Below are 63,024 nucleotides of genomic sequence, written 5' to 3'. Positions count from 1 at the left end.
ATTAAAATAATTTTATGTTCATATCCATTACAACCATATTGCAAAATATAAATATAGTGGAAAATAAGTTTTGACATAGCCATATGATTATGAAGGGAAAATTCTAAGAGGAAAAACCTATGAGTAGTGTATCAACCACCACCAAATGAAAGAATTTACTAAGAAGAATTGAAGTTTTATAATACAAGACTATAGACCAGGTTTTAGTATTGTTACTACAGTATAAACTTATGCACTTGACTATTCGTAGCTCTAATTCAACAAGACTCTTCTACTTGTAAATCTCTCCTCTTCATTGTGTGTTCCCTTTTATGTTTCTAATGATCAATATGATGTTAAATATGTTTTGGAACCCTAGGCATGAATCCCAAGGCTTTCAATCATCATGAGTCATAAATTTAGAATTTAGTTTACTTGAGGCTTGATTAATTGATTGGAGTTGAGCTTTAATGAATCAAGTTGTTTTTGAATAGTTCGAATTCAACTCAAGAAAATGATTTTTTTATTATTATTATTATTATTTTTAATGTTCGTACATTTAGCAGACAAACCAAGTTCAAACCCAAGTTTATGCTTATTTAAAGGAGTTAAGTTCGAACATAAAAATATGTTTGAACTTATATAGACTTGATAGTAGATTGTATAAATTTGCAAATAGGTTCATATGATATCAATTATTATTTGTAATTTATTGATGGTATAAACGGTCTATTCTAAGTAAAAATTCATAGATTTACAAAGGACTAAAAAAATTTAGTAATAGCTAATATTACTACATATTGGAGATGAATAAATTAATCAAATTGCTTGTGAACAAATTTGAGCTTTTCAACCAAAAAAAAAGTATCAAACTTGAACATGCAATCCTATTTGAAAGTGCAAAGCTTGGATACAATACCTTATGTCATGTACCTAAGGTTTCTCTTTTAAAATTTAGTTATGTGACAACTTAAAGATAGACAAAACAGACGTCAAACTATTTATATCCCTGTGACAAAATTAGTCCTCTTTCCTAGACACTCTTGTTGAACCCAAGACACAAAACTCTTTTAGCCCCCATTTTCTCTCTTTGCTAGAAATCAAACACCTTCTTGTGAATAGAAATCAAACATTTTTTGGTAGAGTTACTTTGATAGGAGAGGTGGTGGGCTTGGAATTTGAATAGGACATGGAACTCCAAGGAGATCAAAACTAGAAGTGGGAGAAGACAAACGGAACGGAAGATCTAAATTGGAAATTTTGCCCCATAAAATCCCTTGCACAAATCAACACTTAGGACCCGAAAAAAAAAAAACGACAAAAAGACACCCAAATCAAGAGAACAACTAATAGATTCATTGATGGCCAAAGATTTCATCAAAAATTTCCCAATCTGCGTCTTGTTGTGTAGATATATCGAGGCATTGAAAAGGGTTATCTTCTCATTTGTGATTTTGTGAGCTTTGTCAATGCATCACCTTCACATGCATGAAGAAAAATCAAACAAAGAACAAACAAACAAACCCATGAAACCAAATAGAAGAAAGAACAAGGAAAACACTTAGGTAGTCTCGAAGTAGTGCTATCTGGACACTCACAAAGTGGGTGCCCACACATGGGTCCCACCATGGGACCCACACATTTTGTGAGAGCCTAGAGCATTGCTCTAGGACTACCTAAATATTGCTCAAAGAATAGACCTATGATTGCAGAAGGTGGGCTAGTGTCGCAAAATCCACCTCCTATGTGACTACTGAAATGACTGTCGCGAAAACTACCGCTACTGCAACCACTGGGTTTAAGACTTTAAAGGACGTGAAGGGGAAAGAGGGTTGGATTTTCTCCATTCCTTTATGTTAAGTTATAGATTCACCCCAGTTAATTAATCCTATTACCCAAGTTTATTAATTAGTCAATATTACATGCAAATCAGATTAAGGCACAATCAAATCACCAAACTAAGTAGAGTGCATCAGAAATTAAGTTTGACACAACGATTTGATCACGATGGGGAAAACTCTCGTAGGCAAAACCTCACTGAGTGAATTTTAGGTTATCACTTTAGAAGAATTCACTGATAAGAAAAAGCGATTACAGGTGTAAAGAATCTTACCCTATAGGCCTATCCCAAAGTACCTACCTACTATAGAACCAACAAAACTATACTAATCTCAGCTTTAATCCCCAATTGGACTTAATCTTTTATAAGACTTCTCCTTTGCATGAATCTCCCTATTTGTAACTAACTCCACAATAACTTTTTTTTTTCTATTGTTGTAGGCTTGTAACTTTGCAGAGTTCTTCAATTCATGCTTAGATGGACCAAAATTAGCTTGGTACAAAACTCTAAGCGCACAAATATCGCAACAACTCTTGTTAAGCATGTGTCTCTTTGTATCCGTGATGACAGTCATAAAATATGTTTATATATATATATATATATATATATATATATATTATGGAACCTTAGTACATAAATTCATAGAAAGTCTTATCACCATGGCGAATTTGGAATTCAATTTACCAAAGGCTTGATAGATCGTGAGGTGTCGAGAATAAGGTTCATTAAATCTCGATAGATTTGCATGTGTCAAGATTTGCAGTTTCATCTTTTCTTAAGCAATTTCTTGAGTATCCTTATACATGTCTTCATTAATACCACTTGTTTGTCAACTTCATGGTCTCTTTGAACATACTAGAAACTTAGACTCAAATTTATATAAAGTGCGTTTTAATCTCAAATATGCCAATACATAAAAATATGACCCTTACACTTTTTGATAATTTCATTTTATTTCTTTATGAACTCTCAATGGAAATCTCAAATAGCTACGTTGTTGAATTTGGACATTCTGGCATTTTACCCTTAATTTTTAAAAAATTTGGCAATATGTCCCTATTTTCAAACTATATAGGGGCGTGCCCCTATTTCGATACTCGATTACCTTAAAATCGAGTTTCAATTAAATACTCGATTTGTAGAAAATCGAGTTATGCCAAATCAAACTTATAAAAAAAATAATAAAAAAAAAATTGCATGGAACTCGAGTTCCTGGAAATCGAGTTCCATGCAAAAAAGTTTTTAGTGTGATCGCCCCGTACAAGATTCAGGGAGCCCTATAGTGGCGTTTTTAAGCCCTATAGTTACGTTTTAAAGCCCTATAGCAGCATTTTCTTGCAATTTTTTTTTTCTAAGTGTGATTGTCCCATGGCAGGTTGAGGGAGTCCTATAGTGGCGTTTTAAAGCCCATATAGTGGCATTTTGGAACCCGATCTCCATAAAATCGAGTTCTATGGAATTTTTTTTTTTTTTATTAGTTTGATCGGGCATAACTCGATTTTAAACTAATCGAGTTTTTCATTAAAACTCGATTTTAAACTAATCGAGTTTTTCATTAAAAATCGATTTTAAGGTAATCGAGTTTCGAAATAGGGGCACGCACCTAAATAGTTTGGAAATAGGGACATATTGGCAAATTTTTAAAAAATTAAGGGTAAAATGCCAGAATCCCCTGTTGAATTTTAAGGTACCAGACACAAGGTATTGTACTTAAAAGTAGTAGGCACATCATTAAGGTAGCTACTTGACATAAAATATTTTACTTTAAGTTTTATCTATTTGAAAAAAATAAGCCCAAGTGGCTTGACAAAAAAATACCTAAATGAGTCTAGTTTTTTAAAAAATATAAATGAATTAATTAATATCATTATAACGATATTTTCTGAAATTTTTTTTACACTTTAACATGTTTGTTTTGTCTAAAAAAATTGTCAAATGTAAAATCAAGCCAAAAACAAGTATAATGTTTTACGCCCAAAAAAAGGCGTAAAACATTTTACTACAGCTCCTTACATGTTCAGCTTTCTCATGTAGTACAAGCCACTCCCCCAGCCCACCTTCTCATCAACCACGACCCCCATGGCTGAAGCCCTTGCATCGCCGACTATAGTCTCTCATCGCTGCCATCGCGTTGGTGGCTTCCTTCACCTTCATCTGTTATGATCGGTCTCTCTCTCTTGTTTTCTCTCTTGGTAAAGACTCCATGGCCGGTTGGCGTCCATGGCAGTGGGTGCCTCTCAAGTTCTAATCCAACTTTTAGGTCGTGCATTTTTGGGTTTTTTTTTTAATCTGGATTTTGGGTGGTTGTTGGGGTGGATTTGGTTGGATTTATGCTGATTTGGTGGTTTAATGCTCAGATTTATGGATTGATAGTGGCTGTTCTGTGCTTGTATTTGGTGGTGGTTGATGGTGGCTGATCTGTGTTTTGTATTCCAAACACTTGAAAATCTTTTCATTGCAAATGTTTTACAATAAAAAATTTTACGTACCTACCCTCTCTTTCTTTTCTTTCAGCAACTCGGTTCTAATGTCTTTACCCTCATTGCATTGAGTCGCGGCATTAGAATTTCCACATCCCCTAAAACCCAATATGGGTCGCGTGTCTAAAAAGCGAAAAAGAGGCTGGAAGCCCGAAACCCCCTCTGTCTTCTCTGTTAGTAACGTTCAGCTCATCAACCCACCCAACACCACCGTTGCCAGTGACCCTCGTCCTCGCGGCCGTCCAAAGAAACCGCCCAATCCGGAGAAGCCTCCTCCGCCGTTGAAGAGGAGGGCCCCACCAAGTGCTGTGGAGGTTGAGCTCATCAACCCACCCAACCCCACCGCTGACGATGATCATTGTCCTCGCGGCCGTCCAAAGAATCGGCCCAATCGGGGGAAGCCTCCTCCGCCGCTGCCACCGAGTGCTGTGGAGAACGGTGGAGAGCTCATGGACGGGGTGGGAGCAGCAGTGGTGCCGGCAATGGACGCGGTGGAGAAGCTATTCGGCGAGAACACGGAACTGGAACTGAGAAATTCAGCCCTTGAAGAAGGATGGAACAACTACCAATACGATCTAGAATGGCATTCAGCACTTGTTGGACTTGAAGATGCTGAAAAGGAGCTGGAAGCCCGATTGTTGGACGACAATGAAAAAAGCCTCCGTGTGATTTCACTGGTGAGCAAAGAACCACTTGGCAAGATAGCTCTGGCAAGGAAAGTTTATAACAGACAAGAAATTCGTCAGCATTTCGAACGCCGTGCGTGGGTTCATGTTCCCAAGGATTTCGCATATAAGGATGTAACATATCGGGGTCTGTTGATTATCATACTCATGAAGATTCAAGTACCTTTTGGGCCTTTAGAGTCAATGAGCGAGGAGGAACTGTCTGCTGTGCTATACCAGACTCTAATGAAAGTTAGGTTTTTTATAGTCTTAGATGATGTCTGCACGGTTGATGTGTGGTTCATGCTGGCATATCCCTTTGCGAACGTCCAGAATGGAAGTAGGATCATCCTTACTACCCGTGACTGTAATGTAGCGTCGCATGATGATTTATGGAATTCTCGTTTGAATCTTATGCATTTATCTGATGAGGGGAGTTGGGCATTGTTCTTGAAGAAAGTAGATAGACCACAAAATAGCTCAGACATAAACAACTTCAGAGAAGACATTTTGAGAATATGTCACGGTTTGTCTCCAGCAATCATGCTACTGGGAGGAGTGTTGTCAACTATGGAATCAAGTGAGTGGTCAAGAGTGATTGATCTGGTAGTGGCGGCACACTTTGGTAAAGGTCAATTACCTCTCTCAATTTTTGTAGTTTTGAGCTATCAAATGCTACCATATGTGTTAAAGCCATGTTTCCTTTATTTGGCTGTCTTTCCCAAAGCATGTGATATCTCCATACGGAGGTTGTAGCAGCTGTGGCTTGCTCATGGATTTGTTCAAACATCACCTGAGGCGAGCGTCCCCAAAGATGTGGCCAAGGAATATTTGGAAGAACTAGTGTGTAGAAACATGATTGAAATAGTAAGATGGAAGCCAGATGGAACCCCAAAAACATGTCATATGCCATGTTATCTCTATGATGTGTTCTTGCCAAAAGTTAAAGATATAGGATTTCTTGATCTCCACCATGGCAAGTCAGAACGTACATCTGCAGACTCGCTTGGATTTCTACCACCCTTTTTTTCTAGACGTGATACAATCAATAGTGGAGGGTTTTTGATGCAGAAGGTGGTCAATTTGGAGGGTGTCTTCAAACCTCTGTTAGCTGAGAAACTTGGTATGGTTAATTTAAGGTATTTGAACTTGCGGCGGACTTATCTAGACTCATTTCCTGCATTTATAGAGGATCTACCACGCCTGGAGATTTTAGATTTGAAGCACACTCATATAACCATTTTGCCATGTTCCATTTGGAAGGCAAATAACCTTCGACATCTTTACATGAACGGTATATCCATTCAGAAGCCAACAAATCAGCCTCCAACCAACCTTCAGGTGTTAACGGGGCTCAATATTGGATCTAAGGACTTCGGGATATATGGCTTGGATAGGTGCACTCAGGGGCGGAGCCAGAGGGGGGCGAGGGGGGGCACCTGCCCCCTCTGACTCCTAAAACATCCTTGCATATGTAGTCTACTCTAGTTAGTCCCTAAGACATTGAGAAAAAAGGAAAAAGAAAAAAAAAGGACACCCACTTGAAAGTGACCCAGGAAAAAGAAAGAAGAAAAAGTTATTCTCAAAGGCCAAACCATGTAACCTTTTCACCATTTCACTATTCTCATAAGCAGTTTTTGTCTGTCTTGCACCTATTTCACTACTTTTTCTTTTTTATTTAATATCTTTATTTTCACCATTTTCACTGTGATACATTTCACAGCATTTTATTATTAAGTGATGCTAGAGATATTACAAATTTTACTACTTATGTCTTACAAATTAGCATCTCACCAATCACAAAAAATAATTTCAAACATATATTCATTATATTGTTTAAGTAACACTACTCACATTTTTACCACATCAATTTGTAAAATTTGTTGTAGCTATGACTATGAATTGGTTATTTTTGTTTATTTATTTTAATACTATGAAATATATTCATATTTTCTTACCATTGTTTTGTTATTATTATTGATTAATATTTTTTAGATTAATTTTACTTTTAATATTGTTTTTTTTTTTTAATTTTGCCCCTTCTAGACTAAAATCCTAGCTTCGCCACTGGGTGCACTAACCTTAGAAAATTGGGTCTGTCATGCAATTCAGAATCAGCGCTGAAAACAGCCAAATGCATTTCAAGACTTGTCAACCTTCATACCTTAAAGTTGACATCAATAGATCTACTCAGTCGGCCTTTAAACCTCGTGTTGAGTCCTATGAAAGATCATCAGTCTCTCTCAAACTTATATTTGGATGGAGCGAAGAACATCATCAGATAGGTAAGCTTCCTCGCAACCTCAAAATCCTTACATTGTGGAGGTCTGGACTCACAAAAGATCCAATGAAGGTGCTAGGGAAGTTGCCTCAGCTGAGAATGCTCTGGCTTTCAGATGGCTCCTATCTAGGGCAGAAAATGACTTGTCATGCTGATCAGAACTTTCCCGAACTCCGTGTCCTGAAATTGTGGGCCCTAGAGAAACTAGAGCTGTTGACAGTTAAGAATGGTGCCATGCCACAGCTTCGAAAATTAGAAATCGGAGTTTGTAAAAAACTTAGAAGTTCAGAGGGATTATATCAGCTCCCAGCCTTGAAGGAATTGATTTTAACAACCATGCCGCAGGATTTTGTGGGAGATGCAAGAAGAAGGTTGGGTAATGAGAAATTACTCATCAACTAGTCTAACACTATGCATGTGATCCATGTAAGTTTTATTCTGCATCTGCCGTAGTTCAATTTTTTCTTTTTTCCTTTTGATATAAAATATGCGTGTGATTCATGTTCCCTAAAGAGCCATTGCTGGTCTTACACTACATAACAAAAATGCTATAGCTAAGAGTTTATTCAACGGTTTTACCAATGCACATCAGGTATGCTGAATTTGTAGTCCATCAAACCTCTAGAGTTATAACATCGTTTTTAACTCTCCAAAGTAAATTTCCAATCTATATATTTTAAAAGATAAAGAGAATACATTAGATAGATATATATGCCTAATCTGAATGAAATATAGTATGCATTATTTGAGTGGACCATGAGTTGGATTAGGCAATATGTTAGGTAGAAAACTAGATACCACAAGAAATTACTTTGCGGCGCAAGATTTCTTTTCTTCCCTTTTTGAAAATTACTCAGAAAACTAGTATGATATTCCCTCAATCCTTTGTTTTTGCCATCAAATCTTAACGACATTGTATATAATGAGGAGCTTCTAAATAAATTGATGTTTTTAATGCAGGGGAATATTGCTCATGTAGTTTGGCACAGACTGCAGTCTTTGGAGGGAAAAACTGTCAAGAGTTGATGAGCCGCAAAAGTTTGCAGTTCTTCACAGTTCTTTTATGTAAAATAAGTCGCAACTTTATTTTTAACTTGTGTTTGCTTAGTTAAATAAAGCTGAGTTGTATCTTTATGAAGCGGTCCATATATTATGCTGAAATGATGTACTTTCATGTATAAATATAACTTATGCACATGCAGGGACAGTTCAATGTACAATTCACATTTGCATTGGCCTTTATCTTCTCTGTTTTTTTTCCAGTTAAATCATCCACATCAATCTCCACACTTTTTTAGCTAAACTAATATAAAAAAAAATTCTAGTTTTTCTTGTGTAATTAATCATTTTTCAAATACACCTATCTCAGCCTCAATGCTCTATCCCCAATTTCATATAAATATTTATTTTTTCTCTATTCTTTCAACCCCAAAAGCAAACCACTTTCTATCTCCAATCTCTTTCATCATTTTCTGCCACACACACCATCACACAGCCACCATTCGCTGGGCATGAGCTCCGCAATCAAAAACCCGCACACCGTCACATAGCCAAAACACCTTCGCACAGTCACTGCCTCACATATTTCCTTACTTATTTGATCATTTGTAACATATTTAAAGAGTTTAAATTAGTTAATTAATTTAATTTAGTTTTTTTTTTATGTGCACCAAATAAATAATTAAATAACTAAAGAGATATATTTTTTATTATTATTGACATTTTGAGCTCCGCTATACCTAATTCTCTTCATTTTTCATTGATTTCGTTTTATATATATATATAAGGGCAAATTATCTCCCATCCCTTAAGGTTTGAAGAAGTAAGACTCCCCCCCAGATCTAAAGGGGAAAAACATTTTCTCCATTGACATTAATTTGACCAAACTTTTTTAAAATAAAGTTAAAAATATTGTACCTTAATTTGCCCTTTGGTTAAGGTAGATTTCCAAAATTATCCTCCACTTATCCTTAAAGTTTTACTAAACCCAAAATTACCGTACATGTTTATTTCATAAATTTGGATGCAAAGCATTGGTGAGAGGGGACAAGGTTTTTCCCCCTTTTTTGCCTTTTGGATATGTTGGTAGAATTTGCCATTCTAAAGGAGTAAGATAATTCTTGAGCTGATGTGCAAACACCCTTTCCTGTCTAAAACCTTCAAAGTTGAAATTTAGAGAGTGATTCCTCTTGTCTCTGCAGAAACTATAAGTTCAAATTTTGTCTTCTAAGCAATTTTTTAGCCACTGCCATGCTTTATTGCGGTATTTGTTATGCTAAAAGCCATGTTTGATAAGCATTTGAAAAAGGAAAAAGAAAAAAAAAAAGTAGGAAAAAAAAAAAATGAGAGAGAGCTTTGCAATCATTCTACATGAAACATATGGTATGGGAACAAAGAATATTACAGTAGCTTATAGACGTTATATGATTATGGGAAACCATGATTATATAATGACAGGAGTGACGATTCTACGCCTGACTGACGAAGATAACATCAGTGACGAAGGTATCATCCATGACGAGGTCATCAGAAATAACGAAGAGAGCATCATCACTGACGAAGGCAGGAGGTCATTCAATGCAGTCAATCAATGACCTCAGCAGTTACTGAATCGACCAAGCAGACCGTTAGGAGCCTCTTAAAAGTCTCATTACTGGACCAGGGACGTTACTTCAGAGAGCATTTACAGCCCCAACGGCTAGCCTCAAAGGCCTCAGGTATAAAACTCTCATAGAACCAACAGAAGAGATATATGTAAAAATACTCTGAAACTATACTGGACTTCTTGACTGTATTTGATTATTATCCTAACTTTGGCATCGGAGACTTTGTGGCAGGCACCACACCGGTGACCCTCATCAAGCAAACCTTCACGTTCCACAGGGGACTCCATCTGCTCACACTTACTGACGGATCTGTGTTCCATCATATAACAATTGAAATTATTAAGATAAACATTGGTACTTAGCTTTTCTTTCCCCTTTTGTTCCGTAATTATGGAAAAAAAAGGAGTGTTGAGATAAGGGAGAAATGCAATCAGCCGCTTCTTCTTCTTCTTTATCGACTTAAATACCTACAGTGTCATGTACTCTCTTTTAGAATTTTCTTTTTCCAACCTACTATGTGGCGATTGAAGCAACCATTCATATGTAGTTTTAGTCATATAGCATTTTTAATACTACTACATATATATTGTCTTATAAATCAACACATAATGGGTTGAAGAAATAGCTCCAAACCGATTTGTAGCCAAACTTTGTTCGTGATGTTATGGATACCACAAAATTTAATACGTAGATCTTACAAAATGATGTGTCATGATCATGATTGCCTAAAAAACAAGTCAAACATTCATTTATTAAGTAGTTTAAACATGCATACCAATCACATTAACTGTCACGTCAATTTGTAAATTTTATGTTTCTTCTCCTCAAAGTAATGTTAGGGATACAACTTTTTTTTTTTTTTTTTTTCTATAATTCAATAATTATTATGGGTGGATTTGAACCCTAGACTACAAGGTCTTGATTGAGATATCAACTCCTAACCTTTTCAAAACTTTTCTACTACTTTGTATAGGTGAAATGTTGTTATTAGAAGGACATCACTTTTATGTTGGGCCATCGATTTTTATTATATACCAACCATATCATTGCAATCTTAAAGATTATCAAAAACATTTGCTCATCAATACTCTTTTTTTCCCTAATGAGATTGCTGGGCTTGTGTAAATCTGGTCATTGCCTCACGGGCTTTGTAATTGTTGTGTTTGAATGGACTTTCTCTGCCTAATACTTTTTTAATACATTGGAGGCCCATTAAGATTTTGGCTACATGTAGATGACCTAGAGGTAACATTTTGGCCATGGGTCTTGGGATGCTCTAGTTCTTTCAACTTCATCGATTGAGCTAGTTAGTAGTTACGCTAATATATATATATATATATATATTTTAATAAAAGTGCCAATTAATTCAAGTATTCCATGGAGAAACAGGTGTACAATTACCTACATTCTAAAAGCTAATCATTACATATATATATATATATATATATATATTTTAATAAAAGTGCCAATTAATTCAAGTATTCCATGGAGAACATTCTCAAAAAAAAAAGTATTCCATGGAGAAACAGGTGTACAATTACCTACATTCTAAAAGCTAATCATTACCTTGAAGAAACAATTCTACCTTATATATATATAATTTAATAAAAGTGCCAATTAATTCAAGTATTCCATGGAGAAACAGGTGTACAATTACCCACATTCTAAAAGCTAATCATTACCTTGAAGAAACAATTCTACCTTATTGTGTGAGCCATATGAGACATAATAAAGTGACTTTTAAGAGATGCAATATTGACAAGATACTGAAAATAACAAACCGATTGGCTCAACAAATTTTGAAGAAGAAAACCACGCATTTTCATAATAATTCCATCTAAACAAGGCCTCAATTTTTTAGCTAGGATCTAGGTGATATATTAGGTAGGAAAAGGTAATCAAATGACTTAAGGGCATTAATTTTTTTAAATAAAATAAAATAAAATATTTTTTATGAAAAAAAAAAAGTAATTGATTTTTTTGACAACTTTTTTATTTATCTAATTGTAAAGACCTGTTTCGCAGCCTAAGCCCAAGATGTATGATCCTGGCTCAGTAAGCCCAGTACAATGAATTTGTAGGGAGTGGGCCAAAGAACTAGGCCTTAACGAGTTGGACAGCGGCTAATACTGGATTAAATAACAATCAAACACAAATAAAAAATTTTGATATCAATGGATTTATAGTCCGAGGAGGTTTCACTTTTATAAATTGATCACAATTGGGTACAAATACAATTTAGATTGCTACAATGTTCTCTCTCTATTTTTTCCAATCCCTACCTCATGGAGGGTCTCTTACATTATATATCTCCCCCTGGACCATCTTGATCCTACACTTATTGATCACTTGAGCCTTCACTTGAGTGACTGTCCCATCAGACACCTTCTCTGGTTTTCTGTGAGTTGTGGTAGCCAAGACAACACTGTTCAAGGGTTTCCTCAACATAAATGCGGCCAGGAAAGTAGCTGCAGTGCATTCAATGCAGTGGTAGCAGCTTTCCCTAAGATATTTCTGAGGTCTCATCGTCCTTGGACGTTCATGATACACATCTTTATTACTGGAGCTTCCTGGAAGGTCATCATGATTGTTGGAAAACGTATTTGAGACGTATTTATCATATCCGAGGAGATATTTCTCCTCGGACTATCCTCCTATCTGTATTTTGCTCATTGAGTTCTAGGTTTGAACCATTCATTACCATTCACTCGTCCTCGGATTGCTCACATTCTCGGTCAAGGCCCAAGGCCTAATACATGATTTGGGCTCTTAACCCTAAACTAATAATAGTGGTATCAAAACTTTCTAAAATGGTTAAATGCCCTAGGAGCACCCACTAACCAAAACAAGGAATTGACTTCCTTCAGCAGGAACCAAATTCAAAGAAAGACACAATAGCCTTGATCACATCTCTTTGAACAATGGACCAAGAGTTTTAAAGAATTTAGTTGTAAACCTAATACCTATTAGGATTTAGAGATATATCCCCTTCATAAAAAATAGAACATATTTGACCTCGTCTGGTGTGACATTTGAGATAAGGTGCTCTCTTTGCTTACATGAGATTTGCGAATTCAACAAAATAGAAACTCTTAGTAGAACAAGGATCAAGAAATAAGGATTGAGGACCTAGGAGTTGCTTATAGAAATTCACATCAAGTTTTTTCAATTGTATTGAGCCGATATCAATGCCTTCCCTATTCATTCTTTAAGTTCTTGACTAAAATTTTCAAAGTTCTAGTATTTACAACTTACAACTTTGTGGGGGGGGGGGGGGGGGGGGGGTGTGGGGGAGATGGGGAATAGAATAGAGTTCTGGTCCTTAAGATTTAGCCAACTAATTTTGGACTTCGGCTTCAAGAATGCTTCCTTGGCATTACTAATGGACACATAGTTGTACAAGGACACTTTTTTCCTTCGCAATAAGATTGAAGTTCCCTCAAAAGGATAGCGATTGGTTTTTTAGTTTTTACCGTTATAAATCCAACCTAGTCCTCTCAACCCTTTGCCTAACGTCATTGCCAAACTTCTCTTTATTAACTATTTTCTGCACCGCTTTGATTGCCTTTAACTTTGAGTAGAGTTGAAACGTATGTGAGAACCTGCACATCACAATGACAACTTAAATTATCAATTGTGCACTCTAATTTATGGAACCTAAATTTTTTTTGGGTGGGGGGGGGGGGGGGGGGTATCCATTGATAATGATTATATCTAAATAATAAATGCATCAACAATTCGGACTCAATTGATGCAAGTATATTACAATGGACTAACAATTCGGTCTCATGCTATGTATCCAACACTTGTACTGGTATAACAACTAGTGCTAAAATGATATGGTAGGTGCACTAAACAATCGCATAGTCTCTTCTTTATAGAAATTAGTTTAGCCAATGATGTTTTTCCATAATAATCCATCCATCCAATGTTACTGTCACTTATGTCCTATTGCCTTTCACATTTAAGCATTTTTTTTTTTTCAAGATTAGTAAGTTTTTGTACGTAAGTGTTATATATCATCTCATTGACAGTAACCCTAAAAGGCATAAGCTTCGCATTGACTTAGAGAAGAACATGTTAGATTATTAGGAGAAAATGGGCTTTTGCCCCTTTTTATCAAACAATCCAGCATTTTGCCCCCTTTCCTAAACAAATTAAGAAAATGCCCATTTTTTTAAACTCGATTTTCTTAAAATCGAGTTAAGTCTTATATTGGCATTTTAAGGAGCCTATAGTGACATTTTAATGAGCCTATAGTGGCGCTTTGGAACTCGGGCTCCATGAACTCGAATTATATACAAGTTTTTTTTACCTATAACTCAAGTTCAGAGTTCCAAAACGCCACTATAGGCTATTGAAACGTCATTATAGGCTCCTTAAAATGCCACTATAAAGCATAACTCGATTTTGAGAAAATCGAGTTTCAAAAGAGGGGCATTTCTCTAATTTGTTTGGGACAGGGGGCAAAATGCTGGATTGTTTGATAGAAATGGACAAAGGCCAATTTTGTCCTAAATTATTATATTTCCAGGTCTTCTAAAAGAAAATATTATATATCCTACCAGTCAATATTGTATTTTTTACTAGTGTTATTTCATTTATTTTTATCTTTATCTTACAACTAAACTTTCAAGTTCAATTCTTTCTTTTAAGAAAATACCTGGCCGGGATCAATGCCCCAAATCAACGATCTGTTGAATGCCCCTTTGTCACTGGGGCAAGTCCATAAATTAGCATCTTCACACATATTTTTGATTCGCGAGAGAGCCAACCATGCAGTTAAAGTTCTTGTTGAAGATCCTATTAATGTTCCAACTACCTGTAACAAACAGTACAACGTGTAAAAGATGAAACGAGTGGATTATCATTTATCAGTCATGTTTTATGTAGATAAGTTATCCTTACCTGGATAATGAACTATAATATATTAAATTACATGCAACTCTAACTTTCAAAAAACCAACAAGCCTCATCAAGATCATTATTGCATTTTCTACAAATTTTATGTTCTTCTTCTTCTTTTTTCCCTCTTATGACTCAACTTCAATTTTTCTTTTTAAAAGAGGATTGTGACATATGAAATTATGCGCAGCTCTAATTTTTGAAAACCTACATTTGGAATTAATAATAATCATAGTAATAAATATTATAATTAAAATTATAAAAAATATTATTATTAACAACAAAAACAACAAAATAATAAAAATAACAATAGTAAAATAGATCTTATGCTCAATAAAAATTGAAACATATCTCAAATGATTTGGAATTGATCCAACAATGAATTCTCCATATATGCTATTCAGTGGCTTCTCAAGTAGTCTCTCAATTAGAAAAAGAATCACAATCAATCTCTCACTCCCCCCACCCACAAATTCACAATTGTAGGATCCACCCCCTAGATTTGAAATTGAGTGTAATACTAATTTAACATTTTGAAATTGACAAAGAATATTTTTTTAAGGTTTATATTCATAAGAAAATCAAGATAAAAGACAAAAAATTCTAGAAATTTTTCTCAAAAAACAAAATTTGATTTAATTTAATGAAAATAGTATATTTTTGCAAATTATGAAGTGAATGCCTAATTTTTTTTAAATGCTTTAAAAATTACAATCACTAATTACTTGATTTTATTTCTCTTTGTGGTTATTACTTGTTATAACAGCAGAATGTGCGTGAAAACCTGCATGAATATGAGTAGATGAGATTGTTAATACCTTTTTGTTTAGTGAAGAGATGGTTAATACCGTAACTGTGTAAACCAAAGTTGTGACTTGTCCATAGGATCATTAGCAACTTTGTGACATGCCTTTCACATTTTAACACTTGGCAAAGGCACATGTGCCAACCATGTCAGTTGGTATAGGTGGAAATAAGAATTCTCCTGCTAAATAACACAATAAATCATTTCCTTTTTTGCCTTTTGGATTTGTTGGTAGAATTTACCTTTCTAAAGGAGTAAGATGATTCTTGAGGTACTGTGCAAACACCCTTTCCTCTCTTAAAGCTTCAAAGTTGAAATCTAAAGAGTGATCCTTCCTGTCTCTGCAGAAACTATATGTTCAAATTTTGTCCGCTAAACAATTTTTTAGTCACTGCCATGCTGTATTGTGGTATTTGTTATATTAAAATCCATGTTTGATAAGCATTTAAAAAAGTTTAAAAAAAAAAAAAAAAAAAAAAGGTAGGAAAGAAAATATGAGAGAGCTTTGCAATCATTCTGCATGTAACATATGGGAAACAAAGAATATTGCAGTAGCTTAGACGTTATACTGAAAAATTAATTGACAAATGTAACAATCCTAGTAGCATACTTTATTGGTTCCCTTCTATATTTTTCCTTTTCACTTTTTCCTTTTCCTTTCCAAATAAGAAAATAGAAAGATACTCTAAGCAACATCCTTTCTGCATATATAATTGCTGGTACAATGAGTTGGCGACATTGCATTTGATCCATTAACAAACAAACAATAAACTTTAACCCAACAGAAACTGTAACAATCATTGTCAGTGAAAGATAAAGTAATTTTTTTAGCTAAACTACTTCTAAATTCTAATTAACTTTTAACTTGTATGGTATGTTATATTTATTTAGTAAGTGGTAGGATATGGCTAATGAAAGCAATAGTAAATATTTATTCAAAGCTGTATTTAGCACAAATGACTGAGGTATGCACCATATATAGCTTAATCATCTAAGTGACAGGTGCCTTTTGACTGGAAATCCTGGAAACCGAGCCAGCTTTATGCTGATAACAAAGTAAGGGGCCACTGTAGTAATATAATCTTATCATATTCATGGCTTTAGCTTTGTTTACACCCCCTTGCAAGCAAGGTACAACAAGGCTTTATTCCATCTTCTTCTCATTATATAAGGCCAAGATTGCGTAATCGAAAAACCATGCACACAAACCAAGATTGCGTATATCCTTCTCTTGCTAATTGATATCCCAAATAAGCTTGGCCAGTACACAGCCTGCTCCCAAAGATGCAGCGAATGATTAAGAGTGATCACAGGATGTTCTCAGCATCTGATGATAGTACAATGATGAAGCAAATTCAGGCAACACATGCTCCTGATGGTCGTGAACTTGATGTCAACCCTTTTCTCCATATCATTGAGGATATCTTGCGTCGTGCCAATCCTATCATTGATGGTGGTTTCCATGTATTACTCTTTCCATTTTCTCTTTTTGCTATGTTAGTGCACTTGCACTTGGCCTTATTGCCTAGTTAAAAAAAATGCAAACAAAATAACATTCAATGATTTTTATTATTGTTATTCTTAGTAACTGATATGATGTTATACCATGCAGGGTACTCAAGAACACGTCGATCATGTGGAGGACAGTGCTAGTCTGGCTGGTTTTGACGACATTCTTGAAGCATTGGCTTACATCATACATAAAATTTCATGCGAGGTTTATTTTGAGACCTGAGTCAAGATATTCTCAACTTTTATCATATTCCACTCCTGTGCCATTCTGTTGCTAATAAAAAATGCTTTTCATACTAATAGTCTAATAAACTCTTCTACAGAAGCAAAACAAATACTTTCTCTTCCTCTGTTTTTATGGGAAAAGGTACTTCTCTCCAAAAAGAGAGTAGTCCTCTGAGGTGCTTACATAGCACACTTCTTTGCCATTGATAACAGACAGAAACATGTATACACTAAGCACTTGCCTTTCATGTCTAGTGCAATTTAACTTTTGAATGAACATAATACATTAATACCCTCTTAAATAATTAATGCATTTTATGTGTGTGTGTGGACTGTGGATGCTCATGCTGCAAATTGAGATTTTTTCTTTTTCAAAAAAATTATTTTTATAGTTATTCTTTCTTTCTTTCTTTCTTTCTTTTTTTTTTTTTTTGAAAATCCCTCTATTAACCAAATGATCATTTTGAGTTGCCTATTAAAGTAATCAGCTAATTGCCTAATTCCATGCTGAACTTGAGAAGATTAAGCCTTTCCAGCATAATGTGATAGGCTAATCACTCGTTCAAAGTACAAAACCACAGCTCAGTTAAGGCCTATGTAGCACGGGTGCGTTTCAGGACTCGAGTGTAGGTACGGGACTCAGCAATTTTTGAAAAAGTAGGGTGCATGTGCAGCGGGACTCGACGATTAAAAAATTATTAAAAATATTTTTATTTATATTTTCTATATATTTTTACTATTAAAATATTTTTAAAAAACACATTACTATGCTTTGATTCACAAAACAAAGAAAGAAGAAGGCAAGAAACACATTAGTATGCCTCTAAGGTGAGAATTTTGGATTTTCCGGCTAGGTTCAAGGCCGATTTCGGCCTATTTCGGTCGTATTGGCCATATCGATCGCCAGCCGATACGACTCGATATGGCTGATACGGCCCAATTCTAGCCGAATCAGCCTAGTTCGGCGCAAATCGAAGCCGATTCGATGGGAATCGAAGCCGATTCGGCGCGAATCGAAGCCGATTCGGCTCGAATCGAAGCCGATTCGACACGAATCAAGCCAAGTCGGTGCGAATCTAAGAAAAAAAAAAAAAAAAAAAAAAAAAAAAAAAAAAAAAAAAAAAAAAAAACTCAGACGTGGCACCGACGCGCGGGCAACCGCGTCGGACTCGGGTGCAACACCCTCCCAATTGCGTTCGTGCTTTCTAGGTTAAGGCTAATCTCTTGTGCGCTAGGGGGTGTAATTTATGGTTCTAATGACGCTCTGTTGCTGTTTAACTTGGCTTATTCAAGTGAAGTTTTTATTCCCCTCTTACTAAATTATTGGAAGAAATGAAATCAGGTGAATGATTTTTACATATTTGTTACCAGATATCATGTAAATGCTCTGGTGGTGGAGATGCACATGCAACAACTATGGTGTTATTCAACACCCTTACGAGTTATAGTTGGGATGCAAAAGTGGTTCTCTCACTAGCAGCTTTTGCTGTGAATTATGGGGAATTCTGGCTCGTAGCTAAACTTTCCACAACAAATCCACTTGCCAAGTCCGTGGCATTCCTTAAGCAACTGCCCGACATCATAGAGCATTCAAACTCTTTGAAACCCCAGTATGATGCACTTGAGAAACTCATCAAGGCCATGATGGATTTAACTAGGTGCATTGTTGAGTTCAAGGAGCTACCACCTCAGTACATTTCACATGACACACCAGCAATGTCAACTGCCATAGCTCATATCCCTGCTGCTTCCTATTGGATCATTAGATGCATAGTGGCTTGTTCCTCACAGATTGCAAGCCTTATAGGTTTGAGACATGAGTAAGTCTTCATGATCAAGAAAGCTCAATCAATTTTATATGAATGCCATATGTAGATATATCATATATGACACCCTTTCTATGCTTTTAGGCATACTGCATCAACCACTGAAGCATGGGAACTATCAAGCTTGGCTCATAAGGTCAACAATATACACGAGCACCTCAAGAAGCAACTCGCTCTCTGCTATCAACAGATAGGTGGGTCGTTAACATTCATGTAATCAAAATCATATTACATAGACAAGCTAATCAGTTCAAATTCTTGAAGAATACTCTTTTATCTTTTTGAGAAACCAGTGGTGTATCTAGGACTAACACGAGGAAACAATGATCTTTGTCGTGTTTACCTCCCATACTATAATTTATCAATTTTACCAGTTTGTTTATTTTTTTATTTCTTAACATCTACCATGGGATGCAGATGAGAAGAGACATCTAGAATACTATCAAAATCTCGTCCACCTATTTGAAACATCACACCTTGATAATATGAAGATTCTCAAGGCATTGTTAAACCCCAAGGATGAGCTGCAACCACTGGTGATTGGTTCAACCAAGACAAGGGTTTGTTCTCAAATCACCTTTTCATTAACTAAGCTCAATTTTTAGCTTCTAAATATAAAACAGTTGAGTTCTCTGTTGGCAAAAACAGGCAAACCTTGAAGTTCTAAGGAAGAAGCATGTTTTACTGCTCATATCGGATCTTGATATCTCCCATGAAGAAGTTCTCTTTCTTGATTCTATGTACAAGGAGCCGAAAAGGCCAGAGATCCAATATGAATTGGTGTGGCTCCCAATTGTGGACAGGTTGACCCCTTTGAATGAAGAGCATCAACATATATTCAAGCATTTGCAGTCAATGATGCCATGGTATACTGTGTACGATCCTTGGATCATTGAAACAGCAGTCATTAAGTATATCAAGGAAGTGTGGCATTTTGCAAAGAAGTCAATTCTAGTGGTATTGGATCCACAAGGAAAGGTGGCTTCCCGGAATGCACTTCACATGGTTCGGATATGGGGAAATCATGCCTTCCCTTTTACTAGTGAGAAAGAAGATGCTTTATGGAAGTTGGAAAATTGGAAGCTTGATCTACTTGTTTATGGCATTGATGTAGAAATACCAGATTGGGTATGTCCATGTTCACAACCTTCTACTCATGCTTTTGCATACTTGTATGTGTGTATCTACTTATCTACTTATTTACACTAACAATACATGTGGTGATGGAATTTTTTTATTAAAGGTTTGTACTCGTGCGTGCATATATATATGCACTTTTTTTCTTATTAACTCACTAATTATAGTACTAATATGTAGCTTCTTTCTTTACCAGATAGCAAAAGGGAGTGTTGTATGCTTGTATGGAGGTGAGGACATTAACTGGATCCGGAAATTCACAACTACAGCAAAAGCTGTAGCTGAGGCTGCTGGGATCAACTTAGAATTGGTTTATGTAGGAAAGAACAATGCCAAGGAGAGGCTGAAGAAAAATATTGCTACTATCAATGCAGAGCAGCTTAGTCACTACTGGCCTGACATCTCATCAGTTTCATTATTTTGGTCACGACTGGAAAGTATGTTGTACTCAAAATTGCAAAAGACTGTAGAAAATGATTACATAATGCAGGAGGTCATGACTATGCTTAGCTTTGATGGTAGTGATCAAGGATGGGCAATATTATTTAGAGGATCAGATGAAATGGCTAGGGCCAAAGGAGACTTGGCTCTAAGAAGCCTGCTAGAGTTCAATGAGTGGAGAGAGGATGCTGAGCTTAATGGTTTTGTACCAGCACTCAAAGATTACCTACAAAAACTTCACACCCCACATCATTGCAACCGCCTTATCCTTCCTGGGATTGATGGGGGCATTCCAGAGAGGGTGGTATGTGCAGAATGTGGCCGTCCTATGGAGAAGTACTACATGTACCGTTGCTGTACTGACTAGATGACATGGTTGAGCATGTTACTAATAAGCATGTTTATTGTGAAAGCCCATTTTGTTATCTTGGTTAATTGAATGATTGGTGGTGTGATCCCTCTACATGAACTGTAGTATTTCTGTTCTAATAATGATGTTTGTGTGAAATGTCAAGACTCTAGGAACCATTTTGGGTAGTTGAGTCTGTGGCTAATTAATAAAGTGTGCTGTGAGAATTTGGTATAAATGTACTGATGCCTTGCAGGCCATATTGTCTAATAAAATATCTCTCTTTCTCTCTCTGTTAGAAGAGGATCAATTTTCCGTGCCCTGCCAAAAGCTTTAAACTTATAATGAGTTTATAGTAATAAATATGTAAATCTCACCACAAATTGTATTTGGGGATCGACCATGCTTTTGTCAAGGCAACAAAATTGCCCTAAAAAAAATCTAGTAACTAAAATTTTAAGTTCATAATTTGAAACTGAGACAAAGAACTCATTTCATGTAAAGATCTCACATTAAAAACACCAAGAAATACCATTCGACCTAAAGGTCATTGGCAACCCGTATATACATAGTTATAATATGTTTGTTAGCATATTAAATGAAACATAGAAGATATGATCTTAAATGCTAGCTCCAAACACACTATTAAAAGCAAAAGGTTTAAATCAATCAATCAATATGTATATAAAAGGAGAGATCTCATGCGAGAATGCACGAGGTCTTGTCATGTGACGCTTTAATTTTGCATTTAGCTTTTTTAACCTCTTTCATTAAGTTATTTTAACTATTACCCAATAGACCACAAAAACTTATTTTTTGCTATTATATAAAATATGGGCTATTATTGACAATTACTCTAAACAATGGACTACTTTTTAAAAATAGACTAAACCTTATGGAAAGCCCAATCTTATTTATTACCTTACAAATTATGACCTAGGCTTGACCCTCCCCACATGTAGGTGAAAGGCTTTGCATGTTGTAAAATCTATTCTTTTATATATCCCCGTCTCCTTAGGAATCAAAAAGTTATGCTTCTATAATTTCTCTCCCAATATTTACATTTCATTTCAAAAATGTATGATCATTTTCAAAATTTCATGTTCCTCTTAAATAGTTTATTTATTGTTGAATCCCAAAATATTATGTTCGTTTGAAGTATTTAGTTTAGCTCTCTAAAAACTATTTATACTTCAATAATAATAATAAAAAACTAATTGTTAACCCACAGAAAAAATATTGATTTGTTGTTCAATCCCATAATATTATGTTCGTTTAAAGTATTTAGTTTAGCTATCTTTATAAATTATTGTAATTCAATAAGAAAGAAAATCAAAAAATCATAATTGTTAACAATAGAAAAAAAAATTGATTTGTTTGTTGAATCCCAAAATATTATATTCATTTGAAGTATTTAGTTTATAATTCAATAAGAAAAAATTTATTAAAAAAAAAAAACAGTTGTTAATCCACGAAAAAAAAAAAAAAAAAAAAAAACAAAACAAGACAAAACAAAACAAAGGAAGTATTTTTCAAATACCTTTTCCAAAGAAGGCGTATGATCATGTACAAGAAAAAGATTGCATAGATGTATTACACAAACATAGAGTTGTCAAAGAAATTTGGAGGTGGAAGTCATAGGAGTAAAAAGCCTAATGACATAGCAATGATCCATGATATTGATAGTTGTAATAGGACAAGACTTAATAGGCGAAAGGTACTAAACCTTAACCGTACTCGGGAAAGTAGTTCAAATGGTAAATGTTTACGGTGATCAACCCCTTCACTTATAAATGTTTTTTTCTCACTTGGTTGTTGGGCTTAATGGTGATGTTTTTTCTTTTTGCTAAACTAATGGTGATGTTGCTACTACAACTACTATGCAAGAATTTGGGAGACATCTTCCCAACAAATGCCAGTGCCTTCGATGAGCATACAACTGAGCTTATAGGTACTAATTTAATAATTGTTCATGATTGTACTAATTCAGCAATTAGCTTGGTTAGAGTATCTATATATATATGGTTGTGACATGCCTAAAAGTGTATTGAATCTTTACTTGGGCTAAATATAGTCACCCTTGATGTATTCATAAAACATGATAGTGATTAAAAAGAAATATTTTCTTTGACAGGGGTTTGATTAAAATAAATTCTTAAAATTACCCATATGTGTTTTTCTTTTGGGTGTTTTGTCAAAGTTACATTAACACTTACGGTTTTTGTAAACTCAACAAAATGATTAGGATTTGCAATTTTGAAGCCCTGTCAACTATATGACTTTTTTTTTCGACATGCATATCAATATTTGATAGACATAAGAGCACTGATTGGATTTATTTTAACTTTTGAAAATATGTTGCAACATTTCATAGTAGCTTTTTGTTTATCTTAACCATGTAAGGAAATAATCAATAAAGGAAGAGCTTATGTTGCATGGTCATAAAGATAATTTCTTATATAATATTTTAAAATAAATTTATATCATGCTCGTGCATCACACGGACATTAGCTAGTTAATTTTAAAAAACCAATATATCAACAAACATGGCTTTTTCACTTGGAAACTGTTAAACAAGTAAAATCATCCTAACCTCCTTCCCTCTGTTTATCACATAAATCAAGTCCAACAAAATATCAAAATGGTAGCTCAGGTATAAGTTATCAGGTTAAGACTATAAAGGAAACTGAGCATATCAAAGTGAGATAAGAAGCTACTTAGAAGAATCATTTTCTATGGTTGAGATGGGAAGAGTGTGAGTTTGTGGTTGTTTTCCCTGTCATCTCTTAGAGGCCATATATGTTTATTGTAATAAGGGCATTAAAATTCCACAATTCAATATTTAGTTTGACTCTTTAAATTTTAAAAAATTGTCAAAATTTAAATACAGCTTCTTAGATATTGTACCTTAAGTTCCCTAGTTAAATTCAACCACATGATTACATTGATCAATGAAACATATGGTTGAACCTCATTTCCTTGAAAAAGATAACATTTTTTTTACTGCATTGGTAAATACAATCATGTAGTTAAGTTCATTTAGAGAGCCTAAGATACAATATCTAAAAACAATTGTATCTAAGTTTAAACCTAAAAACAATACCCCACTATTGCAAAGGTTTTGAAAGTAGTTAGCTAGTCCATTATTTACTAGGCAAGTGATGAGTGATGACTGTACTTCACAGGAAATCATTCCAATGTTCAACATCACACAATTCCAGATAGGAGGAGAGCTACCACAGATAGATTCTGCAGGCCAATGATTTAAAAAAAACCAGGTTAAAAAACAACTGCATAACTTAAGGGTTCAACATAGAATAGAGTTCTTCCTAGGAAGACATTGAATTCAAAGTAATGTACAAAGAACACTATCACAAAGTTGACATGGGAAGGATTACAATTACTTATTCACAAGCCATTTTGATGGCACCACTTGTCAACATGAACTCTCGTTCCACCTCCCTTCCCTTCATTTTTTTTCCTATTTCCCCTTTCCTTACTCATCAATTTTTCAGAGACTAGACTTTCAAAGTCAATGTCAATATAATAATAACTGTATTTGACATTTCAACCCTGTGCCTGATTCCATATCTGCTATTCAAACCTACCTATCATAAGAAAAAAGCAACCTATGGACTGTCTGTTTGTCTTAATAGGCAAAAGAAGAAAAACAAAATCAGTTATTATTACATAATGTTTAATACCAATAATTACTGTCATTTTTAGCAGTATTCTAATAATTCAATTCTGTAATCAAGCAGGTAAGAAAAATCCTACAGTTTAAATATAATTGTAAGGCTTACAAAATTCCCATTAAAGTATGCCAATGACAGCAAACAAAAGCTCTCATTAAAGCAAGGAACAAAATCTATGATTGTTTTATGTTTCTTAGTTCTTTTCCCTTCATCTTGGTAACTTGTCTTGTCCATTCCATGCACACCATATTTAGCATTACATAATGGCTATAACTATAAGCAAAGCTCTTATTGAATTTTTTTTTTTTACTCATCCTTCATAAGTTCCATCATGCACATCATAAACAAAATGACCTAAAAAATTGGAAGAAAGTCCCTTTCTTTTTTTCTTTGCATGGAATTCATAACTCTTCTTCTTCCTGATTTTTAGTTTTTTGATTTGAGGTTAAGAATGAATTACTCCTTCATTCCCTTGCCATCATTACTTATCTAATAGCTTCGGAATACTCAGAAATTCTCCACTAGATATTATTATATCTTGCTTTATCTTGTGGTTATATTGGGGCAATCACTTAAATTGTTAGATCTCTAAGACTATGATGGCTCTGGTGACTTAAAAATAAATAATGAAACTAAAGCCATCCTGCAAAAGACTATATCATCTTTAAATATGTTGTCCAATGAAATGTTTTGACACTGGTGATGGATTATAATGGTAGAGCATTCTTAATACATATCATGGAATTTGTCTTAATACAAATAGAATAATGTGTTTGAACAATTACACAAGCCAGTGAGATCTTTAATGAGGATACAGTTTTTGAAAACATTACTTCCTTTTGTTATCTTTTCTTCTTTTTTGCACTTTATCAAAGAGAGGCTAAGAGCCTTTTTCTTTTTACCCTTATTGCTATTGGTCCAGACTAACATCAACCAAAAAGCTTCTTTTATTATTTCATTTTTTGCTGGCCATGAACCAAGCAGAATAGACAGCATTATAAGATTTTCCGGGAAAGAACACAAATTATTATCAGCAAAAATTGTTTAGAATTACTCATATTTCTCCAAAAACAAACAAAATCAAGATTGTTTCACTTCTTCTATGCTTAAGGACTTCACAAAGAATCACAAACTAGTACTTCAATAAATTTCAAACAGAAAATTGCAAAGGGTACTATCAAAAATATTAAAACAATCAATTTTTTTTTTTTTTTAAATTTTATTTACAAACGAGAATATCCAAACTTTCTCAAATATCTGATTATTCCCTTGAATGTATGCAGTCTCCCATCTCACACACTGGATGGTCTCAAGATGAGAGCAAGAAATTTCGAACTCAAAATCTCATAAATTTCATAAGCCCCTAGAAACTACGTAGCAAATCCCCTAAGTTAAAACTATCAAATGTCTACAATTGAAAGCTTTTGTCCCAAGTGTGAACAAAACCATAAAAAAGTCACTTTGACGTTACAAAGCGGGCAAGGCAACCTTGAAATTATTTAACACGTTGATCTAGACACACCTTTGGTTACGGCTGAATGAATCAACACTCTATGCAGTAAAAACGTGTAAACTCACTTTTCTACAAACTTAGAGCTTTTTTGTATCTTTCTTTTTCTTTTTGGGGTCCAAATTACTCAGCTGGAGAGTTTTTTTTTATATATATATAAAAAATAAATAACACCAAGTACTTGGCTGGAGTTTGTGAGGATGATTCTTATCCATTTCCCACTTGAGAGTTGAGAACATCAATCAATGTTTGGTTATTTATTATTTGATTCAAGAATCAACATAGCAATTGCAAGTTGGCCCCACAAAGAGGAAAACACTTTCCAACAATCCAAATCATGCTAAAGACTGTACGAAATACAAACGCAACGCGGTTAGCGTAAGGTTTGGGTCGGAAAAATCAAAATCTAGTAAAAAGATTCCCAAAAAGTCTGAATATCCTCTTATTAGTAAAACAAAATCCTAAATAATTTTCCACCAAGAAATTTCGCTATAAATAAATTCTTTATCTATTTTGTTTTTCCTTTGAACTTTTAATATTAGACAACTAAATTTATTTTTGGTGAAATATCAATTTACATGAATTGATATTTCATCTTACATAAATTCTTTTTCTTCATCTATATTGGAAAACTAAATTTAGAATCACAACAAAAATATCAATTACAAATTTAAATATAAGATGGCATCAATGTAATTGTCAATTGTTCCAAACATACATGTCGCATCTATATTAATTATTTTGGTGGAAAAATCAAACCTAATTATTTATTTATTTATTAAACCTGATAGAGACTATAGAAACATTCTCTACTTACTAAAAAAAGACTTATTCCAAATCCGATTTCTCCCCCTAATAATCGTAGATATCATTTTCATTTTCAAGATCAGCAACGCCGAGCTAGTAAACATGAGTGAATTTCCACTTTCATTATCAGGCCAAAATATTATTTTAATTCTGAAAATTCAGTCTCATATCTAAACTTTTGAAAATGGCTTAATACTTTAATAGAGTCACCCGTGTCTTTACTTATCATCAAAATTAACTACCATAATCATACAAATCGAGTAGTAACTCCTTCAAACCCTTTGATCTAACTACTAAATTGAATCATTTCATTTTTTAGAAATCAATTAACTTCTTAAAAAAGTAAGGTATCTATTTTTTGCTGAGAAAAAAATGGGTAAGAGGAGGCAACCATAGTGGTTTTCTTATCTAGGTATTATCATAGTAATATCATACCTATTAAGTTCGGGCCTAAGCAAGGGAACTAGTGAACCATAACTATTATCTCAGCCCCACAAGGCACTAGTGGCCATTGAGCTGGGATGTGGGATTTTTTCCAAGCACTTCTTATTGTGGAATTCGAATTTGAAACCTCCACCCTTCAAACCACTTGGAAATAATCCCAATAACCACTAGACCACCACTTTTGATAATCAAAAGAAAAAACTATCAGTAATATTGAATCATTATTATTTAATTTGGAGTAATTGACACGCTCAAGACGAAATCAAACCGATTATTTATAAGAATTGATATTCATCCTAATTGATATGTTATAGTTTCAAATAAATATTTAGAAAGATGATGCATCCACAATATTTTTACAACAAATCACAGGTGGTTAGTTGTTATTGGTTCAAATTTTAAACTAACACTAAGATTACTTTTTTGCCCCAATAATAACAATCAGTAACAACCTGCCACTTAGAATTTGTTGTAAAAATATTATGAACATATCATTTCTCAAATATTTATACTGCTCTTCTCTTACTTATTAGTATGATAAAAGGGATTCAAAATCATATTCTCCTTATTTAGAGAATCAAACATTATTATTGAAAAAAAAACTCTTGATTCATGCCACATATTGTGGATTCGGAACTGACATGCATTAGTGTATTAAAATGAAACTAATATATTCATTAGTGTTAAAAAAACATGCCCCATATATAAGTCGTCCGAAATTGTAGAAAATTAGCAACCTAATGATTGGCTGGTGGAAGTCTCTCACTTTATGTCGCTATCAAGACGTAAATTATTATATGATCCAACGGCCCACAATGGCCTAAAGACCTGTCTTAGTTTTTGTTGACTTGACTTGCGGTAAACCCCCGAGTGCTGACTAGAGACTTCTCAGAAGCTTCATTTCATTTTGTTAATCCACCCAAATAACAAAAAGAAAATTTTCATTCTTTATTCTTCGATGAGAGAGTCATTGATTTAAAATATTGGGAATGCTGGATGGTCTTAGAGCATCTCCAACAGGAGAGCTAAATACAAAATACTCTCTACTTTAAAGAGTAAACCCACAAAATAGACTATTATTTATTCTCCAATGGACTCTCTATACTTGAAAATTTTTTTGGCTCATGAACAGTAGCTCAACAAGTCTGATGAGTTACCGTTCATTCTTCAAATGTTTTTTTTTCCTATTATAATAATAAGGTATTGAATAAAAAAATGTTGGAAGATGTGTAGTTATTAAAAAAAGAATAAATAATGAATGAAGAAATAATATTTAAATAAGACAAAGAATGAAATAGAGAATCCGTTAGAAAGTGTATTTGAAAAAGTGAATAGCTAAAAGATAAAAGTCACTGTTCATTCTCCAAACAGTACAAAAATTTGCCTAATTTGCTGGATATGTTCTTAGACCCCTCAGAAAAATAGTAAACAAAGAAAGCTTAAATGAAATACTACTATATATATATATATATATATATATACACACACACAAATATATAAAAACTTTTTTGAGAAATCTTACTTGTACGAAGCCAAGTATATGTAAATTGAAAATAAAACACATGGCTTCAATTTACGTATTTTTCTCCTCTTAGAATTTAACTAGAGAAGTATATGTATTTTCATTTTACATATTCTACTCTTCATATGAGTAAATTGAAAAGCTTACTTGAGAGTTGAGACTTCTGAGAAGTATTTTCAATTTACGTATTCTTCTCTTAATGCGAGTTAAAAAAAAAAAAAAAATACCATGATTGATTAAAACAATGAGACAATGAGTACAGGGCACTTTTTTTTGTTTTTTTTTTTGTTTTTTTTTTTTTTGGTGATTAATAGAAATGGACCATCTCCTAATTAAAATTCATTTTTTGTAAATATAAAAAAGTGTGTTGACATCACTTTATTAAAATTTATGTCAAAATTGAGAAATTTCTAATACTACATAATTTAAAAATCAGTCATTTGCTTTGAAACTGACAATATTGGTTATTTTAATTGAAAAAAAAAAAAAAAAAAAAAAACTTAATCTTATATGGTATAACTATGAAGTTTAATTGATCTCATTTGAGGTAGCATACTTGAGTTCCTTGGACAGTATGATTATCTTCTAATCCCCTATCACTTACTAGATAGTAAAAATGGATCAAGATCTTATCCATTTCTATCAATATGAAGAAAGCTTATTGAAATTTAACTTTCATGAATTCAAAGAGATAAATAATATCACGTTGTTCAAAATTTTATTACGTAAAAAAAAAAGATGACAATAATAATTTTTAAATGACATGTTATTATATTTACTCTAAAATTTGTAAACTACTAAATCTTTACTATAAATTAGACTCTCTCCATTTCAAAACAAACGAAGAATATCTTCTTCTTTTTTTCAATAAAATCGAATTTTGCATTTATAAAGAAACATTATTGCAATATTGAATAAAGCAATTACTAAATGATTAATTTATATTTTATTGTTTAATTGTTTCGGCCCTCTTATATAAGAGGAGCCCGAGCAGAGCCCACTCACTCAGAGTTATTTATTTCCAAATAACATAAAGGAAAATTTTGTAACAAATAAATTTATTAACACAATATGATGTTAACAAAAATATCAAAATTTGACTCTTATCAATAAATTTCACCAATTAAAAGAATTATTATACTTTCTATCGAAGTAAATTAAATTTTAAACCAACCAAAAAGAACAAAAAAGTATGATTCCAACCAAACCAATAATCAAATCCTAGTCTTATCTAAAATAAAATAAAAATAAAAACAATCAAATCCTAGTCAGCACTTTTTTTTTTTTTTTTTTGCTGAATTAGTCAGCACTTAAAAATGGAAACCAAAGTCCATCTGCATGGGCTCCACATCCAATGTTTTCCACACGGCATGCGCTTATAAAAGTTAAAAAAAAAACTACAAGCGAGAAACAGCCAGAAACTCTTCCTAAGCTGCCCAATTCAATTCCCCCTGTAACACAAAACATAGAGCTCTGCCGGAAATGGCAGCCTCTCCAAGCAAAACCCACCTCTCCCTCTTCACTTTCTTCTCCTTCTTCCTCATCATTCAAGCAAGATTGATTCTGAACCGTTCTGATCTCAAAGCCCTCTCCATAATCCAAAAAGACTTGGGTCTTAACTGTCAACATTACCACTCTACCAAACCATGCAACACCCCTGGTGTCATTTGTGAGAGGAGACTCTCAGACAACCACACCTATGAGCTCAGAGTGACCAGACTCGTCTTTAAGTCCCAAAAGCTCGCCGGCTTTCTGTCCCCATCAATCGGACGACTTTCTGAGCTCAGAGAGCTCTCTTTGTCTGAAAACCAGCTAGTTGACCAAGTACCATCCCAGATAGTTGACTGCCGGAAACTTGAAATTCTCAGCCTCCAAAACAATAAGTTTTCTGGGGATATTCCATCTGAATTATCCTCACTTATTCGCCTTCGAGTTCTTGATCTTGCTTCCAATAAATTCTCTGGGGACTTGAGTTTCTTGAAATATTTTCCCAACTTGGAAAATCTGTCTCTCGCAGACAATCTCTTTACTGGGAAAATTCCTGCTTCTATTCGTTCTTTTCGGAATCTACGGTTTTTTAACATCTCAGGAAATGAATTCCTTGAAGGTTCAATGCCAATGATAAACCGGGGTGAATACTCAGAATCTGATGTTCCCAAACGATACATGTTGGCTGAGAGTCCAACTAAAAGCGGCAATCATTCTACAAATATAACTAAAAGCAGCAATCATTCCACTTCAACTGCTCCAGCTCCTTCTCCGTCAGAATCACATCCCCATCACAAAAACAACAAAAGGAAGCTAGCTGGTTGGATACTTGGATTCCTGGCTGGAGCATTAGCCGGAAGTATATCAGGGTTCATCTTTTCTTTGATATTTAAGTTGCTGTTGGCTGTTGTAAGGGGTAGAGTGAAAGACGCAGGTCCAGCAATCTTTAGTCCTTTGATCAAAAAGGCAGAGGACCTAGCTTTCTTGGAGAAAGAAGATGGCCTATCTTCATTGGAACTCATAGGAAGAGGTGGGTGTGGAGAAGTTTACAAGGCTGAACTTCCAAATAGCAATGGGAAATTGATTGCCATAAAGAAGATAGTTCAGCCTCCAAAGGATGCAGCAGAATTGACTGAGGAAGATAGTAAGCTTCTGAACAAGAAAATGCGCCAAATTAGATCTGAGATTAATACTGTGGGTCAAATTAGGCACCGCAATCTTCTTCCTCTATTAGCCCATGTGAGTCGGCCTGATTGTCATTACCTCGTGTATGAGTTCATGAAGAATGGTAGTTTACAAGACATTTTGAATGATGTTTCAAACGGGACTAGAGAGTTGGACTGGTTTGCTCGTCACAAGATTGCACTAGGAGTGGCAGCAGGGCTTGAATATCTTCACTTCCACCACAGCCCACGTATAATTCATCGAGATCTCAAGCCTGCAAACGTACTTTTGGATGATGACATGGAAGCTCGAATTGCCGATTTTGGGCTTGCCAAAGCAATGCCTGATGCTAATACGCACATCACAACTTCCAATGTGGCAGGAACTGTGGGTTATATATCACCAGAATACCACCAAACTCTGAAGTTCACAGACAAGTGTGATATCTACAGTTTTGGGGTGTTGCTAGGGGTTTTGGTGATGGGAAAGCTCCCATCTGATCAGTTTTTCCAGGAGACACAGGAGATGAGCTTGGTGAAATGGTTGAGGAATGTGATGACATCAGATAATCCTAGACAAGCAATTGATTCAAGGCTCATGGGAAATGGATTTGAGGAGCAAATGCTCTTAGTTTTGAAGATTGCTTGCTTTTGTACACTAGATGACCCGAAGCAAAGGCCTAATAGTAAGGACGTTAGGTGTATGCTTTCTCAGATCAAGCAATAAGTATGCAAGGGTAGGCCTGAGGATGACCGAGAATAATGATGCCATGTGACAAGTGTTATGTTTAATTAGATTAATTATATTTCCAATGCATCTTTCTGTGTTAAATGATTGTACCTTTTTTCAGCATGTTGATTTACACAATGTAAACCAAAATGATAGTATGTCAAAAATGTAGCATAAATAGCATATGCTGCTTTAAGTTATAAATATAATGGCTCATAAAGTAAAGGAAGATATTTAAGTTTATATATAGAATGAAGTGCAATGTTTAATATTTATTTCTTATTAACAGTTTAAATAATGAGCACTTCATGTTCAAATTTCAAGCCAGACTATAAAGTGCAACTATGATAAATGTTGGTTATGAGAAAAATTCCGTGCGCACAATCAGGTTTAAGCCAGACTTAAGCAAAATGAAACTCCTGTTTTAATGGAGACGTAGAGAGAACTACAGGGGTCAAGATAAATCCTTATACAGGTCTTCAGCAGAAATTATATCAATTAGACAGATTATCTAAGGGGCATTCTATTCTAACTTCCAACTAGAAGCCTCTTACTCCAGAAAAATTAGATTAGAAGTGTGTTTGTGCAAACTCTAAAATACACTATTCCAGATTCTTGTTTCACTCCGGAAAAAAAAAAAAAAAAAAAAAAAAAAAAAAAAAAAAAAAAAAAAAAAAAAAAAAAAAAAAAAAAAATCAATTAGCATATTGTAGTCCAAAATTAAGCAAATGCCCTAGGACAGTTGTGTTGAATGTTTTCCCAATCCTAAAATCACTCGGAGACAGTAAAAGGAAATGTCTTTTTCACTAGGCATTCAGGGAAGGCACTAATATTCATTCCAGAAGAATTTTATAGATTTCAATAAAATGAAAGTTCCATGTAAGTGCTCTGCTCTGCCTTTAGTTTTTCCTTCATTGGAAAAGACTGAAGTCCTTTCTAATGCAACCAATCAAGTTTCACATTACTTTCTGCTTTTCAGTCTTTTCCCCTTTTCTTTCAGGAAAGTCTGGTTCATTATTCCGTCATTATCTCAAAGGCTGATTGTTTGTACACGCATCGTTGCACACGCGGCACACAAATTATTTTTTGAACTGAAATTAGTAAAGGAAGGCCTAACTTTTACTCCTTGTGACAGTTTTTTAATAACTTACATGGATGTAAGCATACATTACCGGAGAAGACCAGATAAAACAAAACATAAGTCAACACTTTAACTCAAAGAGGATGACTAGTCCACCAACATTGTGTGAACAAAACAAAAAGAACATTACTTTTATCAGGAGAGCAGATGGTAGAAACTGACCTGAAGGTTCACTGAACTAACCAAAAAAAAACACATGAAGATTCAACAACAAGAAGCAAACCTTAGCCCCAAGACTTTGGGGTCAGGTATGTATCCTCAACAAACTCATAAGGGTCAGTGTTTTCCTTTTCGCCACCTAAGGATTCACTTGTGGAAAATAAATACATTTTCAGCCTAGCAGACTCGAAAGAAATATGGACCAAGTCAACTTACCCCTCATTCAATTTCCTGAAGGAGTTAAACATCATGCCTAACAATTTGAACAGTGACTTAAAAGCAACTGCGGAAGAATCCTCTCCAAATGAGACGCTTCGATTTTACTAGCACCCTCTGCTTCAGCAATTGTAGCAGCACGCTGCACGGCCTCTGGAAATCAAGGCAAATGGTTTTGTCAGAAATGTCATAACATCAAAATGCAAACTCAACTATAAAATCTTAAGAAACCAAGCGCTAAGCTTTCATTTTAGATTGATGAACCTGTAATGAAGATTCGGAGAAGTTCACAACTCAGCTTTATTGCCTTCCCATTAGCTGCATCAAGAAACACGAATGTAAAACAAAGAACAAGCTCTACTTTCAAAGAAAATGAGAAAACTTCATCAACAGAATGAAGTAACAATACAAGATACCAGATGTTTGGCGATTCTTCTTTGAAGTTCCAGCTCCAACCTGCACCAATCAAACAGTCCAATTGCACAAGTTATAGAATGTATTTTATTTTATCTATTACACACTTCAAATTAAAGATAGCAGGACCCTTATACTAACAATACTCCTCTCTAACACACCAAAATAATGACTAGTTTATATTTATCGCCAGACCATGTGCATTCTGTCTCATTTTCACAACCATTTGGTTTGGCTTTAACACAATTTTTTTTCCCTCAATGTATTATATATATTAAATCCATAATATTCATTTCAATTTTTATCCCTCAAATTTGATTCAAAATTCAGTTTCTATTTCATAAAGCTGAGGTGAGTATGGCTATTACAAATTTTACTATATGAGTCTTATAAAATGACGTATCAACTTTTAATTTTTTTTATTTTAAAGTAATTCAGAAATTGATTCGTTACGTGATTATCACATTCATTGTCACTGTCACTGTCACATTAGTTTGTAACCCTCTTATAATAAAATTGGAAGTAGTTTTAGCATTTTTGTGAACAGTGGTAGTACCAAAAATGCTAGTTCATGAGTAAGTATGAAATTGATAACTTTAGATTTTTCCGGGGACAAAATTGTAATTTTAAAAACATATAAGGAACGAAAATCAAAGTTAATCAAGATCAGCAACGCCGAGCTAGTAAACATGAGTGAATTCCCACTTTCATTGTTAGGCCAAACTATTATTTTAATTCTGAAAATTCAATTTCATTTCTAAACTTTTGAAAATGGCTTAATACTTTAATGTCACCCGTGTCTTTACTTCTCATCAAAATTAACCATCATAATCATACAAGTCAAGTAGTAATTCCTTCAAACTCTTTGATCCAACTACAAAATTGAATCACTTCATTTTATAGAAATCAATTAACTTCTTAAAAGAGTAAGGTATCCATTTTTTGAAAAGAAAAAAAATAAGTAGGAAGAAGCGACCAGAGTGGTTTTTTTATTTAGGCGTTATCATAGTAACATCAGACCTATAACCTATTAGGTTCGGGTTTGCAAGCAAGGTAACTAGTAAATCATAACTGTTATTACAACCCCACAAGGCACTAGTGGCCATTGAGCTAAGATGTGGGGTTTTTCCCAAGTGCGTTCTATTGCGGAATTAAAATTTGAAACCTCCACCCCTCAAACCACTTGGAAATAATCCCAATAACCACTAGACCGCCACTTTAGCTTTTTTTTTTTTTTTTTTTTTTTTTTTCAAAAGAAACAGCCACTTTTGCAATTTAAAGAGAAAGGTAGCAGTAATATTGAATCATTGTTATTTAATTTAAGTAATTGACACGTTCAAACGAAATAAAACTGATAATTTAGTAAAATGATATCATCTAATTGATATGTTATAGTTTCAAATAGATATTTATACCGCTCTTCTCCTGAACCTTATTAGTATGATAAAAGGGATTCAAATTTCATATCCCTTATTAGGAGAATCCAACAATATTATTGAACAAAAAAAACTCTTGATTAGCCATTATGTGGGATTCCGGAACAACAATGCATTAGTGTAATAGAAACTAAAACTAATATATTCATTAGTGTTATAAAAGCATACCCTATATATAGCACGTTTGGTAAAGTTGTTAAATAACCTCATTTCAGTTTTTAAACAACATACACACTTTCACACATTTTTTCCCCCACACGTATTTCAAAAAACTACAAACAACATTACTTAGAGACGGAACTAGTAAGCGGCAAAGGGGGGCCATTGCCCCCCCCCCCCCAAATTTTTTTTTTTTAAATAGTAATAGTATACACATTTAATGAGTAGTTTAACAATTGAGCCCAAAATAATTATTTTTGGCCCATGAAAATGATAAAACCCAACTGGCAAACAACTATACTACAACATCTATGTTACTGGGTTGGCTGTTTCTTACTCTTTCTTCTTAGATCTATGCTATTTTTTTTAAGAGTGTTAAGATTGGCTATTTGAATTTTCGTGAAAAACATATGACTAGTTTTGCTATTAAAAAAAAAAAGAAAAAAGAAAGATAGATGAATACAAATTACAAACCAAGTTAATGTACTTGTAGTGAGTGCGAGTGGGGTGCGTGGGTGGCCATTAATCAGTGTGTGGGTTGGGATGGCAGGTGTGTTTGGCTATTAATTTTTAACTTAAAATATTTTAATTTTTTTTTTCACTTACTACTTACTAGTTGGTTGTTTATTAGTAAATTAGTTTAATTTTATGTGGGGTATTATAGAATTGAATAGTTGTGTTAATAAATTGGTGCTAATGTGTAGTGTACAATCATTAGTATTACAAATTTTATTTTATAAATTCATGTATCATTAATCTAAAGAAAATAAGGATTGAAAGGGAGGTTGTTGCAAAGTTTAGTACAAAATCAACTATAGATGATTTTTATTACTTAAAAGAATGTTGAATTCTATTTTTAAATTATTAATTTAAAATGTATTAATAAACGGTTATTTTGTTTCTCCTCTTTTTTGTTGATATTTTCTTAACATTAAATATATGCTAATTTGTATTTTAAAGAATTTTTTTATTGAGGTTTTGACCCCCCCTAAATTTTGATCCTAGTTTCGTCCCTAACAATACTCAAACCCGTCTACCAAACAGCTCTAAGTCGTCCGAAATGATAGAAAATTAGCAACCTAGTGATTGGCTGGTGGAAGTCTCTCACTTTATGTCGCTATCAAGACTTAAATTATTATATGATCCAACGGCCCACAATAGCCTAAAGCCTTGTCTTAGTTTTTGTTGACTTGACTTGCGGTAAACCCCCGACCCCGAGTGTTGAGTCTGTTGACTAGAGATTTCTCAGCAGCTTCATTTCATTTTGTTCATTCACCCAATTAACAAAAAGAAAATTTTCATTCTTTATTCTTCGATGAGAGAGTCATTAATTTAAAATATTGGGCGTGCTGGATGGTCTTAGACCCCTCAGAAAAATAGTAAACAAAGAAAGCTTAAATGAAATACTATGATTTATATATATATATATATATATATAAGCTTTTTTGAGAAATATTACTCATACGAAGCCAAGTACACATAAATTGAAAATAAAACATGACTTTAATTTACGTTTTCTTTTCTTCTCTTCGAATATAACTAGAAAAGTATACGCATTTTCAATTTACATATTTTTCTTTTCATATGAGTAAATTGAAAAACTTACTTGAGACTTTTCTGAAAAGTTTTTCTGAGAAGTATTTTCAACTTACGTATTCTTCTCTTAATGCGAGTAAAATAAATAAATAGATAATACTATGATTGATTAAAACAATGAGACAATGAGTGCAAGGCACTTTTTTTTTTTTTTTTTTGGTGATTAATAGAAATGGACCATTTCCTAATTAAAATTCATTTTTTGTGAATATAAAAAAAGTGTGTTGATATCACTTTATTAAAATTTAAGTCAAAATTGAGAAAATTCTAATACTACATAATTTAAAAATCAGTCATTTGCTTTGAAACCGATAATATTGGTTATTTTAATTGAAAGAAAAAAAAAAACGAATAAACTTAATCTTATATGGTATAACTATGAAGTTTAATTGATCTCATTCGAGGTAGCATACGTGAGTTCCTTGGACAGCATGATCATCTTCTAATCTCCTATCACTTGCTAGATAGTAAAAATAGATCAAGATTCTATCCATTTCTTTCAATATGAAGAAAGCTTATTGAAATTTAACTTTCATGAATTCAGAAAGGTAAATAATGTCACGTTGTTCAAATTTTTATTAAGTAAAAAAAAAAAAGAGGATAATAATTATTTTTGAATGACATTTTATTATATTTACTCTAAAATTTGTAAACTACTAAATCTTTACTATAAATTAGACTCTCTCTATTTCAAAATAAACGAAGAATATCATTTTTTTTCATAAAATCTAATTTTGCATTTATAAAGAAACATTATTGCAATATTGAAAAAATCAATTAAACTGTCTAATTTATATTTTATTGTTTAATTGTTTCGGCCCTCTTATATATATAAGAGGAGCCCGAGCAGAGGCCACTCACTCTGTTATTTATTTCCAAATAACTTAAAGGAACAATTTTTAACACCATATGATGTTAACAAAAATATCAAAATTTGACTCTATCAATAAATTTCACCAATTAAAAGAATTATTATACTTTCTATCGAAGCACATTAAATTTTAAACCAAGCAAAAAGAACAAAAAAGTATGATCCCAACCAAACCAATAATCAAATCCTAGTTTTATCCAAAAAAAAAAAAAAATTTAAATCAAATCCTCGTCAACACGTGAAAAATGGAAACCATAGTCCATCTGCATGGGCTCCACATCCAAATTTTTCTACACGGAGGGCTTTATAAAAGTCAAAAACTGCAAACGAGTAATAGCCAAAAACTCTTCCTAAGCTGACCAATTCAAATCTCCCTGTAACACAAAACATAGAGATCTGCCGGAAATGGCAGCCTCTCCAAGCAAAACCCACCTCTCCCTCTTCACTTTCCTCTCCTTCTTCCTAATCATTCAAGCAAGATTGATTCTGAATCGTTCTGATCTCAAAGCCCTCTCCATAATCCAAAAAGACTTGGGTCTTAACTGTCAACATTATCTCTCTACCAAACCATGCAACTCCCCTGGTGTCATTTGTGAGAGGAGACTCTCAGACAACCACACCTATGAGCTCAGAGTGACCAGACTCGTCTTTAAGTCCCAAAAGCTCGCCGGATTTCTGTCCCCGTCAATCGGACAGCTTTCTGAGCTCAAAGAGCTCTCTCTGTCTGAAAACCAGCTAGTTGACCAAGTACCATCCCAGATAGTTGACTGCCGGAAACTTGAAATTCTCAGCCTCCAAAACAATAAGTTTTCTGGGGATATTCCATCTGAATTATCCTCACTTATTCGCCTTCGAGTTCTTGATCTTGCTTCCAATAAATTCTCTGGGGACTTGAGTTTCTTGAAATATTTTCCCAACTTGGAAAATCTGTCTCTTGCAGACAATGTCTTTACTGGGAAAATTCCTGCTTCTATTCGTTCTTTTCGTAATCTCCGGTTTTTTAACATCTCAGGAAATGAATTCCTTGAAGGTTCAATGCCAATGATAAACCGGGGTGAATACTCAGAATCTGATGTTCCCAAACGATACATGTTGGCTGAGAGTCCAACTAAAAGCAGCAATAATTCTACAAATGCATCAGCTTCAAGTCATAAAGCTTCCATTTCATCTGCTCCAGCTCCTTCCCCATCAGCATCACCTCACCATCACAAAAACAACAAGAGGAAGCTAGCTGGTTGGATACTTGGATTCCTGGCTGGAGCGTTAGCCGGAAGTATATCAGGGTTCATCTTTTCTTTGATATTTAAGTTGCTGTTGGCTGTTGTAAGGGGTAGAGTGAAAGACGCAGGTCCAGCAATCTTTAGTCCTTTGATCAAAAAGGCAGAGGACTTAGCTTTCTTGGAGAAAGAAGATGGCCTAGCTTCATTTGAACTCATAGGAAAAGGTGGGTGTGGAGAAGTTTACAAGGCTGAACTTCCAAATAGCAATGGGAAAATGATTGCCATAAAGAAGATAGTCCAGCCTCCAAAGGATGCAGCAGAATTGACTGACGAAGACAGTAAGCTTCTGAACAAGAAAATGCGCCAAATTCGATCTGAGATTAATACTGTGGGTCAAATTAGGCACCGCAATCTTCTTCCTCTATTAGCCCATGTGAGTCGGCCTGATTGCCATTACCTCGTGTATGAGTTCATGAAGAATGGTAGTTTACAAAACATTTTGGAGGAAGTTTCAAATGGGACTAAAGAGTTGGACTGGTTTGCTCGTCACAAGATTGCACTAGGAGTGGCAGCAGGGCTTGAATATCTTCACTTCAACCACAGCCCACGTATAATTCATCGAGATCTCAAGCCTGCAAATATACTTTTGGACGATGACATGGAAGCTCGAATTGCCGATTTTGGGCTTGCCAAAGCAATGCCTGATGCTAACACGCACATCTCAACTTCCAATGTGGCAGGAACTGTGGGTTATATATCACCAGAATACCACCAAACTCTGAAGTTCACAGACAAGTGTGATATCTACAGTTTTGGGGTGATGCTAGGGGTTTTGGTAATGGGAAGGCTCCCATCTGATCAGTTTTTCCAGGAGACACAGGAGATGAGCTTGGTGAAATGGTTGAGGAATGTGATGACATCAGATAATCCTAGACAAGCAATTGATTCAAGGCTAATGGGAAATGGATTTGAGGAGCAAATGCTCTTAGTTTTGAAGATTGCTTGCTTTTGTACACTAGATGACCCGAAGCAAAGGCCTAATAGTAAGGACGTTAGGTGCATGCTTTCTCAGATCAAGCAATAAGTATGCAAGGGGTAGGTCTGAGGATGACCAAGAATAATGCTGCCATTTGACAAATGTTATGTTTAATTAGATCAATTATATTTCCAATGCATCTTTCTGTTTAAATGATTGTACCTTTTTTCAGCATGTTGATTTACACAATGTAAACCAAAATGATAGTATGTCAAAAATGTAGCATAAATAGCATATGCTGCTTTAGGCTATAAATATAGTGGCTCATAAAGTAAAGGAAAATATTTAAGTTTATATATAGAATGAAGTGCAATGTTTAATATTTATTTCTTATTAACAGTTTAAATAATGAGCACTTCATGTTCAAATTTTAAGCCAGACTATCAATGTGCAACTATGATAAATGTTGGTTATGAGAAAAATTCCATGTGCACAATCAGGTTTAAGCCAGACTTAAACAAAAAGAAACTACTGTTTTAATGGAGACATAGAGAGAACTACAGGGGTCAAGATAAATCCTTACACTGGTCTTCAGCAGAAATTATATCAACTAGACAGATTATCTAAGGGGCATTCTATTATAACTTCCAACCAGAAGCCTCTTACTCCAGAAAAGTCAGATTAGAAGTGTGTTTGTGCAAACTCTAAAATACACTATTCCAGATTCTTTTTTCACTCCGAAAAAAAAGCAATTAGCATGTTGTAGTCCAAAATTATGCACATGCCCTAGGACAGTTGTGTTGAATGTTTTCCCAATCCTAAAATCACTCGGAGACAGTACAAGGTAACGTCTTCTTCACTAGGGATTAAGGGAAGGCTGTAATATTCATTCCAGAAGAATTTTATAGATTTCAATAAAATGAAAGTTCCATGTAAATGCTCTGCTTTTAGTTTTTCCTCCATTGGAAAAGACTGAAGTGCTTTCTAAGGCAACCAATCAAGTTTCACATTACTTTCTGCTTTTCAGTCTTTTCCCCTTTCCTTTCAGGAAAGTCTGGTTCATTATTCCGTCATTATCTCAAAGGCTGATTGTTAGTACACACATCACTGCACACACGGTACACAAATTAGTTTTTGAACTGAAATCGTGACTTCAAGACACAATTTCAATGCAAATTAGAATTGTGTGTACTTTGGGTGTAATAGAAACTGCCCTTTCTCAATAATGGGAAGAATAATCTAAGCACTACAAATACCAGTAAAGGAAGGCCTAGCTTTTACTCCTTGTGACAGTTTTTAATAAATTACATGGATGTAAGCAGACATTACTAGAGAAGAACAGATAAACAAAACATAAGTCAACACTTCAATTCAAAGAGGATGACAAGTCCACCAACATCGTGTGAACAAAACAAAAAGAACATTTCTTTTATCAGGAGAGCAGATGGTAGAAACTGACCTGAAGGTTCACTGGCCTAACCAAAGAAAAAACACATGAAGATTCAACAACAAGAAGCAAGCCTTAGCCCCAAAACTTTGGGGTCAGGTATGTATCCTCAACAAACTAATAAGGGTCAGTGTTTTCCTTTTCGCCACCTAAGGATTCACTTGCGGAAAATAAACGAGTTTTCAGCCCAGCAGACTTGAAAGAAATATGGACCAAGCCAACTTACCCCTCATTCAATTTCCTGAAGGAGTTTAAACATCATGCCTAACAATTTGATCAGTGACTTCTACATCCATTGTTAGGGTACACTCAATTTATTTTGAAGTAACTAGAAGTAGAATAATACTAGGCCCATGAATGATATCTTAGCTGTCTAACTTACAAGTTACGAAGCTTCAAGGATCATTCATATATATAAATTAGCTGGCATCACAAATTCATTTTATACTAAGGATCTTAATAAACAATATGAAGCGCACTACTATCTTAATCAAGCTTACTGAGAAGTAAGAAGGTCCACACCATAAAACGTGTTGATGGATAATGAATCAATGTGGACTAAACCGTCAATTACAGTTCTCCATCTTATTGCCATGTAACAGACAAAGTACATCAGGTGCCCTATTTGGTACTGAAGAATTACATTTTACTCTCACATTATATTTTCTCTTTTACAAAGTCACATGTTATAATCTCTACTATCTGAACAGGTTAGAAAGCACCCAAAAAAAACGAAACCCATATGAATATATCCCCTGGATTACCTTAAAAGTCCAGAAGTAACTGCGGAAGAATCCTCTCCAAATGAGTTGCTTCAATTTTACTAGCGCCCTCTGCTTCAGCAATTGTAGCAGCACGCTGCACGGCCTCTGCAAATCAAGGCAAATGGTTTTGTCAGAAATGTCATAACATCAAAATGCAAACTCAACTATAAAATCTTAAGAAACCAAGCACTAAGCTTTCATTTTAGATTGATGAACCTGTAATGAAGATTCGAAGAAGTTCAGAACTCAGCTTTATTGCTTTCCCATTAGCTGCATCAAGAAAAGTTATAAATAGAAAAGAACATCATCTAAAATTTGAACAAGCTCTTCTAAAAAACATGAGAAAACTCCATCAATAGAATGAAGTAACCATAAGAGATACCAGATGTTTGGCGATTCTTCTTTGAGGTTCCAGCTCCTACCTGCACCAATCAAAAAGACCAATCGCACAATTCACCAGTCAATCAAGTGATTCCACTGAAGAACATAAGTGAAAAATTATAGAATGTAGTTTTATTTTAATTATTAGATGCTTCAAATTAAAGAAGATAGTTTACACTTAGCAATATACCATTAATGATCTGTAATTTGACTCATTCTCACAAATCACAACCAATTGGTTCGGCTTTAAAACAATTTTTTTTTTTCAAATTTATTCTAAAATATTCATTTCATCCCTAAAGTTTGGTCCAAATTCGATTTCTATCAATTGTGGTTAGAAATCATATACAATGAAATGCTAATTTGGCATATGTAAAGCTAAGGCGACTTTAAGTAAATTAGTGTTCACGGCAAAAGAGATGCTGCAACTATTACAAATTTTACTACATAAACATTACAAACTGACGAATCAACTTTAAAATACAAAATAATAATAATGATAACAATAATAATAAAATAAAAGTAATTCAAAAGGTTATTTATTATGTCATGGATGTGGCACCAATCATATCGATTGTCACGTCGATACGTAATCTTTTTTAAGTAGTAAAAATTTGGAAACAACTTTAGCATTACATAAGTAGGTACGAAATTGATAACTTTTAGATTTTTCAAGGACAAGATCATAATTTTTAAAAATTTAGGGAACGTAAATCAAAAACTAAAATCAAGTTTCAGAACAAATAAACAAAAAGAATTTCAGCCTAAAAACAAGAACAAAAAAAAAAAAAAAGCCGTAAACCTAAAATGCTAATTGAACAATTAGCATACCTCGCAGTCCAAAGCATCAGCGACGTCGTTTCGTTCTCGCTCTGAAAATGAAAACACCAAAAAAAAAAAAAAAAACGAAGAAGTTGGAAAATGATTTCCCGAACAGAAATTGAAGAAGGTAATGAATTTGAAGAGAGAAAGGAGATTTCTCAAACCGAGGGCTCTTCGTGTCCAAACGAGCTTGAAAATAGCGTGAATCAGATCCTGAAACGTACACAGAAATTATTAAAAAAACGAAGAAAAGTAGAGGAAATGAAATGATAGGGGGAATTGGAATTTCTTAGGGATTTGGAGAGTACAGGATCGAAGGTGTTGTTTTCGTCTTCCATTGAGAGAGAGAGAGAGAGGGAAATTGTGTATTTCTATTCTGTGTTTGTTTTGGATTTTTAATTCCAATTCTCTCGCGCGCGCAAACTATATTGTGGTGGTGAATAAAAGGGGGTGAAGTGAGTTAAGAAAATCTGGTGTCATTTAGATTGTGGGGAATTGGAGGAACCAAATGGCCCCTATAGCTCAGTGGTAGAGCGTCAGTCTTGTAAACTGAAGGTCTGTAGTTCGATCCTGCATGGGGGCATCATTTCTTTTTGTTTTTCCAAATTGCATGCCATTTTTTTTGTTTCTGTTTTTGTTTTTCCCTTTTCACTTTTCCTTTTGTAAATCAATTGAGATCTAATGCAACACTTGCACCCGAATGAATGATGGATAAGTGATACATAAGTCAATGTCCCTAATCCAACTAACATTAAGATTAAATTAATTAAAGACTTCATAGTATTTCTCATATGGGTACCTCCAATCCAAAGTCCCAGACTAGTACAGCTGTACAGGCATAACCCAATTTTGTCATAGTTATACCAAACTATCCTGGACAATAACAACATAAGCAACGTTAGATGTTTGAGTGAGAATTACTCTTTTTAGACCGAAATGAGAGAGTAATCCACCCCTCTCTCTCTCTCTCTCTCTCTCTCTCTCTCTCTCTCTCTCTCATGCACATAGAAGATTTTATTAGTTATATCAACAGGTAAATAAGGGTTTAAGAGTATAACCAACAGGGACAACTTATTTCACCAAAGAGTATCATTATTGACATAATAAAAATAAATAAAAACCACTGAAATTTTCACTCTCTCACAAGCACTTAACTTATATAGGCCCATTAGAGCATTCCCATTGGGACTGCCAAATGGGAGACGTAGGTTTGATTTACCATTAAACCCTTAAAATGATGCTCCATTCGAATTGCTAAATGAGGCCAATTGTAAAAAATTTTACAATGTCGCTATACTACCATCCTAAATGTAGGATGGCACCAGTGGTGGAACCAGGATTTTAGTTCAAAGGGGCAAAATAAATTTGAAATTATTAATAAATATTTATTAAAAAAATAAATATACAATTGTAAATAAGCAAAATTTACCAACTCAACTATTGTGAAAATTATTATATTTCTTACCATTTAAATAAATTAAATAAAAAATAAAAGGCAAAAGTGTTATGAGGCTATGACAGTATATTAGTGAGAAAGTGAAAAGGTGGGACAAATCAAAACTAAAAGTTCTTTTGACTTGTTAATTTTGCTATGTCCAAATCAAAAATAAAAAAAATAAAAAAAAAACTTTGACATGTCAAGTAACTCCTTACTCTCTTTGTTATAGTTCCATGTTCTTTTGCTTTTTTTGATGAAGACTGTATCAGTTTTTGGTTCCTTTTACTAAGTGTTGTTTTGTTTTTTTTTTTTTTTCCCTATGTTAATGAATCAAAGAGGGCAAACTTTTTCTCATATGCCTATAGCTAAGAAAGTTTTAGAGGAGTCAAGGGGGGCAGTTGCCCCCTCTCGACTACCCCTGGCTTCGCCCTTGGATGGCACTGTAGCACTATTATATTTTTTTTATTCTCTCTCTCCTCTGTCTTCTCTTTTTCTAGGATGAGATGGTATCTTTCTTTCTCAACTCTCTCTTTCTTCATCTTTGTTTTATCATCTTTCCTCTCTCACTCTCTGACTCGTTGTTGGCCGAAGCATGGTCCGAGATCGGCGTGATAGTCTTTAGGTGGATCGGCATGATAGTCTTTAACATATTTAGGTAGATTTTGGCACGAGATCAGCGTGACTGATGTGGGCGAGATCGGCGTGATTTAGGTGGATTTTGGCGCCAGATCGGCGTGATAGTCTTTAACGTATTTTTCTAGGTATTTTTGTGGTTTCTGGCAATGGAGATCGGCGAGTAGTTTGGGTTTCTAGCAGTGGAGATCAGTGAGTTGTGTGGGTTTCTGGTGGTGGTGGGTTTCTGGTTTTGATTTTGAATTTGGATTTGGATTTCAATATGGATTTTGATTTTGGTTGGATTTTGCTCAGTGGAGGTGGGTGGTGTAACTGAGAAGCTGGACAATGGTGGTTGAGAGAGTAAGAGAAATAGAGATTAGCGAGAGAAGTGAGAAATATTTTTATTTTATTTTAATGTGTAGTATGGTAAAATAAAAGTTGTGATGTTAGGTATGTTGTAAAATGGTATGATATAAATGATAAAGTAGTTTTTTGAGATGGTAAAATAGAATAATCTGAAAATACCAGATGCGAATGCTCTTACAATACAAAAGGTCAAAAACAATTAGGTGTGAAATATTTGGCGCATAATTTTGATGGCCTATGGTAATTTCCTTCTCCAAATGGCCATTCAAAGGTTGTTAAGTGTTGTGGTAGTATAGTGTCTTCTTCATCTTCTTAGCATTTTATTGATTGTAATAAATATTTAAAAAAATATGAAACAATGTAAATTTAGCACAAGGAGTGTCAAATTCATGTTAAATTTAGCACTTAAAATACTAAATTCCACGGTGACTCTTATACTTGACCTAGATGGCTAGTGACATAGAAAGGGGGCAATATGGCAATGAAGAATCTTTTAAATTAAAGTTCAACTCAATAGTTAAAGTGATGAATTCAGCCGTCGAGCTGCTAAATTTAATTTATTTGATTTCACAACAATATTTATATTGTGTCTTCTAATGAGTGATCAAATCCAATTAGTTTCGTGGGTGAGACACAATACAGTAACGATAGTAGCAAATTGGTGGTATTGTGGTAATTAGGGAGAATGAAAGGGAGTAAATCCATTTAGTTCTCGCGTCAAACTTTATTGTAGTGGTAAATAAAAGGGAGTAAATGGTGAGTTAGAAAATGTGGTCCAAATTAGACTCTGGGAAATTGGAAGAACCAAATGGCCCCTATAGCTCAGTGGTAGAGCGTCAGTCTTGTAAACTGAAGGTCTGTAGTTCGATCCTGCATGGGGGCAGAATTTCTTTTTGTTTTCCAACTTGCATGCCATTTTTTGTTTCTGTTTCTGTTTTGTGCTTTTCCCTTTTCCCTTTTCCTTTTGTAAATCAATTGAGATCTAATGCAACAATTGCATCCGAATGATGGATAAGTGATACATAAGTCAATGTCCCTAATCCGACTAACATTAAGATTAAATCAATTAAAGACTTCATAGTATTTGTCATATGAGTACCTCCAAAGTCCCAAACTAGTACAGGCATAACCCAATAGAATGTTAGTGCTGAATCTCGCTCGCACAATAATCAAGGCGTTTAATCACCTTGCTTTGTCTAAGTACTCGAGTGACTATGTTCCAATTGATAGTATCTAGAAGGTTTTATTAGTTTTATCAACAGGTAAATAAGGGTTCAAGAGTATAACCAACAGAGACAGCTTATTTCACCAAAGAGTATCATTAGTGACATTAAAAAAAAAAAAAAAAAAAGTGCATAATTTTGATGGCCTATTGTAATTTCCTTCCCCAAATGGTCATTCAAGGGTTGTTAAGTGTTGTGGTAGTATAGTGTCTTCTTCATCTTCTTAGCATTTTGCTGATTGTACTAAATATTTTAGAAAAATATGAAACAATGTAAATTTAGCACAAGAAGTGTCAAATTCACGTTAAATTCAGCACTTAAAATACTAAATTCCATGGTGACACTCATACTTGACCTAGATAGCTAGTGACATAGAAAGGGGACAATATGGCAATGAAGAATCTTTCAAATTAAAGTTGAACTCAACAATTGAAGTGATGAATTCAACCATTCAGCTGCTAAATTTAATTAATTTTATTTGGCAACAATATTTATATTATGCCTTCTAACAAGCGATCAAATTCAATCAATTTCGTGAATGTAGCGCAACAGTAACGAGTAGCAAATTAGCAGCATCATAGCGATAAAACGAGAATGAAGATTTCTAAATCTCCAGTCCCCTTTATCGGCAAATATGCGACCTTTTAAGTTTTCTGTCAAAAAGATCAGGTGTGTTGAATTTCATGTGAGAAACTTGACCCTCGACTCGATAAAGTCAAGTTTTAAAGTATTTAACCCACTATTGATTACTATATATGTAAATCAATCGAAACTTGACAGACCGTGGTATAATTTATAACAAGCACATAAGTTGTTTTTTAGATGTTTGGGCAACCTTACTTCACATGGCATTAATCTATCCATTATTGTATTTTACCCCAAATCCATAGGGTTAGTGAGTGCTTAAAAATTCCGGTGGGAAAATACAATTACCCCTAACTACAGGGAGATAATTTATAATTAATAATCCTTTTAAGTTTTAAGTCTGATTTATGATTTAAGATTTATCCAACTCTCATTCTTACTTTCTTACCCTCACCTTTTGTTCGAATTCGAAGCGAGCCCCATCTTTCAAGTTTCATCTTCTCCCAACAAAAACGAGCTCAATTTCTCTGTGTGTAGCTCTCTAAAGACTACAATTTTTGAGCTTTTACTTCATCTTATCAAACACAGTTTATCCAAAGCCTTTCTCTGTCTAATAATAATGGCGAGCTTTATACACAAGCTCGCCAAAAACAGATCCTCCATAAGAACCATCACAACCCTCAACACCCAACTATCTCCAAAACCCAAACTTTTTCTCATTCCCCACCAAACCCATATCGCAAAAACTCAAAAACCAGAAGACTATGCAAACAACCCAATTCCTCTTTCGGGTCCCACAAGCGGAGCAGAGGTGGAGCCCACTCAACTGTTGCGATTCTTCCCAAGTTTCCCATTTGGGTATTGCTTAAACCCTGTTTTCTCAACTGGGTTTGAGAGATTTGCCGAGGGGGAGGCTGGTGAGGTCGAGTTTGATGATTCGAGGACGGTTTGGGCTGACAGTGTGAAGAAGAAGAGGAAGAAGAAGATGAACAAGCATAAGTACAAGAAGCTTAGGAAGCGCCTTCGTCGAAAGTCTAGGACATGATTGGTGAGAGTTCATTGTTCAATGCATTGGTGGATAATTGTTATCTCTTTTTTTTTGTTGAAGGTTTTTGAGATATAATGCAATACCTTTAGAGTTTGGAATGGAATTGTTAGCCATTCTTTCTCTTTTGGGTTTTTCATTTGGGAATTATTTTTAGAAATGGGGGCTAACATTTTTATGTTACCATCTGAAAGTTGCTTAGTTCTTTTCTTTCTTTGGTTATTTATTAGTTTTGGCATAATATGCGTTCAAGTTAGCTCAATTGACAAAGGCTCTTGTCACAAATAATCCTATTGTACCTATCAAAACAATAGTTTTGGCATAATAATTGTAGGACAAAAGTTAGGCAAAGTTCTTTAGGAACTGTATCTTAGTTTCCCAGTATTTAACTATGTTGCTGCATTGGCCATGGCTAGCCACATAGTTGAATTTAATTGTGCTTGGGGGAAGATAACACCTTGATGTTGCATTGGTCAATGTATCCATATAGTTGGATTTAATTGGGGAACCTAATGTACAACACCTTAGGAATTGTACCTAAGTTTTGCCCTTATTTGTATGAAACTCCATATGCATTCATTATTATCATTCTTGGTGAAAATGCAGTGTACCTCAAAATCCATGAAGGTGAATTTTACATATGGTTTTGATCTTTTCTGTTTGTAGGAATGTCAATTTGTACAATATTAATGTCTAGTTACATGTACTCAACAGTTATATGTAATGTTCATAATGGTTGGCCATCTATCTACCACAATTAACCCAGCTTGAACTGGCCTTTTGAAGTACTGCTTGTAGTATGCATCGCTATATATCAGAACAATGGGATGTCATTAGAATAGCATATTTTTTAGAGTTACAATTAAAAGATGCAGTTTATGTGTAATCAATAATTCAATATTAGCTTCAGTAAAATAGGATAGTTTCACTAATGACTAATGAGAAACAACTGAATGCAGTGCAAACCCTTTGTTGGAAATATTACTTCTTGCTTTTCTCAAACCTAGAACAAACAAACCAAATTGGAACTTCCTCTTTATGCAGATTTTATCATACTTAATGTTTTTTATTAGTATTACAAGCTATGCTAAAGAAGTTGTTGGGTATTTGATAAACAACTTGTTGATCTAATGTATATTGCTAAGTGTTAACTAAGGATGTTGTGAGGACAATTGGTAAGAAAAGAAAATTATAAAACAAAACATTATAGATGCATTTGTGATATGGTAGATGTTGCACTAATTCGGGGCACAATGAGAAAGAAATGGATGAGATGTGTCTACTGTCTGGAGGTGTTTTAAGGATGAGGGGACATTTGGATGGAAGTGGATTGGGGTAGTGAGGGAAGATATGTTAGTCTATGAATTTACTTAATTTTTCAGTTTAAAATGGTGATGGTCAATTGACAATTCTGGTTACATGCATCTGAATTGGTAATTCATGTAATGTTTGATCTATGAATTGCCACCTTAGAGGGGAGCCTTGTTTCCGAATTACCCTGTAATATTCCTGTGGTTCATAAAAAAATTGGGGTTGGTTGTGTAAGTATAACTTTCACTAGGGATATCTCTTGGACTTTGTTTTGTTTGTTAGGTTTTTTGGGGGGGCGATTCCTGTGTCTTATGTGGACTATTTGAGAAGAGTGGAATCATTGTACTTTGGAGGGGGAGGAGCATTCTTGTATGATTGGATGACTGTGATGAACAGTCTTTCATTTTCTTCCCTAGTGGAGTTTTCAGATCAGTGCACTTTTTGCCAATTTGTCTGGCTTTCCATAGTGCACCACTTGTGTACTTGGGGCGCAGCTTGTAGATACTTTTAATTTCTTTCAATAAATATTCTCATTACCTATCAAAAAAAAAAAATTATGTGACTTCCTATGCTATTTCTTTGCCTCAAAGATGTATGTTTTTATTTTTGATTGTATATACTTGTTGTTATAAACCTCATAGTGATGGACATATATCAATTATCTAGTTTGCCTTGGCAATTGTGTATTGAGCCAGATTCTTACACTAGATCTTCTTGTTTCAATATCTGTTACCTGTCATAGAATGTTCTTTTATAAGGTAGGTACCTGTCAGAGAATGTCTGTAAGAACATATTTTGGTATTCTCATATCCAGGGTGGTTGGAATCTTAAGATTGTGTCACAGAGTATTGTTATATTCTGTTGTTTCTGTTTGTAGTGGTGCATAGTTTTGTCGAACTGTGGATTGCTATTGGACAGTTTTCAGTAACACACAGTGGAAATAGAATGAATTTTGTGCAAGTGGTGTTTTTCACAAGAGAGCTCTGTAACCTTCATCTGCTATCCCCCTATTTTAGAGGGAGCAGCACTGGTTTCTTTTTTTCTGAAACTGCCATATTATGAGCTTGTCTTTCACTTCTCTACCTTAGCTCTTGGTCTCTTATCAAGAAATGACTTGTTTTAGGCTAAATGAGTTATGATTGTAACCATGCTATCTTTTGTTTCCAAAATCACAAATACGCTCTCTTCTTTATCACTTATATATAACTTGCACATTATCAAAAAAAAATATATATATAACTTGCACAAATACAGCGTTCACTAGCACATCTGAGGAAGTTGAGTGAAATCAAGTATGAAATTTATGTTTGTAGCAGAAATATGAAAGGCCACAGTTAGTGGCTGGGTCCTTAAAGGTCACCTCTTGTCCATATTTTAGTTTCTACGCTTTATATGATGCATTAATGACAGACTGGTTCAGTCTAGTCTGGATTACATCTAGAAATGTGCAATAAGTTCTTTTTGTGTTGCCTACTCACCTTTATCTGTTACTCCATTTGGAAGCTTGGTCGTCCAGGTCTACTGTGATTATAATTAGCTTAGTCATGACAAGAAAATCCTGAGATTTTTGGTGTACGAGATTGCCCATACTGGCACGGGAGAACTTGAAATTCGACTTTTTTTCTTCCATCAGAGTTTTTTGTACCACTGAAGTTTTCTATGTTCTTTGTAAAAGCTCCAGCTACCTGTTGGCTCTAACTTAGCACTAGTATGAAAAGGGTCCTAGGAAAATTTCTTTGGTTCGAATGTTTTCTAACAAAAAAAGAAAGCAATGCAAAGAGAACTATATAACTTGTGAATAATGTAGGTTACCGTTAGTTCAATTAGTAAAGTATTTTGTTATCGAATAAGAAATCTATGATTAAATTTTACATATATACTAAAAATAAAAATAAAACTCATTCTTGGTATATTATATAATAGTTATCATAGAGTAAACAACATATACTTGAATCATATTGTATTGTGAACAATTGTTAATGGGTTTGGGTTGGCATTTGCCCAATCCTAGCCTTTTTAAGAAGCAGTACCCTCAACCCAGAATCCACCCACCATTTTATACTTTTATTCCATCTTCGTCCTGGGTTTTGGGCTAACCGATATATTGTTTGTTCACTTTATTTTCTCAACTCATTTTTCATCTTTTATGAAAACCTCAAAACCCTTTTGTGGGGTTAGTAAGAAAAAAGGGTGGGGGAAAATCAACAGCATAAATCTTAGCCTCTGAAGTAATTAGCAGGAACCACAGGGCCATCCTATGCAATGACATTATCTATAGTTTTCAACTTAAATTTGGTGACAAGTTACTATATTATTGTATTTTAGTTGCTTTTGAAAACAACATATCTCCCTTATGAAAGTGAATCTTCAAAAGCACCCACTGCATAAAATATATGTATGCTAACCTTTAGCTTAGATGAACAGCTTGGACATCTCAAATATGGCCTAAGCACAATGACAAAATCGGTTGGACCTCAACTTTTATGTACAGAATCTTCCGTGGGGCTAGACTCTAGATATCGAAGTGGACATCCACATTTACAGGCTGATTGCTGAGTGGTCTCTGTTGTGATTTCATCAAAACTTGCTCTTAGCCAACCCAACTATTTTCATAATCATTCGGCGGTTTCTCTAACTCCATTGTATAGTGACAATCCTCCTCCATAGGCAAATATTAAAAATTGTCATCAAAGAGATGTGCCTTTGACCTTGTGCTCTTTAAGCAGATTTCTTGAGGATTCTGGCATTTTACCCCTAATTTTGAAAAAAATTAGCAACATGCCCCTGTTTGCAAACTATATAGGAGCGTGCCCCTGTTTTTATACTCGATTATCCTAAAATCGAGTTCAATTAAATACTCGATTTGTAGAAAATCGAGTTATGCCCGATCAAACTTAAAAAAAAATATAAAAAAAAAAAATTTCCATGGAACTCGAGTTTCAAGAAATCGAGTTCCATGCAAAAAAAAATTTTATAAGTGTGATTGCTCTATATTCAGGGATCCCTATAGTGGCGTTTTTAAGCCCTATAGTGACGTTTTAAAGCCCTATAGCGGCGTTTTCCTGCAAATATTTTTAGAAGTGAGATTGACCCATATTCACGGTGCCCTATAGTGGCGTTTTTAAGCCCTATAGTGACGTTTTAAGGCCTTATAGCGGCGTTTTTCTGCAAAATTTTTTATAAGTGTAATCGCTTTTTTCTGGGTGCCCTATAGTGATTTTTTTTAGGCCCTATAGTGACGTTTTTAAGCCCTATAGTGACGTTTTAGAGCCCTATAGCGGCGTTTTCCTGCAAAAATTTTTATAAGTCCCCATACCAAGTTCAAGGGGCCCTATAGTGGCGTTTTTAATCCCTATAGTGACGTTTTAAAGCCCTATGGCGGCGTTTTGGAACTCGACTTCCCTAAAATCGAGTTCTATGCTCTTTTTTTTTTTTTTTTAGTTTTATTTGAAATAACTCGATTTTCTACGAATCGAGTATTTTAATGAAACTCGATTTTAAAGTAATCGAGTATCGAAACAAGGGCATATCCCTATATAATTTCGAAAAAGGGGTATATTGCTAATTTTTTTCAAAATTAAGGGCAAAGGGCTAGAATTTCCCAGATTTCTTTATAAGCCTGTCTTTACCCTTCAGTCATCATGGAGTACTTGGGCCTTGGATTTGGAAAACCACACCATTCTCCAATTTCATCCAAGATTAAGTGCACTTCATCCAAGATTAAGTGCACAACACTCTCCAATCTTCACAACTGCTAACATGATTCATTGTGAATCTTGTGATTGGTTTATAATAAAAATGGTTTTAATGATTGACTTATGTGAAAATGATATTACTCCAATTACAACAGCATATGATATCAATTATGAAAAATAGTATGTCCCTAATATTACTCTTCATCAAATTTTAATTCCAAAGTTAAAAAGAACAAGAAAAAGAAAACACTAAACAATAAAATAGAGTGAAAATCAAAAGGTTTACATGAGATTCTTATTAGTCAATACTTATTAAAAAGAAATTCTTAGTCCAACCACACGTGCAGTGAGCGACATTTTATTGAGTTTTGAAACCTCGGTTTCTTTTGTTTGCAAATTATGGTTATCACGGTATGACATTGGGGGAATACATATATATGCGAAATGCATGTTATCCTTGTCTCCCAATCCAAAACTCTCATATATATCATCTGTTGTCTGGTTTATTTTATAGAAGAAAAATTCAGTTTGGCATATGATAAATTGAGGAAGGCTTATAATTTATAATAAGTGTTTTTTTCATCATATATATATTATAAATAGCAATGCAACTCTCTGTTGACAGGTGACTAATTACTAAACCTCTATGGTACCTTGGGAACTTGAACTATAAACTTGTAATTTAACATGTTTTATTAGGAAAACCTCTCATACTATATGGACTATGGAGCCATAGGCACAGGCAATTAGCTTATTGTTTCTGACTTCGAATGGCTTAAAGGACAACTAATATGAACTAGCACTTAGCTAGCCAGACACCATGAAGACAAAAATGAGAAGACAAATTGTTGTAGATAACGATACAAAGGGATCTTAGTGCATGGAGATGAAGGTAAGAAGAAATATTTTGTAAAACTTCATGTTCAACCTATATTCATGTTCTCAGCCATTCTAAAACATAAATAAATAATTTAAGTTCAAACACCCCCTCCCCCCTTTTTTTTTACTTGTAAAGTTCAACCTATTCATACATGTTTTCAGTTATAAAGTCATACACAAATGAAAATATGTATGAATAGTTAGGTTGGAGTCATTATTTAGAACTCTAAAAGTATATCTTCTTCCTTTTATATAATAGTGGGTCTTACAAATTATATTCATTGTAAGATTCACGATTCATGCGAGAGAAATAGTATTATGTGGTTATACATTATAAAAGAGTGAAACATTATATTATTAGTTGTTAGAATCACATGCTTATGATTTATGATAATGAGAGTAGTATCTTTGCTAACCATAGAGGAATATTTAGGGAAAACACAAATCTTCAACAAACATTTAAATCACAATTTGTTTGCAGCATTTCGCATAAAGAAATGTACTAAAATAAAGCAATAGTCCAATAGTTGGTTTTGAATATGACTGATTCCATCGAAAGATGATTATTATTATTGCTATGGATAAGTCTATTATATTGAAAGATGAACAAGAATGTTGGTTAGTTTTATGATTTTATCATAAACCACCGACTCTGGTTTGTCCCTGCACATAGTGTCCATGCATAATTAAAATCTCACATAAATTAGTAATTGGTGTACCCAAACTGATTGCTAATTAATTTTAAAGTGACTGTCATTAAACCAACAGGACAGTGACAATAACATTAGTCAATAATCATTCTTAAGTGGGATCACCTAATCAAATGAATTATAGTAGGCCCTTATAAACATGGTCAAGCTCTAGTGTGTTTTTCCATTCGAAACATGAATTTTAAAGGACCAACGAGTGGTTCTAGTACCACAAACTATTCCACAACTTTTTATTACAACTCTATCGTGACAGATTGTGAGTGGTTGTTTATCACTTACATATAGACCCATCATTTTTCTTTCATCACTGACACTTTGTCACATCACAGTTAAAGCAAAAAAAGTTGTACACTAATTTGTAATACTAGATTTTTTCATGTAATGAACAATATGATGCTGGTTAATTTCAATTGAAACTATATATACGTAAGCACTTACGCAAAGAGGCAACCACCAATGTTGTTAAATGGGACTAAACTCCTTTAATTTCTGGTTTTTAAATGTAACAAACCTAAATCAGTTGCATTGCTACACTGTAATCCACTTTCTCCCACTTTGCCGGAATACGAATTCATATTTGCTTGTTCTGAACTCCCTTTTGAGTATTTTACTCTTTTGTCTGTGTGTTTTTTTTCAATTTCAGATTCCAAATGCATGGAGTTTTAAGCTTGGGTCACATGAATTTCATTATATATGTTCACCTATAGCCAATTTAGATGTCACTGAATACGTCATGTACATGATTTAAATTAATGCTCAAACAACTCAATTAAAAAACAAAACCTTAACTTTGGCCTCTCAATTATCAGGAGGGACTTTCATAATAAGGCAATGAAGCTTCCTCTGTGTAGATTCCGCATATTAAGACATGTGGATAGCACTTTTGAGACATTGATCTTCTCGAAGAAAAGCATGTCACCATGTGAGAGACGATGAAGCAGGTCCAAAATGCTAAAACTAAGCGTGCGGCCAATCCATCACTATGAAAGTATATAAATGTTTTATTATATTGCTTGCAAAAGTAACTAAATAAAACAAAAGAAAAGAATAGTTTGTAATGTTATTTGCAGCTTTAAGCCTTTTTCTTTTGAAAAAAAATTATTTGTTTCTCATTTTTTTTTTTTTGTGCTATAATTGTCACCCAAGCAAAGGTCATGAAGACAATTAAAGGCATGGACCAAGAAAAATCAACTTGACGTAATGATTTCATGTTTCCCATATTTTAAAACTCGAAAGTGCCCTAAACTTTCAATATGAAATAAAATATGCACAATCATATGTATTTCACCTGCTAATAATTCAAATTTGTATGCGGGTTCTTGGTAAGTTCAAATTTGTTTTATATAGCATACAAATCTTGAAAAATGCTAATTTTACTACAAAAATCTTATAAACTAACTTTGACAATAAATCTTATTAGTAATATATCAATAACATAATAAATAATTTTCTTATTATTTTTATTTTGTATTTAAAAGTTAGCACATCATTTTATAACGTTTATCGTATATCCTTATAGCCGTGTTTTAAAAACGCGGCTAGAGGACATTTTTTTTGTAGTGGTGTTTTCAGATTCAAAATGTATGGAATTTTAAGCTGGGATCACATGAATTTCTTTATGTTCACCTATAGCCAATTTGGATGTCACTGAATACGCCATTTACATGATTTAAATTAATGCTCAAACAACTAAATTAACAAACAAAACCTCTCAAGTTTCAATTATTAGGAGGGGCTTCCTCTGTGTAGTTTCCGCTTATTAAAACAGGTAGCTAGATAGCACTTTTGAGGCATTGATCTTCTCGAAGAAAAGGATATCACAATGTGAGATCGATGAAGCAATATGTACCTAAAATCTAAATGCTTTAAAACGTGCCGCCACCACTATGAAAGTATATAGATGGCATATTTTATTGCTTGAAAAAGTAACAAAAACAAAAGGAAGAAGAAGAAGAAGTTATTTGTGATGTTATTTGCAGCTTTTAAGCCTTTTAAATTATTTTTTCTCATTCTTTTTTTGTGCTATGATTGTCACCCAAGCAAAAGTCATGAAGACAAAGACATGGACGAAGCAAAATTGACTTGGAAGTAATGATTTCATGTTTCCCATCATATGTTATAAGTTATAACCCAAAAGTGCTCTAACCTGGCTTTTCATTATGTTACAAAATAAAATATGCAAAATCATGTGATTTCATTTCAGTATTTCACCCACTAATAGTTCAAATTTGTTTTTGGGTTCTTGGTTATAAGTTCACATTTGTTTTATATACCATACAAATTTCGAAAAATGCTAGGTGTACTACATAGATATTATAATCTAATTTGACTTTGAATCTTATTAATACCACTTCAATAATATAATAAATAATTTTCATATTATTTATATTAATTTTGTATTTAAAAGTTGAAAAATAATTGGTTTACAATATTACACCATTCGTATAAGATTTATATTGTAAATTAAACAAATGAATATAACATTTTACACGTAAATCTAATATAAATGGTACATTGTAAATTAATAATTTTTCATAAAAGTCAACACATCAATTTCTAATATTTATATCGTATTGGAATACATCATTTCACTAATCTTACCCAAAAATAGACCATGATTTTTTAATTTCTAAATGAGATTTTCATTGAATCAAATTTGAGGACATATGTTGTTGATCCTAGAACCCGAGATGTCCCAAATCTTAATCTCCCCATCTAGACTTCCACTACAAACTGAAACAACACCATTAGAAACCTCAGCAGAAACTGCCACCAACGACTTCACCGGTTTTTCATGTCCTTCCATCACAACCAAACATTGATACCCATTTTCTTTACCACGTTGCCAAATCCTCACCGTCCGATCAGATGACCCACTAGCAAACAAGCAATCCTGCACGTTGATTAAGCATAGTACAGCCCCTGTGTGACCCCACAATTCCTCCACAAAACCCATGTTGTTCTTCACACCATTCTTGATCATCATCTTCTTCTCCCACACCATGATCAAACGGTCAGAACCACCCGAAAACAAAACCGACCCGTCACCATTCAAAGCTAAAGCATTAATGGTGGATTTGTGCTTCTCTAAGGTACTCACCAAAGTGTGTCTTTTCACACTATCATTTCTCTCCCATACCCTAATGCACCCATCAGCTGAAGCAGTGTAAACAACTCCATTATCGGATACTGCAATAGCGTTCACTGCATCTTCATGAGCTTTGTTCACTGACTCTAAACAATAATAGTCAGAAGTGTTCCATATTTTAAAGCTTTTGTCCCAAGAAATCGAGTACATTAAACCTTTGTTCATAACTAGGCCTGAAACCGTGTCACAATGTTCAATCCAAAGCTTCTTCTTGTGCCTTCTAACGTGGACATAGTTCTTTGGCAAAAGGGAACGATACAAACGGTCTTTGAGAGTGGGAAGCGTGGAAACTAGGTGGTGGTGTGTGAGTCTTATTTGCCATACACGAATCTTGGAGTCTTGGTGAGCTGTGAAGATGTTGGTGCTGTTGAATGCAATGGATTTGACCGACCCAGAAGTGGGATTGTCGTTGAATGAATCGATGTGGGTGTGGTTGGATAAATCGAAGACATTGATTATGTTGGTGGAAGCAGCATAGAGGAGGTTGTTGTGGACTGCGAGGCAGGTGGTGATGTGGGAGTTCAGGGTTTTGAGAGTGTTAATGCATTGGTGTTTGATGAAGGTTTCATGAGAAAGCAGGGATGATATTTGTTTGCAATGGAGAGTTTGAAGAGCCAATGTGGTTTGTGGTGGTAGTGTTTGATTGGTATGCATTTGGCTGGGAATGATTGCTGTGAGAGAGAGAGAGATTTCAGTGATGAAATATGTAAACAAGGCCAAAGATGCAGTACTACTTAAACCAAAGAATCTGTGGGATATATATAATTAAAAGAAGACCAATGTCTTGGGCAAATAAAATTTTGTTATTGGACAGCTTGTGAGCACATGTGGGGTAATGGAATCACTTCATGTTTTGTGCTGGTTAGGCCCTTATGCGATGAAATGTGTCACTCTATGGACTTGGGTTACACTTTCCTTACATAAAATGGGAAGATTTGTTCTAAAGTTTGCTAATTTTTAGCTAATGGAATGTACCCAATGGCATGTATTTATGGCTTTTAGATTTTGATTTGCATAATGATTAAAATACATGTGACCTACCACTTAAAATTTAGTGATAATTGATACAAAATCGCATCTGTATGATTTGATTTGAAGAACATAAAGTGCTGAGTGGGGAACATAAGAGTTAAGGCCTCTTTTAGGTCAGCAAATACACAATTATAGCAAGTTAAAATTGTGGACTTACACACACATGATTGGCTTATAAAGCACATTATGCTGTTCTGAAAATGTAATGTTACTCTCAATCTCAAGTACCCATTGACAGATTAATTTCACCTGTAGGCTACTATATTTATAGCGAGGTCAGATCGACCCCAGTCCATAGTTATCAAACAAACCAAGTTATAAAACAAGCTAAGTGGGGCTAATGCTAGCAAAAAGATAATGGGTCATAACTCATACAAAAGTTAGCCCAATGTAATTAAACAGGTTAAGGTATGTAGACCCAAAATCATCCCAATTCCCAAAGGCCGAACTTCCAAGGCCTGATATGCATCCAGGCCACAAGTAAACATAATTATGGTACACAAACACAATTATATATTCTATAGAAAAAAAAAAATTATAGGACACAATTCGCTCATACCACCGGGTCTTTTGGCCTAAGTGGTACCCGGTTATCCTAGTGACCATCAACTCAGAGATTCTAGCCTCCTGCAAGTTACCTTTCTTAAGTTGAGAATTTGTTGGAATTGTGTATGGTAGCCCAATGTCCCGCCTTATCTTTGTGAATCATGATGTTTTCTTTTTAAATAATAATTTGATAATTACAATAATAAAAAAAGACATTTGAACTTTAAAGCCTTATTTGAGCTATTTTTCTAATAAAAAAAAGTTAATATATATCACTAAACTATAAGACTCTTGACGTCGTGAATCGTGATCTGATCATGTTGAATAAGTGGATAATTTGAAAAATATAACTGAAATAATTATGAATACAATACTTGCAAGCACACTAAAATTACCATATGAGTACAAATCGTGTGGCTCATGTGTACCAAGGAAAGGGAAAATATAGAGTAGAAAACGGTAATGAACATATATCTTAAATTTGTTCTCAATTGAATTTTCATAACACAATGAAACATATTTTGAAAGATAATGTTACATATATTACAAATTTTACTACATAAATTTTACAAGTTTGTATACCATTTTCCATTTTGAGAATTGTTATTTCCAACTAGATTGATATGGATGCTGCCAATATATATCAGGTCCTCCTCATCCACTAAGCTGAGTTAGATTCTATCTCCATGTCATTTACTGACCGCTAGTTCATCCAGACAGTTTAGCTCGAAATGGCCAGGAATAATTGAGATGACCCCTACTCAACCTACCTAAAGACTACTCACACTAGAAGCTATAATCATTATTCCATATATATTAACCAAAAAAGATTCAGGAAAAAGGTACTCTGTAACATGCCATAAAAATTCTTTATAAAATGAGGGAAAACAAAGAACATAGGTTTGCATTCAAATCATCTACAAATAATCTACCATCTCTCTAAAAAGGAAATTTATTGCCTTTTAAGTTTTAGAGGTTCGATATGGCTGGCTGGCACAACTAGTGTCTTATTTATCATCCTTTTGCCAAGTGTCAAGTGCAACCAATTGATTTGTTTTGTTAGCCCCATTTGTGGAAAACGATTGATCGTCTTTTTTCCGTCATAAAAGTTGTATGGTTTAGACTCATTTAATGGATGCTCGATAAAACATCATCGAACAAAGTAGCCTATACACTAGAGTGGTTGGTGAAAGACTCGATGTAGGGTGTGCAAGTGCAACACCACAAAACCAAGATTTGTTGCAAAGATCGATTACTCCCTCGTCAAAATACTCTTCTGTTCCATAATCATTCGAGGAGATCGAGAGCAAGAATGACAATAGAAGGATGAAGAATTAGTGGCTAGTCACCGCAATGAGAAAAGCACTAGTGTTGGAATGTGGCCCAAGTGCAACAACTTTCTAGGATCATACTTATTGTTTAAGTTTTATTAGTTTATTTGTTTAGAGGTAAGACAAAAAAAATAAAAAATAAAAAATATTATGTAAATCAACTGACTTAAAAATCAATCAATTAATCTTTCTAATTAAGTTTATTTGCTTAAAGTTATACTTTCTGTTTTTTTTATATATATATATATATATATATATATATATAAAAACTAAGAGCAAATAAGATAACAAAGCGCATTAAAGCAAGTTTGTTGGGAGGGACCGATAATTGGTATTGATCGAAGCCAAAATCATGAGTTCAAGCTGTGAAAGCATCATTGTGAGGAGTAGAATGTTGGGAAGACTACAATTCAGTTTCCTAGGACAGCTCTAAAAACAGGTCTGTGAAGTAGCACAGCTCATGTTTTAACATTCAAATAAGGGAAAAAGGGTAGAGGAGAACAAATAAATAGAAGGGAATCAAATTTGGTTCTAACAGCAGTGAAGCTGCCTCCAAGAGCAATAGATCCATTATCTGTAGTTATTCTAGTACATGTGCATGGAACTAACAATACTACTCTCGAGTGACATATAATTTATAACAGCACACTGATCTTGGTGTAGTGTCTTTTCGAGGTTTGTCAATTAAAAGGTAGTGCTAGGGCAGTTGGGTCCTTGGGAGTTGGGATCACCTGAGAGTTATGAAAAGAATCAAAAGAAATAGGTATATGAATCAAAATATGAATAACCCTTCCAGCAATTCATTTTTCATTATAGGCTTTTTAGTAGGTAGAGAAGATAATGCTGATTGCAAGTGGTACACTACTGGTCCCCAATTAATAAGATGGGATAATCATATTCATGGACTATATATCTAAGTATTCATGAAAGATAATAGTGATGGGTAAAACCCTTCCAACAATTCATTTTTCAAAGACTTTTTAGTAGGTATTAATTGATGAGAATGAACAGTCCGTCACTTGTTACTGAATATTAGAGCCTCTCCCTTAACTTATGTAAAAATTTATGTGTATTTTAACGTAATTATC

At 34.2% G+C, this 63,024-nt stretch overlaps 7 protein-coding genes and 2 non-coding genes across 9 annotated transcripts; 7 read left to right on the top strand and 2 right to left on the bottom strand.

Moving 5' to 3' along the window:
• Nucleotides 1-4,409: 4,409 nt before the first annotated feature.
• LOC115964258 (disease resistance protein RPM1-like) lies at nt 4,410-6,416 on the top strand. The gene is made up of 2 exons (XM_031083610.1): nt 4,410-5,570; nt 5,721-6,416. Exons 1-2 carry the CDS (start codon nt 4,410-4,412, stop codon nt 6,414-6,416), a joined length of 1,857 nt encoding a protein of 618 aa, XP_030939470.1.
• A 10,369-nt stretch (nt 6,417-16,785) lies between these two features.
• LOC115965632 (protein SIEVE ELEMENT OCCLUSION B-like) lies at nt 16,786-21,266 on the top strand. The gene is made up of 7 exons (XM_031084897.1): nt 16,786-17,025; nt 17,174-17,278; nt 18,670-19,118; nt 19,209-19,318; nt 19,542-19,684; nt 19,773-20,252; nt 20,458-21,266. The coding sequence occupies exons 1-7, from the start codon at nt 16,846-16,848 to the stop codon at nt 21,067-21,069; spliced, it is 2,079 nt and encodes a 692-aa protein (XP_030940757.1). The 5' UTR covers nt 16,786-16,845; the 3' UTR covers nt 21,070-21,266.
• A 9,140-nt stretch (nt 21,267-30,406) lies between these two features.
• Nucleotides 30,407-32,682, top strand: LOC115965313 (leucine-rich repeat receptor-like serine/threonine/tyrosine-protein kinase SOBIR1). The gene has a single exon (XM_031084504.1). The coding sequence runs from the start codon at nt 30,512-30,514 to the stop codon at nt 32,405-32,407; it is 1,896 nt and encodes a 631-aa protein (XP_030940364.1). The 5' UTR covers nt 30,407-30,511; the 3' UTR covers nt 32,408-32,682.
• A 5,945-nt stretch (nt 32,683-38,627) lies between these two features.
• Nucleotides 38,628-40,956, top strand: LOC115963806 (leucine-rich repeat receptor-like serine/threonine/tyrosine-protein kinase SOBIR1). Its single transcript, XM_031082974.1, has one exon. It carries the CDS (start codon nt 38,808-38,810, stop codon nt 40,704-40,706), a length of 1,899 nt encoding a protein of 632 aa, XP_030938834.1. The 5' UTR covers nt 38,628-38,807; the 3' UTR covers nt 40,707-40,956.
• LOC115963807 (protein MHF2 homolog) lies at nt 40,833-44,466 on the bottom strand. The gene is made up of 7 exons (XM_031082975.1): nt 44,321-44,466; nt 44,177-44,225; nt 44,022-44,062; nt 43,192-43,231; nt 43,026-43,079; nt 42,810-42,914; nt 40,833-41,705 (listed from the first exon to the last, which is right to left on the bottom strand). The coding sequence occupies exons 1-6, from the start codon at nt 44,348-44,350 to the stop codon at nt 42,811-42,813; spliced, it is 318 nt and encodes a 105-aa protein (XP_030938835.1). The 5' UTR covers nt 44,351-44,466; the 3' UTR covers nt 40,833-41,705; nt 42,810.
• Nucleotides 44,467-44,523: 57 nt separating this feature from the next.
• Nucleotides 44,524-44,595, top strand: TRNAT-UGU. The gene has a single exon. It is a non-coding gene; the product is annotated as a tRNA-Thr (tRNA).
• A 2,647-nt stretch (nt 44,596-47,242) lies between these two features.
• Nucleotides 47,243-47,314, top strand: TRNAT-UGU. Its single transcript has one exon. It is a non-coding gene; the product is annotated as a tRNA-Thr (tRNA).
• Nucleotides 47,315-48,660: 1,346 nt separating this feature from the next.
• On the top strand, nt 48,661-49,990 carry LOC115962810. Its single transcript, XM_031081683.1, has one exon. The coding sequence runs from the start codon at nt 48,859-48,861 to the stop codon at nt 49,282-49,284; it is 426 nt and encodes a 141-aa protein (XP_030937543.1). The 5' UTR covers nt 48,661-48,858; the 3' UTR covers nt 49,285-49,990.
• Nucleotides 49,991-58,529: 8,539 nt separating this feature from the next.
• LOC115964257 (protein JINGUBANG-like) lies at nt 58,530-59,807 on the bottom strand. The gene has a single exon (XM_031083609.1). It carries the CDS (start codon nt 59,679-59,681, stop codon nt 58,530-58,532), a length of 1,152 nt encoding a protein of 383 aa, XP_030939469.1. The 5' UTR covers nt 59,682-59,807.
• Between the last annotated feature and the right edge of the window lie 3,217 nt (nt 59,808-63,024).

The sequence above is a fragment of the Quercus lobata genome, chromosome 10, assembly GCF_001633185.2.
Source record: "Quercus lobata isolate SW786 chromosome 10, ValleyOak3.0 Primary Assembly, whole genome shotgun sequence".
Classification (NCBI taxonomy): domain Eukaryota; kingdom Viridiplantae; phylum Streptophyta; class Magnoliopsida; order Fagales; family Fagaceae; genus Quercus; species Quercus lobata.
The sequence above is the reverse complement of the archived record's forward strand: the minus strand, read 5'-3'. Positions and strand labels throughout refer to the sequence as shown.

Bases quoted from the DNA above. Each gene is read 5' to 3' on its own strand.
- LOC115964258 (XM_031083610.1), top strand. From the start codon at position 4,410: ATGGGTCGCGTGTCTAAAAAGCGAAAAAGAGGCTGGAAGCCCGAAACC. The intron at 5,571-5,720 runs GTAGTGGCGGCA...CGGAGGTTGTAG, and splicing joins GGTCAAGAGTGATTGATCTG to CAGCTGTGGCTTGCTCATGG.
- LOC115965632 (XM_031084897.1), top strand. From the start codon at position 16,846: ATGCAGCGAATGATTAAGAGTGATCACAGGATGTTCTCAGCATCTGAT. The intron at 19,119-19,208 runs GTAAGTCTTCAT...CTATGCTTTTAG, and splicing joins CTTATAGGTTTGAGACATGA to GCATACTGCATCAACCACTG. The intron at 19,685-19,772 runs GTTTGTTCTCAA...TGGCAAAAACAG, and splicing joins TTGGTTCAACCAAGACAAGG to GCAAACCTTGAAGTTCTAAG.
- LOC115965313 (XM_031084504.1), top strand. From the start codon at position 30,512: ATGGCAGCCTCTCCAAGCAAAACCCACCTCTCCCTCTTCACTTTCTTC.
- LOC115963806 (XM_031082974.1), top strand. From the start codon at position 38,808: ATGGCAGCCTCTCCAAGCAAAACCCACCTCTCCCTCTTCACTTTCCTC.
- LOC115963807 (XM_031082975.1), bottom strand. From the start codon at position 44,350: ATGGAAGACGAAAACAACACCTTCGATCCT. The intron at 43,080-43,191 runs GTATCTCTTATG...TTCTTGATGCAG, and splicing joins GAAGAATCGCCAAACATCTG to CTAATGGGAAAGCAATAAAG. The intron at 42,915-43,025 runs GTTCATCAATCT...CTTGATTTGCAG, and splicing joins TCTTCGAATCTTCATTACAG to AGGCCGTGCAGCGTGCTGCT.
- LOC115962810 (XM_031081683.1), top strand. From the start codon at position 48,859: ATGGCGAGCTTTATACACAAGCTCGCCAAAAACAGATCCTCCATAAGA.
- LOC115964257 (XM_031083609.1), bottom strand. From the start codon at position 59,681: ATGCATACCAATCAAACACTACCACCACAAACCACATTGGCTCTTCAA.